Source organism: Dipteris shenzhenensis, chromosome 3, assembly GCF_047967505.1.
Source record: "Dipteris shenzhenensis isolate YYH24624 ecotype China chromosome 3, Dip_SZ_1.0, whole genome shotgun sequence".
In the NCBI taxonomy this organism is placed as follows: Eukaryota; Viridiplantae; Streptophyta; class Polypodiopsida; order Gleicheniales; family Dipteridaceae; genus Dipteris; species Dipteris shenzhenensis.
The window spans coordinates 19992575-20064663 of record NC_141598.1 but is presented as its reverse complement, the minus strand read 5'-3'; the positions used below and the strand labels follow the sequence as shown (position 1 = coordinate 20064663).

General features: G+C 42.7%; 1 protein-coding gene across 6 annotated transcripts; it reads right to left on the bottom strand.

Annotated features, from left to right (window-relative positions):
- Positions 1–20282: 20282 nt before the first annotated feature.
- On the bottom strand, positions 20283–60076 carry LOC147903489 (uncharacterized). 6 transcript variants are annotated; one of them, XM_087399266.1, is made up of 13 exons: positions 60005–60076; positions 55212–55394; positions 52222–52285; positions 51924–52004; positions 35600–35716; positions 31580–31963; positions 23455–23526; positions 22893–23305; positions 22534–22633; positions 22375–22434; positions 22206–22292; positions 21831–21956; positions 20283–21731 (listed from the first exon to the last, which is right to left on the bottom strand). In XM_087399266.1, the coding sequence occupies exons 2-13, from the start codon at positions 55355–55357 to the stop codon at positions 21399–21401; spliced, it is 1983 nt and encodes a 660-aa protein (XP_087255392.1). In that variant the 5' UTR covers positions 55358–55394; positions 60005–60076; the 3' UTR covers positions 20283–21398. The 6 variants fall into 6 exon arrangements, with proteins under 6 accessions (XP_087255392.1, XP_087255388.1, XP_087255411.1 ...); XM_087399262.1 differs by lacking the exon at positions 60005–60076 and adding an exon at positions 59326–59691; XM_087399285.1 differs by lacking the exons at positions 35600–35716; positions 60005–60076 and adding an exon at positions 59326–59691.
- Positions 60077–72089: the final 12013 nt, after the last annotated feature.

The following is a 72089-nucleotide window of genomic DNA, read 5'->3' as shown; positions in this document are numbered from 1 at the left end:
AGAGCCATTCGGGATCATCTAAGGCTCCAAATGGGCCCCGCAACCCAAGAGTGGGCTCTGCCCTAGGAAATGCTCCATCTACCCTCAGTGCGATCAGTCAAAGGATGCCTTCCCGCACTTGCATGTAGCCTAGTTGGTGGTGTGCCAACTCTATCTGAAGCCGTCCAGCCATCAAGCCACACATGGCCCCCATTTGGTGTCCAAACCAGGACCTACCAGATAACCGAGCTACTCAAATGCCTTCTCCTCATATGGGGGCTTACAAGTAGAGTTAGCCCTCAATGTCCACCCACAAGTGAACTTACCTTTTCGGCCCAATGCCAAGTCGATGAAGATGCCTCTCCAGCAAGTCTCTTCCAAGAGCCTTTGTGAAGATGTCCGCAGCATTCTCTGTAGTCGGACAGTACACCAAGTCAACCTCTCCATCCATGATGAGCTCGCATACAAAGTGATTGAATCTCAATGTGTTTTGTGCGAGCGTGGAACACCGGGTTCTTTGCAATCGCCATGCAACTCTGATTGTCACATAACTACATAGGCTTGTTCTGCACTGCACCCATGTCCCCTAAAATTTTCCTCAACCACACTACCTCGCAAGAAGCAAAGCATGCAGATTTGTACTTGGCCTCGGTAGAAGAAAGAGCAACTGTGGGTTGCTTCTTGCTAACCCATGACACAACTCCAGATCCAAGTGAGAAACAATAACTTGTCACTAATCTCATGTTGTCCACGTCTCTTGCCCAATCCGAGTCACAGAATCCGGTCAAGATCTTCCCGTTGGTATAGGTGATGCCATAATCAAGTGTGCCTTTGATGTATTTCAGCACCTGCATCCCTGCCCTCCAATGGTTCTCTCGGGGCTTATTGGAAAACCTGCTTAGTACACCAGTCGCAAAACTGATGTCCGGCCGTGTGTTGCACAGGTAAATCAAGCTACCCACAAGCCTTCTGTACTTCGCTTCATCCACTAGTGGTGATGAATCCTCGTCTGAGAGCTTCACGTCAACCTCCATAGGGGTACCAACTGTCTTGCACTCAGCCATGCCAAATGCTTTCAATATCTCTCTAGCATACTTCAGCTGTGAAATGAAGATTTGTTTCAGCTCCTGCCAAATTTCAATCCCCAAACAGAAATGCATCAGGTCTATCATTTCAAACTCTCTTCCTAGCAAATGCTTTGTCTGCGAGATCCTCTCTTCACGGTTCCCTGTTATGACAAGGTCATCCACATAAAGGACCATGATCATACACCTGCCTCCTTCTATGAAGATATACAAATTTGCATCAGATGGGCTCCACCTGAATCTGTTTTGCAGAAAGTAGGCGTCAATTTGTTGGTACCACGCTCGTGGGGCCTATTTCAGCCCGTAAAGTACCTTCTTCAGTTTGCAGACTTTACCTTCTGAACTGGGGATGTCAAAACCTGGTGGTTGTTCCATGTATACCTCGTCCTTGAGATCTCCATTCAAAAAGGCATATTTCACATCAATCTAAAATACGGGCCAACTTCCCTGGGTAGCTAAAGCCAAAACACTACGAATTGTGGTTAGTCGACTTGTGGGAGCAAAAGTATTTTGATAATGTAAACCATGTACCTGTGCAAATCCTTTTGCCATGAGCCGAGCCTTGTACTTATCCAACGTGCCGTTGGACTTGTACTTGGTCTTATACACCCACTTGGTTCCGATTACCTTGCGTTTTGGTGGTCAATCCATAAGATCCCAAGTGTTGTTCTTCATTATGGAGCCATACTCCGATTGCATAGCCTCCATCCACCTATCATCACACTGTGCCTCTTCAAGACACTTAGGTGCATCAGCACGGATCACTTCTGTCATCAAAGCATAGTTGACCAAGTGTTCCTGCACCCTTCTTTGCTCCTCTAATCTCTTGGACCGGCAGTGTTCGGATGGTTCCTCCCAATGGCTGGAGGTTCTCTACCATCCAAAAGATGCTTTACCCACTTCGAGAATGGCCGTTGCCGTTGTGGTTCTGCAGGCTCTTCTTTATATTCTTTGTCTTGAATCCTCCCAAGCACCATTGGGGGAGTTCAGTCTGCTACTGGTGGTGGTACTGGATGGATATCCTAGTCTTGGTTGTCTAGGAAGGAAGCATCCTCCTCCAATTGATGCAGCTGTTCTGAGGGGACGAGCATTTTCTGAGCGAAATCTTCCGAGCGTCCGAGCGAAGGAAAAAAAAAGCTTCCAACTATGCATAAATATGGCAAAAATCGATCAGAAGAAAACATAGTTTCACTTAGAAATATGCAAAGTATTATAGCAATTCCTATTTTATACAAAAATCTTTAGGTGAATCTGTAGGAATGGTGAGAGCATAATGGGATGGCTTTTGAAGAAACCCACATGTAGAGTAGACTTCACTATGAAAATTCCCTTATGATCCTTCTTACAACTTTTACTTAATAGGGGGTGACATTGAAAACCCTCTCTCAACCTATCTTCATGAAAGAGTTTCTTCAAAGAAAACTCATTGAAGCAAGCCATCCAGGTAGTTTCGCCAGCGAAACCCCTTTGAAGCAAGTCTCCCAAGGTAGTTTCGCTGGCGAAACTACCTTGGACAACACTTTTAAAAGTGACATAACTTTCATATCCAATGTCCAAATATAGTCATTCAACCACTCAAATTGATCGGAACACCCCATTTGAGCACATCTATGGAGTTATATTTTGGAAAATCTTTCATATATAGTATTAAATATTACATGTATTTTATGAGAGTGATATATAAGCCCAAGTTAATACTTATTTATAGTAATTTAAACTTCTTTAGAAACATGTCCATAAATATGCTATAAAAACACTAAAAAGATATTGCCATATGATATAAATGTGTTAATAAGTAATTATATATGCATAGTATTATTACATTGAGAGTGATTATGAGGAATGTTTCTTAAAGGAATCAACACTTTTTTAAGGTAATAACAGGGGTACAAAGGGATGTCTCAAATAAGAAAATTATGTTTTGTAAAAATGAATGAGTGACTAGTCTGTATATTTTTATGATAAAGGGATCTAGTTCTAGTGAAAATAAAAGTGTAAAAACCATGTTTCCTAAAGAAAAACATTTTTAAAAATCTCTTGAAAAACACGCTCGGATAAACTTGCTCATAGGTTTTTGCTCGTAAAATTGACGCATCCCTGTTCTGAGAAGACCACATTGCGACTTACAATTACCTTCTTGGTAACAGGGTTATAGAGACGGTAACCCTTTGCCTCTTCACTGTAGCCCAAGAAAATACACTTCCGGCTCTTCAGTTCCCATTTGGTCTTGGTAGCATCAGGGACATGCACAAAATAGTCACATCCAAAAACTCTGAAATGTGCAACTGAAGGTTTCTTACCAGAAAAGGCTTGCAGTGGAGTCATCCCGTTCACAGCCTTCGTGTAGCTACGATTCAAGATGTAAATTGCAATGTTACATGCTTCAACCCAGAAAGTCTTTGGCAAGTCTTTCCCTTTCATCATACTCTGGCCCATTTCGCAGATGATGCGCATCTTGCATTCTGCTACTCCATTTTGCTGTGATGTATGTGGCGGGGGTTTCTGCCTCTTGATTCCATGACTTTTGTAATAACTTTTGAATTCAGTTGATGTGAACTCTCCGCCTCTGTCTGATCTCAACTTCTTCACCTTCCTCCCCATTTCTTTCTCAACCATTACATGCCATTCTTTGAACCTACTAAAAGCCTCGTCTTTAGTCTTCAAGAAGTATATCCATATCCTTCTACTGTAGTCGTCGATCAGCGTCATGAAGTAGTAGGAACCACCCAAAGCTTCCATCTCCATCTTTCCGTAGAGGACTGTGTGAATGAGCTCTAGAGGAACCTTTGCCCTGCTGGCCTCTTTAGGAAAGGGATGCCGATGCTGCTTGCCCATCATGCAAGCTTCACATACATCGGGCAGATCTGAAATTTCTGGTAGGTCTACAATCATTCCACTTCTATGCATCTCCTTCAAAGAACTAAGGTTTAGATGACCAAACCTCTCATGCCACAGCTTAGTGTTCTTCACATCTGCTCGAGCACTGAAAGGTGAGAGTTTGTAAATGTTGCTGGGCCGTGTACCTTTACCAATGACCTTCCCTTGAAGATCCAAAATATGTGCACCATTCTTATCGAATTGAACTTTGAGTTCCCGATCCATGATCGCGGAAACAGACAACAAGTTCCTTTTGATATCTGGCACATAAAGGACATCAGACAACTATTTTACAACTCCATCTGACTTGAGAGCAATCGTACCTTTTTGTTTTGTTGGACATTTTGCATCATTGCCGACTGCTACCAGGATGTCATTCCCTACTGGCTGTAGAGAGGTATACCAATCCTTCCAACTGGTCATGTGGTGCGATGCACCACTGTCAATGATCCATGGTTCATCCACAGGTACATGAAGTGCCTCCGTGCAAATCTCCTCAATTGCAACGAATAGCTCTACTGGTACTGCCTATGCACTACTGCTGGACTCTTTCTTTACTCTATTCTTCTCATCTACAATCTTCTTTCGGCACTCATTCTGCTTGTGCCCTGCCTTGTTGCAATAGAAGCACTTGATCTTCTTCTTTCTCTTTTTATCATTAGAAGAAGATGGGTTGCCAGAGTCCTTACCCTTACCTTTCTTTGATCTGGTCCAGAAAGTCAAATCTTCTCCAATTCTCGTCTTTTGACGCTTCTCCTCCTCCAGAAGCATCGCACTGAAATCCTCAAAGTTAAGGGGCGGATTTCTGTTCTGCGTATTCAGCACCGTAACAAGACCGTCGTACTTTGGTGGGAGAATCCGAATGCACCTTCGTGCTAGATTCTCGCTGGTGATGGTGATGCCAATCGCAATCATATGATCGCGCAAATTCTTCACCCTGGTGATGAAATTCTCTGTTGCTTCAGACTCAGACAACTTCTCATTCACGAGTTGAGTCTCCAGATTCTGAATCCGTGTCTGATTCATGGTCTCATACTGATTTTTCAAGACCATCCATGCCTCCTCTGCTGTAGTGACATGTTGAATTAATGCCATGACAGAATCACTAACACTGCAGACAATAGAACACAGTGCATCTGCATTTCTTCTTATCCATGTAGGAATCTCATCCTGCATTGGTACTATCTGTTGTTCTGCATTGGCTGGATTTGCTCTCGCAATCGGCCTCACATCCACCCCAGTAGCGGTGTCCCAAAGCTCGTATGTGCTTAGGATGGTCTTCATCTTGAACTTCTAGAGTGGATAGTTAGAGCCGTCCAACTTTCCGCTTTCACTGAACAGTGGGACTCATAGTCTTGCGGGCTGGGCCATCTCTCACAATCTGCTCGCAAATAGAAAACACACTACCAAATCTTCTTGCTAGAGTCCTGGCTCTGATACCATGTAAGAAAATAATAATATGTCTGTGCTCAACAAATAACAGGATCTCGTACGTAAAAGAGAAAACAAGATAGTATGGAGAATAAAAAATTTGATTACTGTAGAACTGATACAATAGATGGTGATGCCTCCCAACTGTGCGCTCCTATGAAAGAAGCTTCGATGGCGTGCTGGAAACAGTAGAAGACGGAGGCTGGATGCTAAGGAATGAGGGTTGCTATAGCCAGTGATAAAATGGGCTTCATGGGCTTGTTGTTATATAGCCACCAGTCATAGTCGGTTAGGCTCAATTGGGTGACCGACCTAGTCTGCCCAAAATGGTCAACTGGGGGTCGGTCCCGAAATAGGCCACCGACCATATGATAGAACCGATGTGCAAAATAGGGCAACTAACCTATGGTCTCCGTTCGGCCCAGAGCCATTCTGGATCATCTGAGGCTCTAAACGGGCCCCGCAACTCAAGAGTGGGCTATCTTAGGAAATGCTCCATCTACCCTCAGTGCGGTCAGTTAAGGGATGCGTTCCCGCACTTGCATGTAGCCTAGTTGGCGGTGTGCCAACTCTATTTGAAGTTGTCCAGCCATCAGGCCACACATGGCCCCCATCTGGTGTCCAAACCAGGACCTACCGGAGAACGAGCTACTCAAATGCCTTCTCCTCATATGGGGGGCTTACAAGCAGAGTTAGCTGGTTCCCACATAGTTACACAAGAGTGGAGCATTGATATCTAACAGATGTGACATACTGTCCATTGCATTTTGAATGATGCCTTCACATGTTAACTTAATTACCTCCACCATCTAAAGAAGATTTTGGGCATAGCCCTTGAATTTGCCAATTGCTAATACTTCTCCAAAGCAAGACAACATCTCAACTCTTCTCCCCTCAAAATAAGTTTTCTTGATATCTCAAAAGTATATCTTTGAAAAAATTTCAACTTGATCCCAAAGCGTTCTATGTGTTTACATAACAAAAATGTCACATTATAAGATATCACCCAATGTTTCAAAGTCTCCATCTCATCTCCATGTGGATATTTTAACTGTACTTGAAGATCGATCACATTGGTGATTATCACTATGCATCTTCTTTCACCACAATGTTGAAAATAACACAAATTCATAGGATCAAGACTATGTATTTGTCCAAAGGCTACTACTTCATTGTTCCCATATAACACCACATCTAAACCCTCTATTAGGGTGAATACCTATTTTAGGAAAGATAGATTAGCAACTATGGAAAAAAGCCCAACATATTTCTAACTCCTTAATTTTTATATCAAATAGAACAAAAATAATCTTCTCAAATCTTAAATCCTAAATTCTAGACCCTAAACCCTAGACCTTACAACTTAGACCCTAGATCCTAGCCTAAGACCATAAACCCTAAATCCTAGATCTTAAATCCTCAATCCAAGCTAAACCTTAGATCCAAGAACCCAAACCCTAGTTCTTAAACACTAGACCCTAAACTCTAAACCATACCCTAGACCCTGAACTATAGATCTTAAACCCAACATCCTAGCTAAACCCTGAGCCCTAAACTGCAAGATTTTTTTAATATAAAATATCTATCTTAATTTGAGCAATATGTTATGTTGCACCCAACCTATTGTTTAAGGAACAAGTTGAGAAAGTCCCACCCTATTGCTCAAGCAATGGGTTGGGAGTACACCAAAACCTATTGCTCATGCAAAAAGCTAGGGATGTTGTTGCTCAAATAATCATATAGGTTATGTGCATCCTAACCTATTGCTTGAGCAATAGGTTGGGGCTTTCTCAACATATTTATTAAGCAAAAAGTTGGGATGCAACAAAACCTATTGCTCAAATCAAGATATTTTATCAATTATTGCTTAGGATTTAGGGTTTACCTATGGTTTATGGTTTAAGTTCTAGCATCTAGGTGTAGAATCAAGGGTCAAGGGTTTAAGGTTTAAGATTTAGGGTTTAAAGCTTAAAGTTTAGTGGATAGGCTTAAGGTTTAAGATTTAGGGTTTAAAGCTTAAAATTTAGTGGATAGGGTCAAACAATAGTTTAGGATCTAGAATCTAGGGTCTAGGGTCCAGGGTTGTTTCTAGCGTCCCTTTGACCATTCGGCCTTTAATAGCAAGTGGTAGACTTCTTATGCTAAATTAGGAACTTGTTCATTTGCCATGATTTGTATAACCAAATCGACAAACTCAACTCCTTGATTGGACATGATTTCAATAGTGCATCCAAACTGACATAGGATATTTGTTGTGCTTTATAAAGATCTTTGTATGCTTTGGACCATGTTGTCCCTTATAGCCTTTGATTCAATCCATTTGGTGACAAAGGTAGTTGTCACCATGATGTACTTATTCCCTCATAGATGCATGGCAACTTTTGAATGGTCCTATGAAATATATTACCCACTTTTCAAGGGGTTTAACCTATGAAATGTTGCAAGTGCAATTTTCAACCCAAATGGTATCACTTTACTTGAGTAGGCCTCCCATTTGGTGATGAAAGTGGTATTTTACCTATTTCTTTAGCTATGATGATTTGGTTATACCCACTATACACATTCATGAATAAGTACATCATATTTAGATATGGTGATCTAGTTGCACCCACTATACCCATCATTGAATGAGTACATTTCATGCTTTTTTACTTTGTCCAGAGTGCTTTCAGTGAAGGGAAGTAGAAGAGGTCTTTGACAGTTTGTGCATCTAAATTCCTATAATCCAACACACATAATCAAACTTACATTCTTCTTAGGCAATATAATGATGGGGAACAACAATTTGCTTTGGTCCACAACATAAATGAACCTTGCGCTTGGTAACTAATCAATTTTAGTCTTGACCAACTTTGCATGGTTGTGGTTTATTTGGTACCTTTACTCTTTGATTGGATTTGCACATGGCATTATAGGGATTTTGTGTTGAATCAAAGTGAGTAGTACACCCTTTAGGTATATGTACTCCCATGTGAAAACATAATTGTATTGTGAGAAGAGTTTGTAGGCTTGCTCAATAAACTCTGCAAGAAATTTCTCTTTGCTTTGTATTAGGTTTGTCACTCCTTCAGAATCTAGTATTAAGTCTTTGTTGGCTTGCCGCATGGTGACCTAACCATTTCCTATGGATATTGCTAATTGGTAAGGGGGGTCCTCTTGAATTTCCCTTTCTCCTTTGGAAATACAAATTTTGGCTCCTCTTCATCCACTGGCATATGTTTTGCCACTATTGTGGCATCAGTTGTGGTTATTTATACAACTTGATATATTCATGTATATTCACTATTTTGATGGCCATCACAATTCAAAACCTTTTCTTCACATTTTGAGGATTCAAAGGTAGATATCAAAAGCATCTGTTTGGTGTTAAGATGCCTCTTACAAGTTGATACATTCAAGCATAATCACTTTTTTATGCTCATCACAAGATCACATGCATACAAGAGGCTGATTGCACTTTAAAGGAATTTCATTGATCACCTCTTACAAAATCGCATTTGAACTTGGATTTTATATAAAGACAATGCACTTGCCAAACCCTCTCTTTTTATGTCATCATGTTTAGTAGTGCACTTGTCTAACAAAGGGCAAGTAACTTGAGTATCATGACATTAAACTAGTGGTGCATGACCAAACCTACTTGCACTATGTTTAAATTTTGGCATAGGTGCGATGCTGTTACAAGTGCTCATGGTCAATATAACCAAGTTAAATATGCTCAATGATTTGGCTCACAATTATTTTGAATTAAGCTTTTCACCTCAATGATATGAAAAAACATTGTCTTAACTCAATCTTTTATATCGTCTCTATTATTGAGCACATATATTTTAAATTGCACACATAATCGCTCATTTGGAACATAACCTAATTTTACCATTTTTAAAAAGGAGGTAGACAAAGGAGGAAAACTTTAGAGATGAGATGTGACATCAGGTCCGTTGAACATGATCCTTCACATAAATATTAGGGGTGTACTTTTATTATTTGCTTTTGGCTTAGCAATGGACTTGAGAGTGGCGATGTTCTGTATTTCTCACCTTACATCTATGGCCCAATAGCATTTCTTCCCTAAAATGCTTGGCAAAGTTATGGCAATGAATATGGATCTCACCCTCCTTTGAAGGTTGGGAACCATTACATTCAAGATAAGTTGGCATAGCAACTAGTGAGTATCATTTTGTATAGCATGATCGGGTGCCATTTCGCTTAAACGTGTGGCTTCTCCACAAAGTGTTGCACTTTGCTTGTCTTCCCACCACTTTGTACTTGGAAGGCTTGTCCAGCTTTCCAAAATCAACTATTATTGTTGCTATGATTGCAAAAGGTACAAGGGCATTATTGAGACACAAATGCTATGCTCCTCCCTTTTGTGTTTTCCCTCATCTCTACTCTCTAAGAGGAGGAGATGTTGTATAGAGAATCAACTACTTTTGTGCCGATGATGTGCCCCATATGATCCATGATCTCTCACTAGACTAGCATGATGGCATCAAGCCAATGGTTTTATACAACTTACATCCTAGCAACATCTTTTACTTTGACTTCAAATGGTACATGTGGATTTGGAATCATTGATTAGGGAATGGCATATGATGTGTTAGAGGTCCATGGAAGGCCTTTAGAAAAATCAAGTGGCTGCAAGATGAGGTTGTGAGGATTTGACACAACAGATTCTCTAATGCAAGCAAGACCATGCTTGAATACACTGGCTTGCATCATAGTTATGTGTTTTATACAACTTACACCCTAGCAACATCTTGCTTACTTTGACTTCAAATGGTACATGTGGGTGGGGTTGGAATCATTGATTATTGAATGGCACAAGATATTTAGAGGTCCATGGAAATGCCTTTAGAAAAAGGAAGCAGTTGAGGCTAATGAGGATTGGACATAATGGATTCTCCAATGCAAGCAAGACCATGCTTGAATACAGTAGTATGCATCATAGTTATGGGTTTTTGCACTACAAGAGATATATATTCTACAATCTGATGTTTTTGCCTTGGTTGGATTATCAATGAAATTTAATAAATCATATAGATGAATATATTTCTTCCAAGCACTGGATCATGAGCAAATTAGTAGCATTGTCAAGCTACATGTATGTTGGCAGTCTTCATTTCGGTGACATGGAATTCATTGTTTCAAGCAATTAACAAGAGACATTGTAAATAGATTCTCAACATTGTAATGCTCTACCAAATATATGTTTTGTCCAATTGTCAAGCTTTTGATTTCTACCGAAACTAATCATGAATATTGGCCTACTAGTGTTATAGCTAGATCGTGTCAAAAGAAGATTAAAGTAGAATAAAATATTCATCAAAGTACGTGAAAGGGCTTATTTTCTAATAGTATACGACCTTATTACAACTTTTCCATTGTCCATGATAATCTAGACAACTTTATCTAGTCCTGTCTCCCTTATGGTTTTTGCCAAATTACTTGCTATGTAGACTTTCTATGATTTTTTGAATCAATAGACTTATGGACTTATTAAAAGCCTCCCCTCTTAGTGATACAATCATCACATTCAACAATAAGTATCTTTTTATATTTGTTCCTCCATTAGAAACAAATTTGCATCTTTTCTATGTAGACCCTTGACTTTCTATGATTTTTTGAATCAATGGACTTATGGACTTATTAAAGGCCTCCCCTCTCAGTGATACAATAATCACATTCAATAATAAGTATCTTTTTATATTTGTCCCTCCATTAGATTTTTTTTTTCATTTTTCTTATGCAAGATCTGAAAGATATTATGATCGATCTAATCTTTTTTGCTCGACATATGCTTTTTCTAGTATAGTTTCTGCAAGGCTTTATAAGTAGAAGGCTTGAAACATGCACAATATTGTGCAATGCAATTCCATGCATTGCATCATGCTCTGACTTTCACTTCTAGTAGTAACTTGGTTCTATGCAGTGTAGATAAGGGTGTTTGCTACTAATTTCTTGATTGGGGCATGCTTGTACCAATATGACTGAAATGGGCTTGAGTAGCCTCATTGCTTGTGTGGGGTTGTATGAGTGGAGATTGAAATTATATTGGAACAATGGGAGATGTGACTAGAACTATTGCTCATAACTTCCCAAATTGTTCTTTTTTGCTTTTTCCATTTGCCTCTACTTTTTCTTTTAATTGTCAACTAGCTGTAGCTACCCATGGAGCATGGTAACATGTAATAGATTTATTTGCAAAACCAGGTTGGTGACCCTTTGTACAAGGGGCGCCTCTAGATTTCTCCTCATGACTAAATTTTCATCTCCATTCAACATAGTCATGCAAATTGATAGTAAACTCACATTCTGGGCCGACAGACTTATGTTTTTCACCCCACTATTTTTTGCACTCCTTTGTGTTGCTCAAGAAGCATCTAGTTGTACCTTGGCTAGAGCTCACAAGAGCATTATGTGGGGACGTTGTTGCATTCACTTGTAATTGTGGAGCTTCAATTTCATTTGTATTAGAATTAACAACTCCAGTCATAAGCTCATGAACCACATTCTGCATAGTTATAAACAAGTGAGGCTTCTATGTTTTTAGTTACATTTGTATGTTGCCTCCTACTTTAAGCTCTTCTATTACTTGTGCAGTAATTCTTCTAGCTATTGATGTGTTCCCTTGTATTTCTAGTACCTACACATCTATTTCTTGTCTTGACACTTATACTTTTTCAAACTAGAAGCCCATAAGAATAGATACATTTCATTCCAATCTCTCCAAATAGTATTGTCACCTTTCATAAATAAACAGTGTGGTGCATGCAAGTTGCACCAGGATTCAGGTCTAATAAAAAGGGGAAAAATAGTTTATTGTAAATCTCATTGCCTCACTCTCCTCTAATTGTCCCCACTCCATTCATTGGCTTATAGTTGTGGTAAACCCTTGCCCCAATCCGCTAGATATTGGAGTAGTCAACCACTTCCACAATCACAATGAGAACTCTCCCTCACCCTCATCCTCTCATGACTCAATTGTGGTCCACCTTACCACAAAATGCTAGGTGGAGGAGATATGGACTACAATCTTGCCAAATGAAGATCGCTTGCAGCTCTCACAAGCCTTTTGTAAGCAAAATACTGGCAGGATACCAAGAATATTACAGGCAGTTAAAAGCCATACTATCATCGATCTAAGCCCTATATACCGAGACAATACTAACACCCATTGTCCCCTTATTATAATTCGTAATATGAAACTTATCGTTGGAATATTTATTTGGCTCATAGGTTATTTTTTTGGCTACCAATGTGATGACATCATTTTCATGCTATTAGGGACCAAAAATGATGTTTGTGAATGACACATTAATACAAACGTGAAAATGTTAATGAAATCTATAAATTTGATGAAAAGAGTACATAATGAATCTCTGAAGTCAAAACTTACAGTGAAACATAGGAATGTTTACATAATTTATTGCATTGCAAAGCTAAATTTCCCAAGGAAAACTATGCAGAGCCAAACAAATTTTCAAACAATTAATTACCATAACCATATGAAGTATGTTGGTTTAAAGTGATAGTTTGAGCTTGTTTCCCCTTGCCTCATTCAAAGCCTTTACCCCTATCTAAAAGGGGTATGACTAGATACTCTATTGGCTCCTCTACCCTACGGCTACATCTAGGTGCCACGAGCAGCTTCCCTTGCTATGCTTAGGGCTTCCCTTGCTAGCAGATGTTGGTAGTGAGACCCCAAGGGCCTCGGTCAGGGGCCTTTTGTTGTTTTGCCCCTTGTGAGGGGGCTGCACAACAGCCCAAGGGCTAGCTACACCCCCACAAGAGTGCCAAGGGGTTGCCCATTGTTGTGTGAAGCTGCCCTAGCCTGGTGCCCTCCTTTCCTTAGCTTCAGTAGAGAGATCATTTGGCTTAGCTTTTAGTGATTGACGAGGCTCCCCTTTTTTCTTTGGAACAACTCGTACTTTGGTTGGAAAGCTCTTCAGTTAAAGGTGGTTGTCCTTCTTTCCCCCCCTTTTTTTTAATTTTATTTTTTTGCCTCTTTCCCTTTTTACAATGGTGGTTCTTTGCCTTGTCTTGGGGAGGAATTTTCTTGGCAGTGACCCTTTTCTGGCCAGAGGGGCTCTCATGGAAGCACCCTCAAATCCCATTGCCATTAAGGTCCTTCTCTCCTTACAAGATAGGCAAAAAGGTACAACAGGCTATTCAATCATTACAAGATCATGGGCCTCATGCCTACTAGGAGATCATGGGCCTCATGCCTACTAGTAGTGATAGGCAAGATCATGGGCCTCATGCCTACTAGGAGATAGGTGATTGGATCAAGGCGAGCTTGGCACTAGAGGGTGATCACATTCAGGATGCTACCACCTATGGAAGGGACGTCTTTCTCCTTTAGCTACACTCTCTAGAGACAACCTTGACTCTTGTTGACGAAAGCTCGATTTGCCCTCGGCTCACATCTGGTGTATCTTTTCCCTTGGTACCATGGATTCACTGTAGAGGATATGGACATGATACACTACGTTCCCCACTTTCCAGTGACACTCCACTTTCTAGGCTCTTGAGAGAGTACAACATCATCCTCTCATCCATTGGTTGAGATTTTGGTATGTTGCTGGACTCCCCACAAGACACAATAGCCTCAATTGTAGCAAATGATGGGGTCCCCAGACTCCAACTCGTGGTGGGAGAACCCAGAGTCCTTTCTGCAGAGATCTACCTCAAGACTCTAGATGGAGGGGAGCTTCAATAGAGGGTAGAGTCTCAAGCCTCTCTAGAGAATGCCCAAGGTTCTGACAGATGGGACACGTCACACAGGACTTCCCTAGAGGCCAGAGATAGGCCCCTTCCCCCCTCCGTAGGTCCACTGGAGAGATAGTAGAGGGAGCCTTCAGCAGAGAGGCAACAACGGACCCATAGATAGTTGCATCAATAGTAGGAGTCCCAAAACCCTTGGGTGGAGCCATTGGAAGGGAAAGAAATCACAAAAGGCAAGCCAAGGCCAAGGAGAAGTCACAGTCAGAGTGTGAGGTTGCCTTTAGAGGCTCAAGGAGAGCAGTAAGGGTGTGCCCCCTTTGAGTGCCCTTGGACGCTGAAGGATGAGACATTATTTGACATTCTTGAGGAGCCTCCAGTGATAGGGGCACATGGTACAAAGCATCAACTCTCAGCAGAACGCAAGACCCCCCATGTCTCCAGTGTCAGCTACCCCCTCTGCCAGAAACCCCACCTCTAGGAGGCTAGTGACCCTAGCCTATGCAATAAAGGGACACTAGAGTGCTAGTCTCATCGGAGGCTGGTACTCCTATGGCTCAGCCCTTGCCCCCCTCCTCTTCACCCCCCCTCCCCCTTCCCCTTCTCACTTTGATGTAGCCTCTGTCACCACCTACCCTCCCCCCTCTTCCCCCCCCTCCCCCTCTTGCTCTATAGCAGCCCCCTCCCCCTCATCTGCTTCCTCAGCCTTCGGTTCTTCTTCCAGACCTGAGTTGTCTCCCAGCCTACTGGCAAGGGGGTAGTAGAGCCCCCTCCTAAGATCTAGGCCATCTCTCCCCAAGACACAGCTCGACCACATCAGGGATAGGTGGCCCCCTTTTCTAGCCCCTGGGCTAGAGACCCTACCCCGAGCAACCCTTGAGGAGTTCTAGGGGTCGTGACCTTGGAATCATCTAGAGCTTTTGGATGCGTATTCCTTGTACCTAGAGATGAGTGTGTTGATTTTACAGTCCCTCAAAAGGGGCTCCATCGGGGTGATTGGCTCCCACACCCATCCTTTTTGGGGTCTCCACTTTGCCTCTATCGATGAGGAGCAGTGGACCCCTTCCTTGTTCGATTGCATGAGGAGTGAATAGATGTACCACACAAGGGAGCAGTGGATGGGCATGCACGGGATCGACCTATGGCTCAGGCATGATAAGTGAGCTGTTTGCGAGCAAGGCTGGAAGAGGGTCTAGTAATGACCATGATCCACTTGCCACTAGAGGTTGAGATCATGCATCCAACCTATTGACGCTACAACAATGCATTGAAAGGTTTTGGAGTGGATGTCTCATTCATGATACAGTGGGCATGGAAGGAAGGCATTGAGTTGGTCATGCCCTTTGTGTGTAGATGTATGGATACAAACTACTTTGCTTCCAAACCCTAAACCCTCCCCCCCTCCCCCGGTGAAATCATAGAAGTTCGAGACCATGGTGTAGGCTCCTACTAAAAGATGAGCCTTGTTCACTCTCTCCTCCTCCCCATGAGTTGGACTATGGTGAGTTGGAACATGCATGGACTACATGATAGTGCACGTAACCAGCCCCAACATCTGCTACTTTGATGTAGGCTCTCACTCACAGACAAGCCTTGTTCACTCTCTCCTCATGAGTTGGACTATGATGGGCCTTGTTTACTCTATCCTTAGACAAGCCTTGTTCACTCTCTCCTCCTCCCCATGAGTTGGACTATGATGAGTTGGAACGTGCATGGACTTCACAATCATGCACGTAGCTAGCCCTAGTATCCTGCTACTACAATAAGTGTTATAGAGGGCCGTGGTAGAAGAGGACATGTTCTCAATAGCAGATATTAGTCGACACCATCACTTGCTCTTGGGAAGAGGCTTTGAGCCCATAGTAGGTTTTGCAATGGCGGTGTTTGCACTTCGATGTCCCAGGATGTGGCTCCCAAGGTTTTTGACCAAGGTGAGCCGATCACAGGTCGAGTAGTGGGCCTCTGCATGGGTGTCCAGGATTGGCATCTTGAACGTGTTTGCACCAGTCTGCAAACAACACTGTCCTACATTTTGGTGGAGGCTGATTGTGGCTCGATCTCCAAGCCACTGAGGTCTAACACGCCGAGTTTTCCTACCCCTCCTTGCGCGTCAAATGGGTTCAATAGGGCAATAGGATGACTAGGTAGTTCTTTCAATCAATGGGGCCTAGATTAGTGGGGATGCAGCTCCACTGCCACTACAAGATGAGAAAGAATGGATGCTCTTGGACCCCTAGGAGATTCTTGACATGACCACCGATTTCTACTAGTAGTTCTAGGACGAGGAGGAGTCTCTCACGGTTGCTATCGCCTAAGAGGCAGTTTTCAGGTTCTAACAGTAGCTTTGCCACCGCTGAGCATCCAATTGGAGGCACCATTCACAAATAAGGAGCTTTGGGAAGCCCTCACGGCCTTCCCACCCCAAAAGTTCCCCAAAGAGGATGATTTGACTTTGAGATTCTTTCAGAGTTTTTGGGAGGTCATTATTGCCTCGTTGCGGTATGCTTGTGTCAGGAGATATTCAACTCAGGATTTCCACCTCATACACTGAGCTAGGGCTAGATTTGCTTAATCTCAAAGGGGGAGACAGGTCAAACATTTGCCACTAGAGACCGATCACCCTTCCAGAACCTGCCTACAAGATCTTGGCTAAGGTCTTGAGCATCCCCATCTCTTTGATAACATCCATGGCATACAAAACGGCTTGGTTCAAGAATGTAGCATCTTGGACAACAAATTTACATTTTGGGAGGTAATAGATTGGGCTCAAGAGGAGCCTCAGCCTCTTGCTATTCTTCTCCTTGATTTTGAGAAGGCCTACGATAGGGTGGAGTGGTCTTTCTTGGAGGGTAGTACCATGCACAAAGTGGGTTTCTCAAATTGTTGGATTCAGGGAGTCTCCACTCTCTATGTAGGGAGCTCTAGCCATAAGCTCATCTCACTAGCCACAAAAGCGAGGCCCTCTCTCTCTCTCTCTCTCTCTCTCGTTCAATACGACAAGGCTAGGCTTCCGATCTAATAGGAGGAGGAGATATTGGATTCAGAGTTCGGAGATGACACGGTCTTGTATGTGGAGGGACCAACAACGAGCCTTCAGGCATTCCGCGGAGTCTTGGCCATCTATTGTGAGGCCTCTAGGGCTCAGATCAACTAGACAAAATCGATTGTTTTCTTCAAAGGGGCAGTGAGGTCTAGGAGGTTCGTGTGACTAGGGGCTACCTTTGACTTTAGGTGGATTCCATTCAACAGAGCAATAGATCACCCCAATTCTAGAAATTGTTAGGAAGAAGCTTCTATATTAGAAAGCTCGGCCAAGCTTTCCCTTGTTGTAGGCAGGGCCCTAGTTGGTCAACCAGGTCCTTCTAGCCACGACCTAGTACATAACCTCTTTGTGGTGCTTTCATAGGGGTTACATGGGTCATCTTAGGCGCCTGGTGCAAAATTTCCTCTACATTGGGTCAGACGGCACGAGGAACATCAAAGCTTGAGTTGCATTGCAGACAATGATTATGCCATTGGCATGAGAAGGTTTGGGCATCATTGACCCGAGAAGAGTCCTTTTGGGCAAGTTGGTGGCCCTAGTTCTCAATCCAGGTGCTGAGCCTTGGAAGCTCCTCCTATAGAGGGGGCTTCTTAGGAACACCCCACACACAAGAGGTCAGTGGTAGTAGTCTCACAGGTGGCTCTTCTTGGAGGCCCCCCCTCACAGGAAGGGATCCCCATTGATGCAGAGACTCATTAGGGTGTGGTAGAGATTGGTAGGGGGACATATTCGGGCTCCACCTCATTTCAAAGAGTAGTTCGAGCATCAAACTCGCTTATTTGGACCTGGAGGTTTGAGATTAGGATGCTAGAGCTCTTTCCCACCTCCATGGAGCAAGATAGAGATCCATAGAGATAGATGAAGCCATCCCCAAGACCTAGAGGGTAGCATTGTAGACGTGGACAGATGGTAGATGGTTGGGCTAGTCTTTTAGGACAAGGGTTCCTCTGAGGGTTATGACTAGACAAGGCAGCGATTGGGCTAGCTTCTTCAGGTGGGACCTAGAGGACTATCTGCAGTCAGAGTCAGAGAGAGACCCAATGATGGATGGGAGCCTAGATTCACTCAACTAGAAGAGCTGATCAGAGTGGGGGTCTCCAGGGTAAGGCTTGGCTTATTGATCCTCCCTACATCTCGGACTAGGATGCCCTCCAGTGGTGACTATGGCTTTGGGAGGGCTGCCCGCTTCAAGAGATTCAGTGGGACCCAAGCGAGTGGTTCTAGCCATCCAAGGTAGGCCACACAAAGAGACCCAATGATGGATGGGAGCCTGGATTCACTCAACTGGCAGAGCTGATCAGAGTGGGGGTCTCCTGGGTAAGGGTTGCCTTATTGATCCTCCCTACATCCCGGACTAGGATGCCCCCCAGTGGTGACTATGGCTTTGGGAGGGCTGCCCGCTTCAGGAGATTCAGTGGGACCCAAGCGAGTGGTTCTAGCCGTCCAAGGTAGGCCACACAGAAAGAGTGGAGGAGGTATTCTTCTTCTCATACATGACATGGATCGGGTGGAGACTGCAGATGGAGGCATTGACATTGAAGCCCTCGAGAGAGAGGCACTCGGCCAAGTAGCAAGTCCCCTAGGAGGTCAAAGCTCGCTTTGGACGTGGTTATGGCTCAACCTCAAACCACTAAAGATCTCGTACTTCTTCTGCATCTTTGCCCATGGGGGCCTACCCATAGACCCTTCATTGGAGAAGATGCAGGTGGATGGGCATTGCCACTGCTGTATGGAGGGCCTCGAGACGATCTCACATCGCATTTGGAGCTGCTTGAGTGCCCAAAGGATTTGGCTGGGTTTCCTTTGGATTGTTGCCCGGTTACAAAGTATTCATTGGGGATATGGTGGCCTAGATGATAGAGGGGGGGCACTCCTTCCACATCGACGAGGTTTCCCTAGCTTACAAGATACATGGACAGAGCATCAAATAGAGCTGCACAAGGCGACCCCTCCTTCTGGGCGGTGTCCTCGGGCTTTGTTAGGAGGACGGTATGTGGGAGAATATGGCCAATATCATAGTATGGAACATCTGGGTTACACATTGCAGTCGAGTGATGGGGGAGCATCGAGCTCCACCAGTAGCCACCTTTTTTGCTACATGGTAGGACATTATATATACTCTGTGCGCCTATGGGAGCATGGATCATCAGATTCGAGAGTGACTGCCAAGAGGCGGGACCGTTCCTACAAGGCATGGCATGCAAACATTTTCTACATTTTCAAGCCATGAGGGATTCGCTGGTTGTATCATCCTTGCCCTGGCTATTTGCCCTGGTCCTTGAGACACCCTAGGCAGTAAGATGGGTTCTCGGGATGTAGGCTGGCTCCTTTCGCCAGGCTTTTGTTTTTCCCCTTGGTCAACACTCTTGAGATAGCCAACTTGTATTGTTGACAATCCCAAGCATTAATAGAAAGTTCCTTTTTCTTGTTAAAATTATGGTCTGAGAGTGTGACTATACTAAAGCAATGTGGATCATCTTATTAATGGACAAGGGAATGCACTCTGTCTCTGTGCATATGGCTTCTCCTACAGAGAAATCGACTCGTCTTCCTTCTTTCTCCTTCTCTATGGCCTTCCTTAGGCCTTCCTTGTTACCATACAATATTGATGTGCATTTAATGTAAACATTTGGATTGATTCTATAAGTGAACTATAAGTTGAATATCCATGAATCGTGCCTTCAGCTTCAAAGAGGCTACAGTATGATAGGACTCATACTAAAGTTGAACTATAAGTTGAATATCCATGAATTGTGCCTTTAGTTGCAAAGAGGCTACGGTATGATAGGACTCATAATTTGTATCCGTGAATCATGCCTTTAGCTTCAAACTCGCTTCAAAGAGGCTACGGTATGATAGGACTCATAATTTGTGAAGTTGAAGGTTGTGAACTACAACTACTAAATGTATGCATGATAGAGCTTTTAGCTCCAATTAGTTTGTAACATCTTCTCTACTTTAATAGGTTTTTTGTTTTTCTCCACCCAAAAAAAACATGTTACATCATTTTGTTACTTATGTTGTGCGAAAGGTTAAAGTTTCAATTCTTTTCATAGATAAGAGAGAAATTGATTAACATCATCACATAGGCAATGCACCCCCTTTAAAAAAATAAATATACTTAATGATGACAATGTACATGCCGTTAGTATTGTAAGGGTGATCTTGAAACACTCTCCTACTTTTGTTTCACCACTTCATTGTTTCTATGAATCTATGCTTCCTCACATCAATAATGCATTCATTAGTACAATGACTATTGTCATGTATGTTACCCTCACTATTATCGTGAATGAAGACTACAATGACTACTATCTCTTTATGAAGATTCCACATACATGCTTGAAGCATACACTCAACCAGTTATTTTAGCTCATCCACACTTTCAAATACAAATACTTCCATGTTAGCCCTCTATAAGATTCTTTCGTATGTTAGTTGGCGGTAACTTTAGGTCATCCACACTTTTAAATACAAATACTTCCATGTTAGCCCTCTATAAGACTCTTTTGTATGTTAGTTGGCGGTAACTGCACTCCTTACATGTATAGGATGTTATGTTGGTCACTCTTGCATCCTCCTTTTTACCGTGGAAGTTTATCTATGCCTCATGCCTCTTCCAATGCAAATGAGAAATTAGAGACCTGAGAAATTCGAATGCAGCAATTGAGATTTGTGATGGGAGAGATGAGGTCTTGATTTGCCACTCGAAGCAAGAAGCAACTATGTTGTACCTGATTGACTCAGTTCTGAAGTTCCTTGAGAAATTCGAATTCAGCAAATGAGATTTGTGATGGCAGAAATGGGTTTTGCCAACACGAAGCAAGGAGCAACTATGTGCTACGTGATTGACTCAGTTCTAAAGTTCCTTGGGAAATGGAAGGCGCAGAGGGGAGGGAGGAATTTTAGGGGGATATTCGAGCAATCAGTAATTCTCTGAATCGCGAAGAAGAGAGCAGATGGGAGGGCGTAGAGAGGAGGGAGGAAGCGAGGAGGCTATGGTGGCAAGGAGAACCAGACAGATGTGGGAAGCTCAATCTACAAGAGTTGAGAAGTAAAGGAGAGGAGGTGAGCGATGGAAGCTGCAAAGAAGGAAGTTGAGGGAGGGAGTTGAAAGGCGGGTGCGAGCCAGGGCGATGGCGTGGGCAACCAGAGTGAGAGGGAAATTGTTCTTGGCAACAGGAGTGAGACGTAAAAAGGGAGGTGCTCAATGGATCGAAGCTGCAAGAAGGAAGGAAGGAAGGGAGGCGAGGGCAGGGCTATGGCGTCGGCAACCAGACTGAGAGAGGAGATACGAAGACATAGCGGAAGGAGAAGTCGTAGGGAAGCCATTGGATGCATTTGTGAGGCTTGCCATTGGATTGCGCGATGCATCTGGCGATGGCGGAGGCGACCTCCCTCTCCTGTACATTCTCGCAAATCCACTCCAGAAGCTGCGAGCCCTCCACGCCCGACTCCCTCGCGAACGATTCCAACATCCTCGGCAGCTCCGCCTTGCCGCTCTCCTTGCGAATGCTCACATTTGCCTGCAAGAACTCTTGCTTCGCGACCTCCAGCTCTTTGTGTATTGCGTTCTCTGTGTACACCCGCACCTGCACCAACGCCATCATCCCACAAAGTTATTCGCACATTCCAATCGACCTCCGCAGAACGAGAATCATTGTGGGTAGCTTTGAGATGTCTGTGAGTACCAATGGGTCGGATCGGCCTCCGCAGCATAGCGCAAAACACAGCAGTGGCTCCGGCCTGTCTATTGCATACGCCTGTCGCTCATCCCCTCTCAACTTTGCCGCTGGTGAGAGGAATGATTGAAGCCACTGCATGAGACCAGTTCGAAATCGTCACTTCTTCCGCAGCTGTTAGCGTTTCAATACAGATTCATCGCCAACTTAATGTTAACGCAACAGCTTAATCGACGAGCTCTATAGCTGCGAATTACTTTTACGAATGCTTTAGGCGAAATGCGACATCTTCTAACGAGCTAGAACTGCTGATACAAGATAATTTCGAATGACTTATGTGTAAGGTTCCACATTTTACTCTATGGTGGTAGTTGAAAGATTGACCTTTGCGGGACGATGGGAGCGACATTTTAAGATGGATTGTTCAATGGTTTGCGCATTGATGGAATGCGCTCCAATCTTGTATGCCGCCTATCACATTCCACGGATCATATTAATAGTCCATTGCAGTGATGATTTTGTGCTTCAACAAATCGTCTGTACATGACCTTACCTTCTGTAGTAACGACACACGCTTTAAGTGGTTCCGAGGGATACCATATGCAAGATAAGCCTGTAACAAAATGTGTCAAACCTTGACGGTGGTCCAAGTTAATTGTTCGAATAGCAAAAATGTCGAATCACATCTACAGATTTACGTCTATGTGTTTACATGCATCATGAGGGCATTGTGTATGTTGATCCAAAAGGCCAGCTTCTGTTCATGATTCATTTGACTTGGATCCACCGCCTCCAGCTGTTGAACAAGCGAGCTGCATTCATCAAACATGTTAATCATTGTTCACGCTAGTCAGATGCGTTAAATTATTGATACGTCAATGATAGTTTATGAACGCAGCCTTAATCGAAAGACCACGAGCAGCCAGGAATATACGCTTGGGGAAAACTAGACCAGGAGACATCAGCCAAATATCATGCTTTCAAGCCCCCTGCTGTAGAGATGGATAGCTTACCGTTTAATCTGGGAGATATTGAAACCCAAAACAGAATCACAGCTCCAAGGGCACTCACCGGAAATTACGAAGCATTCGTGCTGCATATGTCAGTCGATCATTGTCTACACTAATCCATTGCACTTCCACTGTTGAACTGCTTACTCCTGCACAGTCTGTTGCACAATTTCCCTGACTAGGGTCACTTGAACACACATCACCGGAACTATCGGTCTTGCATTGTGAAGTCCACCCATCACTTGAAAACCTCTGTGCGGAAAATCTACTCGCAGATGAGGATGATGATGAAGGGGACATCAGGCCTCCAAGATGTGGAAGGGGTGGTTCTGCAAGTTTGCAATAGATAGCAGCCATACAGCACACTAGATCTTCTGATAATTTGTTAGGCGCTTTGCTTAGTGGATCCCCAGATAATAGAGGACTCTGGCTACCAATGAAGTACTCCGGGTATATTTCTCGGCAAGGTGTACCCTGCTTTTACAAGAGCATAAAAATGTGAATACCAGCTGTTCCATGACTTATGATAGGTCTTTAATGAAACAACCTTGCTTCAGAAGCCTTTCTGCTTCTTTTTATTGTAAGGCTGTAAATTAAGTGGGTTTGAGCACAGAAAAAAGGACCTCTGTTGATTGGATGGAGGATACATCTTGCAGCTCAGCCTTAGCCACTTGAAGAACGCATTGTTGTGTTTCCTGTCAACATCCGAAGCAGCCCTTGTTATCACTAAATCAGTAAACATCCTAGAGGCTCTAGCGTCAAAGCATATTGAAACCACCAACAAAGATTTATATGGAAAGGATCACATTGTTCAACTTCCAATTTAGTTATTAATTGAGGGTAAAGATTAGAGAGCCGTATGGAATAAAGAGCTATGAAATTCTCATTTCGTGACCAGACCAATTTAGGTTTAACCAAGCCTTCCAGAAGGACTTCGCACGTCATTTAACCATTTCTGGTGGAGGGGATACATTGTATTTCTTAACGATCTCATCAATTGGTTCATCTTTGTCTATACCTTGCATCTGATCTGCGACTCCATTGCCAAGAGTCTCAATTTTAAGTCTCTGATTTCTTGTTGCAGTTGGAAGGTATGCCCCTGGATCTGATGGACCTGTATTTCCATGATATGTTTTCATGAACTGTATAGGGACTGATTGCTTTGTTAAGCTGGGAAACAGAGGCCCCTGAAAAGGCTGTAAACCCAGCAAAAGCATATGCAAATATAGGGAGTGTGTAGAGAATTGGGACACTGAGCCAAGGATAAACTCCCGTAAATTCCAGCTACTACACACAACTTAGGGCCTTAGCACATGGATGGGGCTAGCATGGGTTTAGGATGGGAATATTTTTGTCATCATTACTCCCATCCTACACCAACTGGTCTAGGATGGATTTAGAATGGGAGTAGCCACTTTTTTTCCCATCCTGGCAGCCAGAATGGGTTCCCCTTTTTTAGGGATTCAAAAACATGGAAGGATGACATGTGTCCTTGTCCTTTTTTAGGGCCTTAGCACATGGATGGGGCTAGCATGGGTTTAGGATGGGAATATTTTTGTCATCATTACTCCCATCCTACACCAACTGGTCTAGGATGGATTTAGAATGGGAGTAGCCACTTTTTTTCCCATCCTGGACCATGGCCTCTAGACCCTGGCAGCCAGAATGGGTTCCCCTTTTTTAGGGATTCAAAAACATGGAAGGATGACATGTGTCCTTGTCCCCACAAGGTCCCCACCTCTTAAACACATGAAATGATGCCATGTGTCCTCTTCCTCCTAAACCCATACCTAGTTCTTTTTTTGTTAGCACATGGTGGGATGGGAATAGGATAGAAATATGCATGGGACCACCTTTTCCCATTCCCATCCTATTTCTTCCCATGTGCTAAGCCCCTTACTGATCCAGACTATAAGCTAAGAAGTTTTGATCAAATATATTCTTGTGCATCATGAAATGCTGTTTGAGATTATTTATGACCAAGATGCTTGCCTCTCCAGCCGACCTGGTTTGTGAGCAGCGACCCCTTTGGCTCGTTGCAGGTCCCGACCCCCCTTCAGATCGGCGCGCCAGCTCGTTCAGCTGCTGGCGCCTTCCCCATGGTTGCCACAGGGTTTGAAGCTGAGGGGGCTGGTCCCGTGCCCCCCTGAGACCTTCCCCTTGTGTTTGCATTGCAGCTGCTACTTGACTAGCAAAGCTGCAGGTTCGAGGCTTTTGAGCTGGCCCTGGACTCCTCTGCAGGGCTCGGCTTTGAGCTCTCTCATTGGCTGCCCACGGTTTCTTTTCATTTGCCCCTGACACTTGCTCCTTCGTTCAGCTTTTGAGTGCTCAGCTCTTGAGCCTTGCTTGGGGCTGCGCGTCAGTTTTTCCAGCCGCTTCTCATGGAGTTTTTTGGCTTTTTGTGGGCAGCCCCTCAAGCTTTTAATAGTCTCTTGCTTAAGCTCTTGGCTGCCCTTTTCCTGCCCCTGTTTCCGCCTTCCTTTTCCTTTTTTCGCAGCGTTGGGGTTTCTTGCTTGTGCTTTGAAGAAAGAAAGCTTGGTGGTCGTGGCTTTGTCTGGCAAGGTCTCTAATGGCAGCACCTTGGAGTCCCTCAGCAATCAAGGTTTTACTTTGTTCCCAGGGTACACATTTAGCAGTGCCCTCGAGGAAGTAGATTTAGGATTGGTTACAAGCGAGCCTAGCGCTAGAAGGGGGCTGCATTGAGGTGGTCACCATCTATGGAAGGGTGGTTTTCCTTCTCCAGTTGAGGTCACTTGAGACCACCTTGGCACTTGTGGAGCAAAGCCCCGTCCACCTTGGTCCTCACTTGGTTTACCTTTTGCCATGGTACCATGGCTGCACAATGGAGGATGTGGATACGACTAAAGTGCCCCGCTTCCTGGTGACGCTCCAGTTCCGGTGGTTCCCGAAAGAGTATCGGGCATTCCTCCCTCCATTGGTGCCATGTTTGGCACACTGCTAAAGGCTCCACCAGACACAACAGCCTCTGTCATGGTAGATGATGGGGTTTCCTATGGTTGTTGAGAACCCAAAATCCCTATCGGAGGAGATTTACCTCGAGACCCTCGAGGGGGGTGAGCTTTGACAGAGGATCGAGGTCTCAGGGTTACCAGGGTAGTGCTTATAGTGTAGATGGGCCATCTCACTCGGACTCCCCCGAGGACCACCATGCCCCCCCCCCCCCCCCCTCTCACGGTGGGTTTGAGCGGTTCATCAGAGGTAGCCTTAGGAGGATAGGGCTTAGCGGCCACAGACAGTCATAGGAGTCCCAAACCCCCTAGGTGGCGCTCTCTGAGGGAAAATGAACCAAGGTTAAAAAGAAGAAAGCAAGCAAAGCAGGCAGCTAAGAACCACAGGCGGAACGCTAGACTCAAGGAGAAGGCACGTGTAGAGCAAGAGTTAGCCCCAGACTGATCCCAGTGTAAGTGGTAATAGTCCGAGAGTGCCCCCTCAGGTCGCCCCCAGATGCCAGAGGACGATACCTTCTTCGATCTTATGATAGATCTCCTTGTGGTAGTGGCCTAGAGTACTTAGGCACCTGCCCAACAGTAGGACAGAGGAGCTCCTGCCACCTCGACAGGGGTTGAGAGCACTTAGGTATCTCTCAAAGTAGTGAACCGTTGGAGCTCTCATTACTTCAATCCCCCCCCCCCCCTTCCTTCCTCTCCAGCTGTTTCCCTGCTGCTGCGGTTCCCTTGAGAGTTATGATTAACCGTTAGAGTGGGGCTAGAGGGCTCCTCTAGTCAGTGACCAAGAGAGACCCAGAGATGGATGGGGACCTAGAATCGCTTCACTTGAGATGATCAAGGTAGTGGGCCGCTTGGGTGGTTCATCGACACTCCTAGCATCCCAGACTAGCTACGAGGGCCGTCCCCTTCAAGAGATTCAGTGAGACCCGAGAGTGTGGTTTTAGCCATCTAGAGTAGGCCACACGGAGAGAGTGGACGAGGTGGCTGCCTTCTCTTACATGATACAGATAGGATGGCGGCTCCAGATGCATTGGCATGGACTCCTTTGAGAGAGAGACACTGGACTGAGCAATAGATGCCCCAAGAGGTCAGATCTAGATTTTGGACGTGACTATGGTCTAGTCTTCGACCACGGAAGATTTCCCACTTGGTCGCCCATGTGGTTTACCCATAGGCCCTTGGCTGGAGTAGATGTGACTGGATGGGGGATGCCACCGTTGCATGGACGGCGTTTTGGAGATGACCTTGCACTGCTTATGGAGCTGCCCTAGCACTCACAGGATCTACCTGGGATCCCTATAGATTGAGTACTCAGCGAGATTTCACTTGGGGCATGGCGGCTTGGTTGCTAGAGGAGGGTCATGCCTTCCACATCGATGAGGTCTCCCAACCTACAAGATACATGGATAGAGCATCCATCGGATTGAGCTATATGAGGCGACTCTCTCTTCTCCAAAGGACGGCATGTGGGAGATTGTGGCTAGCATCATAGCGTGGAATATCTAGGTTGTGCGTTGCAACCTATTGATGGGTGAGCATCGTGTTTCCTACGACGGCCTCTCTGGTCGCTATCTGGGAAGATATCATCTACGCCCTGCTTGGCTTTTGTCGGCTTTTGGGAGCGTGGGACATTGGATTTTAGAGCAATCATTGATGTCCCCTGACCAATGCAGCCCATAGGAAAGTGTACCTTGTACATATTTGAGAACCCTCTTCGCTGCATTCCAATGTGTGATTGTGGGACAATGCATGAACTGGCTAAGAAGCCCTGTGGCATAGGCATTGTTTGGCCGTATGGAGCATAAGTAGATCAAACTACATACCAACTGCTTGTACAATGTGCCATCAAACTTTTCAATTGTATCATGCTTACTTAGCTCGATTCCCTTTTCCAATGGAGTGGCCACAGGCTTACAGTTCTCCATCTTAAATTTCTGCAACAACCACTTCACACATTTTATCTATGACATAGAAATACCCTCTTGGGTTTTGCCAAAATTCAATGCCATGACAATAGTGTAAGAGGCCCAAATCTGTCATGTCTAAAGTTTGACACAAGACGGACTGCACTGCTGCAATTTGCTGCAAATTACTGAGTACGATATCATCGACACAAAGCACAAGAATGACCAAATCTGATTTTTGTTGCAGAACATAAAAATTTGGCTCTGTATGAGTGTTGACAAAGCCTTGGGACAGCATTAACTAATGTATCTTATGATACCATGCACGAGGCGCTTGCTTCAGCCCATACAAGGCTTTCCTGAGCTTGCATATCTTGTGTTCTTGTCCCTGAACAACAAAAACCTGGGCCTAATGCACATAAACCTCCTCCTTGAGATCCCCATTGAGGAAGGCGGTCTTGACATCCATTTGGTACACATACCAACCATAAAACGCAGCAAGAGAGATGACAGAGCGAATGGTAGTCATTTTGGCCACCGGAGCAAAAGTCTCCTCATAATCTATCCCCTCTTCTTGTGCATACCCCTTGGCAACTAAACGGGCTTTGCACTTCTCAAATGTACCCTCTGCATGATACTTTATTTTGTAGATCCATTTGGTGCCAACCCCATTCTTGCCAATGGGCGCATCAACAAGTCCCATGTAGCATTCTTTTGAATGGATTGAACTTCTTAAACCAATTGAACACTTCAGATTTGCTTTTCATGAGAAAGAGCCAACTGAACCTAGAATAATCATCAATGAATGTGACAAAATATCGATATCCTCTATGGGTGTGACATTCATTGGTCCACAAACATCACTATGCACAATCTGCAAGACCCTTTGTGCTCTTACTGAACGTGGACCATCCTTTTGGAATGGTAGGCGATGCAACTCTTCACACACCTCTTGAGCGGGCTGCTGTAATTTTGGCAATCCTTCAACCATATTATGATCATGCAAATATGCCAAAGCTCAATGACCAAACCTGGCATGCCATAAATCACCTGGAGTAGAAGAAGAGATTGCCATAGCACGATTGTAAGGCTGAACATCAAGCTTGTAAAGACCCATGCTGGCCTCATAAGAACCTGTAGCCACAATCTCATACCCTTTCTTTGGATCCTTGATCCTGCATTGATCATCTTGGAATCCCACAAGCATGTGTTGATCATGAGCCATGGATGGAACTAAAACAAGATTTTTCCTCAAATCAGGAACATACTAGACATCACCGATATACTTTTCTTTCCTAAATCCAGCGGGATGGGAACATCTCCCACTCCTGTGATGTCTTGAGTGGCATCATTAGCACAAGCAACTTGTCTGCCATGAACAGGTTTGGTTTCTTCAAACCACTCTTTCCTGTGACTCATGTGCTTCTATGCACCACTATCTAGATACCAAGTATCTATGGCAGCAAATGAAGAATTTCCAGATGAAGCAAGAGAAGCATCATGTGCAACTAAATTCCCCCTGGCACCAAAGCTGTCCTGAAATACAGTAAACACATAATCATTTCCCTCTTGTGCAAAGTTTGCATGAGATGGTGAAGCATTGGCATTTTCAGCTGGTGCCACATAATTACTACTTGTGCCTTTTCTCTTTTTCTCATTGGCAATCCTTTTCTAGCACTCTACAATGTAATGACTAGGCGTTTTACAATAATTGCATCTACCTTTCTTCACCTTTGTATCTTCTACATTCCGTGCATCTGTGTTTGCATTCCCCTCCTTCCTGGGCTGATAAGTATGTCTGGTCTTTTTCTGAAATTTACCCTTTCCATGAGTGGCAAGCGCTTGCTCACTCTAACCGGAGGGACGGGCTTAATTGGAAGTCCGTGTTTCTTCCTGTAAGAGCAAGCTAACTAACTCCTCAAAATTGAGTGGAGCAACCCTGAGCATAATGGTCAAGGAAGTGATAAACGTATCATATGAGGGTGCCAGACTATCGAGGGTGATAGAGATCAATTTCTTGTCTTCTATATCCTCATCAATAGCTGCAGGCTCATCCCAAATGTCAGTAATCTTTGCAATATGAGCTGAAATAGTTTGATCTTCCTACTGGGCAAGTCATTGAGCTTATTATTCAAAGCAATGGTTCTTGCTTCATTCTTGACATTCCACATAATTTTCACTCTATCCAAGCTGCCTTTGAAGTCTTGCAAGACTTGATAGTGGACTTAATGTGTGTCTTCCCAAACAATGCAATCAAAGACAACGCTTGGGCATCCCTACAATCAAACCTCTTCTGATTCTTCGTGGGAGCGGTAGTAGAAGACTGAGTGGTAGTGCCAGAAGTGGAAGATGCACTCACGCTAGATCCAGTAGGTCTAGCCTCATCACCATTCACAATGTCCCATAAGCCCTTTCCAACCAAGATATTCTTGAGTGTAAATGACCACAAAGTATAGATGGGTCCATCCAACTTACTTGCTTCAGTCATGGTACCAAAATTCTCATTGAGAGACATGATTGCAAGCTCAAGAATAACTGCAAGTGTACCTGCAAAGGAAAAGACAGCAAATGGACAACTAAAAGACCACTAATTGCCATGCAATCACTGCAATGGCATTCACTAACAGTGGCTGCTCTGAAATAGCAATAAATCTGCCCCAAAAATTTTGCTCAAATCTCATTTCCTTCCAAGATACAACATGCAATCGAGCACTATATTTCTGCCCCGAAAAATTGTCCTCAAGCACATCCAAACACTGGCTCAAATGCAATGTGCTCAGCCAAACAATGGCTCACAATGCAATAGCAAACTTTTCCCTTTGACTTAGTAGTGGAAGGGTTGCCTCTTGTTGAGGAAATAGAAAAAATATTTGGTTCCAGAAAAAAAATTGTTCCCCCAGGATAAAACCACTTGGTGTGCAAATACTCATCGCCAATATTTATTCAAGTTTTAGGGATATTATGCTGATGATGCAAAAATGGAACGCTAAGGACTTGTTTTAGGAATATCCTTATGTGTTGGGTGCCCACTTGAGGTTTCACAGCTGAGGATAGCTGATACAGAAGCTGGATAGTATTTTAACACCCCAGAACACAAGTATCGTTTTTTAAGGTAGGTATTTATTTATTTATTTCAAGTTTTCCTTATCTTCAGATAATAAGGTGTTGGTCAAGAAATTTGAATTCTACCAAGGCTCTATCTAGAAGATTGGGACTAACTTGGGACTTACTATCCAGTTGCTATGTTGAGTGATCATTCAGGTTATGTACGATAATGGTAACCTATGGATATCAGTGGATAATCAGACATCCACTCACTAGTCTCTCCAAGAGCTTGAACATAGGAGTTGTTGAGTTGAATCAGCACATCTAATTATAAGTATGGCTTTGGGTGTGAGCCAATACTTGGGAATTGACAGATAATCAACAATCATAAGGTTGAAATGGGATGAAAGGGTTATAGGTTAATGCCGTAAGCAAGTCTACACATTCTGATGTCGATGTGGCGACCACGAGCATGCCTCAAAACCTGCAATAGCTTCAAACTTTGGAGTGGTGGTTTCCAATAGTTTCTCGTTTAATATGTCTATCTTTACAAGGATTCTCATGGATCATGGGTGCAGTTAGTAATACAAGTCTTTCAAACCTTACCAATACTTCCAATCGTTTGAACGTAAATAACTTTGTTAAGGGCTATCCTGGAGGCAATAACATCTGACTTGGTTGTGTCATGTCACATAGAATATCTCTGTTTCTGTGTATAGGTGAAAATTACAGACAGTGTTCATAGTCAATTAAACACATTCAGTAACTTTGAAATGCAATTGGATTAAACAATACAAAATACTCAGACTTTCCACAAACTTGATGCTTACTTGAGGCAACAGAATTGGTTGAGAATATGAAGAGCACAAGCCCAGATCTTTTTTCAAATTGGTACATGTACTTGTACTTTGTCTTGCCCTTGCCTCGATTGACAAATGGCTATCATATAAATTATCATTCTGGGACTCTGCCAAACTTGGATAATATTGTTGATCAGGAATTATCTGCTTGCTGGTTGATTTTAGGAAAGCTTGATGGTGTTGTTCATGATCCTCCAATCTTGAAGAATGATATACATTTTGTTCTTCTATATGATAAGCATGCCATTTCAGAGTATCCTCAAATGTTTTGCGATAAAGTCCGAGCAAGTGCTGCTCCAAATGTGACACTTCCAACTCTAGGATGGCGATCTCTCTGATCAGATCCTGTGTTGGCTGTTAAAAGAGGATTTATTAGTGCTGAATCAATCTCGTTATCCAAAAACATGTCTTATAGCAAATATTAGGTGATGTGAGCACAGTCAGAATTAAAATATGAAAATAGAGGACAAGGAAGCATTATTGCATACATGAACTGTACAAACTTATTGCATATCAGATCAGGAAAAGCAGTGCCATTTATTTTGCAGGGAATGTGCTTAATGATATACAGAAAATGTGAAAAATAGTCAGTAACATTACAAGTGAAGCACTAGGGGAGCCTTTTCTGAGAAAATACATCAAGTGACTGGAAGGTGTCAAAAGTTTGGACAATGATATGGAGTTTTGTATCCTTAGGATTGCACCTCTGTGCAGCAACATGCAGAATGTAAGTACGATTGCTATGTATCTATGCACAAACCTCCCCCCCCCAAATCCCTCTTTGCCCCCTTGATCCTCTCAGACTGCTCCCTAAATTCTGTCCTTCGTAAGCTCCCTATAGTTCTCTAGAGCTATCCTGAGCTATTGCACTATAGCCAGGAGTTCCCTTCTACCCCATAAGCTGCTGCAGGTCTTCTTAGGCTGCTGCCATGCATACTCTTTCTGTTCTTGCCAACCCTCTACAGGGTGGCTGCATACCATCTCTAAAGAATAGGCCTTTCTTGAGCTGTCAATGGCTGTCATTCTAGTCTTTGCACAACCGACATTATTTTGAGCAGCCGCATGGGACCAGATGGCATTCTACAAGGAGCATTTCCTCCACTTGTGCGAGGATGGCCTCATTCAAGGACCAGGATACTTACAGATTCATCTCTCTTATGAAATATGGATGACCATGGGCCAAATCAAGACCTCATCTCATAGATTCCGGATCAAGAGGCAGGTCACGAGATTGCAACCCACATGATCCCACAGAGACCCAAGGGTATGCACCCTCGGTGATACACACTGGGTTGGGAGAACGGGGAATATGTCTTGATGTGATGTCCAAGATATTATGAGGTCCGAGGGAGATACCACTGCATTGTCACCCATGGATACATGAACATGATCAGAGTCATTGACTACTTGGACCAAAGATGCACCACACTCTTCGTACATGAGGTCACCCAACTTAGGTCTAGACTCATGAGACCATGAAATCATAATGAGAGTACACCCCCCTAAGGGGGAAAGATTTATTAACATCTATGGAAGGCCAAAAAATCCTATGAGACCATGAAATCATCATGAACAACAGATTGGACACATGCCCAACAAGCACTTGCTCCATCCAAGACATTATCATTGCAGCATCTCAATGTCAAGCTTCCAAATGCTGCCCACAAGTACATCCTACACAGAGGAGCAAAGCACGCCAATAGCAAATCTTAGACATGTTTCAAAGACTCTGCGACTCTGGATGGAATCCCCATTAGGCCCATGTAGAGCTCAGGTCACTCATGCTCAAGACATGATATAGCACACATGATAGGAACTCCTGACACATGGAGTTCTTTCTTGCAGTTTCTAGGTTCATCAATAATCCTTTCTTAGAGGTGTCTATAATACCTCTAGCTTCCCCTTAAGGGGTGTACGAAAAATTAGGGTCTTGGTCCTGACATCTCCTATCCAATTCTTCTCTTGTGACGTAGTTTGTGATCTCTTGTAATATGGGGCCACGTCCCATGACGGGTCTTGTAGGATTTTTGGCATTCTGTAGACGTTACTAAATCTTTTTTTCTTTCTTTTTATTGCAAAGGCTGTTTTACTACTTGCATAATGAAGTAGGCATAGGGGAGGACTAGTGTAGGGATAAAGTTTCCCTATGCAATCCAGTTTACATCTGTAAGGGACACAGAAACAGTTGAAAAATACTTCAAACTTCAAGCATTTGTAGGATGTTCTATGAGCTTATGCTGTGCATTGGAAAATTTGAAATAGCATGGGCCATGAGCTTCCGAAGTTGATTAAGATATCTTTGGAGGATAGATGCTTTGATGATTGATGGCATACCCAAGATGTAGAAGCATCCAAGTAATTTGAATTGATGAGGATTACAAGTTCGCAACTGTGACATCTGCCAACAGCAACGAACAACAAGCAGGATTATCTGAGTAAATGGTCCAGTCCCTGAGGCGGGATAAAATCTCAAGACCTGGCGCTGGCTGAAAATCACGAAGCATTTGTGACAAATTGCCCCAGAGGAGTCTATAATGCTGTCCCAGCCAAACTATAATTGCAGCAGGGAAAGATAACACCATATCAGCATCATCAAGCACATCACCCACAAGGCGTATGCCTTTTGACCAAATAAAATAAGAGCGGCCGGGCCTTTTGACCAAATAAAATAAGAGCGGCCGGGCTCTTGGAAGGTGCAAACACCCTTGACCAATGAACACACTTTGCGCGTAATGAGTTTCCATCAAGAGCATCCTTGCCATTTCATTTAAGATGAGAGAGTATGCGCTTCCAATCAGAAAGCATGCGAGAGACAAAAGGACATGCCTCAACCCCACCATTAGTATATTAGAGATGAAAATCCCAATGACTAGGCTCCGAGTGACCAAAAGCATCCATGGACAAATGCAAAAGCAAGTGTCCATCATATACACCCAGCATTGATCGCCTGCATAAACTAAAGCATCGTTTCCCCCTTATGTGCGAGAATGTGCATAGTAATATTCAGTATATTCAATCCCCCATGCATCTTCTGCGAGCAAAGGTGATAAACTGAAAGTAACCGGAAAGCTTTATGTCCATGCTATGATCTCCAAAAAAGCTCCATAATAGTAGACATGAATCTCTCTCCCTCCCTCTCTCTCTCTCTCTCTAGGAAAAGAGGGGAGGAAGGACAAAGAAAACTTTGAGAGTGGCTTTTTGTCAACCCAGTAGGGCATCTAGCAGCAAGGAGAGAAGATCAATGGGGGCAAGAAGTGTGGTGAAAATGCAGAAAATGAGAGCGACAGGCAGGAAGTGGGTATGAGGGAAGATTAAAAAACAGAGGCAGAGCAGTTGGAGGGCATTACACAGGCAAGGTGGCTGTAAGTGAAGGCGGTTCATCCCGTAGAGGGTTAGCAGCAGGAACCAGGAAGGAGGAACTGTGAGGAATAACCATAGACCTAGAAGTGGGCAGAGGAAAAGGCAAAGGCGATGGACGGGTGCTTGGCTGTAGTAGAGATAGACAGCTGGTTGGGAAGGCTGAGAATGCTGGTGGAGGGGCTGGACAGCTGCTAAGAGAAGGAGGAACAGCTTGGTTCAAAGCAAGCTGTCCCATAGTGTACAAGAACTTCTCATCCCTGAGTTAAAATAGTTTCGGAGGTTCTACCATTGTCCAAAGTATCTATTTGTACAGCATCTATAGAATGATGTGAAACATGTTGGCAAAGCAAATTTCTGCTAGTGGGCTACAAACAATTCGAAGTAATAGTAGACACTATTTGCAATGAAACAGCAAATGGAATTGGCCGTTTGTAATGGGACAATTTTTTCGTAGCGTTATTGGACAGTGATATTGCGATGAAATAGCAAATGAAATAGTCCCAGCTAAAGATAAAACTAAATTTGGCATTTCTAATGGGACAATCTTTTAATTTATGATGAATTTTGATTGTAGTCACATTGTCTATGGCAAAGCCTTAACTCAAATGCACATATTTCACCAAGGTATACCTTGGGGATTAAATTGTCTAATATAGGAAACACAATCGATGATGCTTGTCCAAGGGCTTGCGTGAGAATCTTCTTCATATCTCTTTCACGTTGAAAAATTTTCTGCAGATTTGCAACCTGTGTGATTATATCAAGATTCAAGTCAAAGAATCATAAAACTTGGGGAACTTCTTCTGGCCTACCAAAAAGATCAAACCTTTACTTAATCAAAAGAGTACATGATAAATACGTGTCTAAAATACCACTTGCATACATTACAGATTTCCAGGAATTTTTCCCAGCGTCATAAGCAAATTTTGATGCTGACTATTGCTTTGCTAAAGGGAAAATGTTCTTCCATCTTTGACAAGTTTGTAGATGTTCTCCTTGGCCATGTAGACTGTTGACATATCATGTTGATAAGGCTTGGCCAAAATAATATCTTCACATTCCATGGAGACAACCTCATAGTGGACTTGATCTTGGAAAGCAACAATAGCAGACTTGACAAGACGCTCTCCTTGAAGATGGCTCTGTTCCTAGCTCTCTAGATTTATCTTTGATTGCTATATGACATCAATTTCATCGCACAAATCAATCCGCAATATTTGTTGTATTCATTACAAAGAATTTGACAACAGAGGTCAATTTGATTGCACATTGATTGGAGGATTGACATTGCGTTCAAACTGTTAGAAACTCACTGTGCCCACCTGTGAGCCCCCGATTTGAGGAGACAAGGGGTAGGAGGGCTGGAGTGAGAGAGACTTAGGTCGGCATCATAGGCAACCAGCACACGGGCTGGTTGCAGCCTGCAACAGCAGGTAAAACAGGGCTTTAGGCCTCACATGGAGGCTCCTGCAGCAGCGCAGACTGGCTGCACAGGGCACCCTTATATAGGGGCCTGTGGCAGGCCAAGTCGGCCCAACCAGGGCCACCGACCAGGGCCAACCCTGGTCGGTTTTCTAGGGCCCATGTGGTCGGCCACCAGACAGGGTACTGGCCCTGCTGGTTGGTCAACTCAAGGGGCCTGGGCAGTGCCTATAAAAGGCCTACTCCTCCATTCATTCCAGCATCCAGTGCAAGACTGAAAGCCCCTCTCCAAGGCTGTGTTCAGCACTCAGATCTGGAGCAGGTTGTGTGAGAGAGAGTGCATCAGTTTTCTCCAGCAGTCTGCTGTGTTTTGTACTGCTCCCTTGGAGCTATTTTTCTGCCCACCATCTGGTGGATGAATATACTCTCTTTCTCTCTCTGTCCATATTTATTTCTGAGAGAGTGTTTGTTGCATCTGTGATCATCTATCTGAGTTAAGTGTGTAAGAGTTGGAGAGATCTTGGGTGGAGGTTTGAGTGATTCATTCCCTCTCGATTTCTAACATGGTATCAGAGCCATAGGCTCTCAACTCTTCTTCATCAAAGCACTCTCTGAAGGAAGGAGTCCCTTGGCAGAAAGGCGATTCTATTTTCAGCTCAGGCTAGCACGGGAGGTCAGTACATCTTTTTTGCTTTAGTCTTTTCAGTTTGCTATTCACCGAGATGGATCAGCGTTCAGAAGCCTCTACACCCACTGCTCGTCCTTCCTCCTTCTCCAGTCAGCTTCCTTCTTCATTTATTCCCAATTTTGGTGAAGCTGGAAAGCTCGATGGGACGAACTATCCAATCTGGAAAGTCAAGATCCGAAGCCATCTGTTGGCACGGAAGCTGTGGAAGATAGTGATTGGGACCGAGGAGAAGCCGGAGGACATTGTGGACAAAAGAGGTGAAGTTTTATTTGAAGCAGATGCAGACGAACTCAGTGCATGGGAGGAGAGGGATGCTCAAGCCTTAGCAATGCTAATTGGCACGACAGCAGATGCTGTGATTCCTCATATCCAGTTGGCGAAGACGTCTTTAGAGGCGTGGGCCATACTGAAGGAGCTGTATGAAACCGATAATACAGCCCGTATCATTACTCTTCAGCATCAGCTTTATAATCTTGATATGAATGAGGGTGATAGTGTGCATGACCATCTGACAAAGGTGAAAGTCGTGCGGGACCAGCTCGCAGCGATTGGTCAAAAGGTGGACTCGAGTCAATTGGCGTTGCTCACACTCCACAAGTTGCAACGGAGTTTCAAAAGTTTTGGGACTACGGTCGCTGCGGGTCAACGGACTAAGCCAATCACCTTTGAGGAGCTTGGCCCAGTCCTGCTTTAGGAGGAGGCTCGAGAGAAACTCTTTACGCAAACCGACGAGAAGGCATTAATGGCCAAAGACAAGCGTGGAAAAGGCAAGCCAAAGGAGTTCAAGAAGTCAGAGGACGCTGACCGAAAGAAGAAAATGAAGTGCTATTACTGTGAAAAGCTTGGCCACTCCGCCAAAGAATGCCGAAAGAAGAAGGCGGATGAGAGAAGCCAGGAACAAAGAAGAGCCTAAGAATGATTCTGCCAATGTGACGACTGGACAGTTGTTTTTAATCAATGAACATTGTTCAGCGTATGCAGTCAGTGAAGGAAAAGAGGGTTGGTATGTTGACAGCGGTGCTTCAAAGCACATGTCTAACAAAAAGACTTGGTTCAAAACCATGGAAAGTACACACCCGGATTCCAAAGTTTCTGTCGGGGATAGCCGGACGTGTCCTATGAAGGGCATCGGTAGCATTCCTTTCATTACAACCGCGGGTGAGGAGAAGGATATCTCTGGAGTACTTTATGTACCCAACCTTTGCAAGAACTTACTGTCTGTAAGTCAGATGGACAAAAACAACATGGCAGTTCTCTTTCAAGATGGCAAGGTCACCGTGACATCCAAAGCAAATGGACAGATGGTGGCTCAAGGAGTTGAAGAGAACGGACTATACCGCCTCAGTGCAATGTTGGTTCATGAAGACAACGGAAAGTCCAAACTTTGGCATGAGCGCTTCGGTCACGTCAGCTATGGAACCTTGGCTGAAATGTCAAAGTCGAAGATGGTGGATGGACTTCCACCAATTACAGGCAAGGATTGTGTCTGTAGGGCTTGTCTAGAAGGCAAGTAGCACAGGGACAAGTCCAACACAAGAGGCCTCGTTTCAGGCCAGTAAACCTCTTGAGTTGGTTCATGCTGACATTTGTGGCCCAATGTCTATAGCATCGTGGGCAGGATCCAGGTACTCACTTCTCTTTGTGGATGATTTCAGTAGAATGACCTGGGTGTATTGCTTGGCCAAAAAAGTCACAGGCTTTCAAGAAGTTCAAGGACTGGAAGGCCAGAGTTGAAAAGGAGACGGGGGAGGATGTCAAGACGTTCCGTACAGACAGGGGGGGAGAATTCACCTCAAATGAGTTCAACACATTTTGTCGCAAGCATGGGATCAAGCGACAACTCACCACAGCACATACTTCTCAGCAAAACGGGGTAGCCAAGAGGAAGCATAGAACCACCATGGAGACAGGGCTTGCTATCCTCCGAGGTAGGAACCTTTCTAAAGCCTATTGGAGTGAAGCTATCAATACAGCCGTACACATTCTCAATAGGACCAAGACGAAGGCCGTCAAGGACAAGACTCCATACGAGGCATTTTATGGTAAGAAGCCCTCTATCACTCATCTTCGCATTTTTGGTTCTAATGCATGGGTGCATGTGCACAAGGAAGACAGGACCAGGCTTGATTCTCGGAGCAGAAAATGTATCTTTGTTGGGTATAGCGAAGAATCCAAGGCCTATCGACTCTTCGACCCAGTAAAGAAGCAGATCCTTATCAGTCGGGATGTTGTCTTCGAGGAAAAGGAACTTGAACCCCAGGAGGAGCCTCAGATTGAGGAGGAGGAGATTGTTCAACCCCCAAACCCACCTCACCCTAGGTTGACCATCAAAGAGGTGGCGAAATTTGAAGCTGATGTACCACAAGGTACTGAGGAAGAGTAGGATGTTCCAGAAGCAGTTCCAGTTTCTCCTCCCACTGAGAAGCAGAAGAGGTTGCCCCAATGGTACCTACGGACATTGGAAGACTCTCGGGTCACCGAAATACCTGAGAGTAGCAGTTCCGGATTGCGTCGGTCCCAACGTCTTCAGAAGACCCCATCCGTGAATTTTGCGTTGGTGGCTCAGCTTGAAGAGCCAAGGACCTTCGAGGAGGCGAAGGACCATCCAGAATGGCAGGCTGCCATGTAGGCAGAGATGGATGCTATCCTGAAGAACAATACCTGGGACTTAGTGGCCAAGCCCCCGTGACGAAAAGTCATCGGCACTAAGTGGGTATACAAACTTAAATAGAAATCAGACGGCAGCGGATAAGTATAAAGCAAGGTTAGTGGTCAAAGGTTTTGCTCAAGCTGAAGGCATGGATTTTGATGAAACTTTTGCTCCCACAGCTCGCATGGTTACTATCCGGACAGTGATTGCCCTTGCTGCCCAATTCTAGTGGCCTATTTTTTAAATGGATGTGAACTCCGCATTTCTTAATGGAACCCTGGAGGAGGAGATATACGTAGAGCAGCCACCGGGCTTTCAAGATCCAGGGTCCCCATTAAAGGTCTGCAGGTTGAAGAAGGCGCTATACAGGCTGAAACAGGCCCCCAGAGCTTGGTACCAAAGGATTGATGTATTCTTTCAGAAGATAGGGCTAAGTCGGAGCCCTTCTGAGGCAAACCTCTACTTATTCATGGGTTGCGATTGATACTCATCCTCTATGTTGATGATCTTATCTTGACAGGTGACTATGTCAAGAAGATTTCTCAGGTCAAGGAGCTACTCATGTCTGAGTTTGAGATGACTGATCACACTACTTCCTTGGGATAGAAGTAAAGCAGGCCAAAGACAGGATCTTCATTTCACAGGAGAAATATTGTAGAGAACTTCTGAAGAGATTTCAGATGGAGGATTGCAGGACAGGAGTAACTCCCATGGAGGTCGAGCCAAGTGTTCACGACACATCTCAGCCAGTCGATACTCCTTTGTACAGACGATTGGTAGGAAGTTTGCTTTACCTTACCAATACTCGACCTGATATTTGTTATGCAGTTGGGTTATCATGCTAGTTACGGGTGCTGAGGTATCTAAAGGGTACTTGCACCTACGGGATCACCTATACCAAAGGCATCGAACTAGGCAGGTTTTGTGATAGTGCTTGGGCAGGTGATGCTGACACTAGGAGATCAACAATAGGGTAAGAAGCAACCCACAGTGGCCCTTTCATCTACAGAGGCAGAGTACAGAGCCGCGTGTACAATAGCTTGTGAGACACTGTGGTTGAGGTGGATTCTGGAGGACATGGACGCAACAGTGCTGATGTGCGACAATCAGAGTTGCATAGCCATTGCTAAGAATCCAGTGTACCATGCGCGGACCAAGCACATCGAAGTTCATTACCACTTTGTTCGAGAGCTCATCATCGACGATGTGATCGAGCTTATGTATTGCCCGACCGCCGACAACTTGTCTGACCTCTTCACGAAGGCACTTCCTCGAGAACAGATGGAGCACCTCATCAAACGAATGGGGATTGGCCTACAGTTGTGACATTGAGGGGGGGTGAAACGAGTGGGGATTGGCCCACAGTTGTGACATTGAGGGGGGGTGTTAGAAACTCACTGTGCCCACTTGTGAGCCCCCGATTTGAGGGGACAATGGGCAGGACGGCTGGAGTGAGAGAGACTCAGGTTGGTATCATAGGCAACCAGCACACGGGCTGGTTGCAGCCTGCAACAGCAGGTAAAACAGGGCTTTAGGCCTCACATGGAGGCTCTTGCAGCAGCGCAGACTGGCTGCACAGGGCACCCTTATATAGGGGCCTATGGCAGGCCAAGTTGGCCCAACCAGGGCCACTGACCAGGGCCAACCCTGGTCGGTTTTCTAGGGTCCATGTGGTCGGCCACGGGTGTGATTTTTTGGTGAGCTTTTTGTCATGAGCTTTTTTTCAATTTTCATGAATATTGCGAGCTTTTCATTCACCTGAGAGAGAGAGAGAGGGGGGGGGGAGTTCATGGAGTCGGGTGGGTTGAAAGTTTGGGTTGTGGTTGCAGTTAAGAGGAGAGAGGGGGGGGAGGGGAGATAAAGGAAAGGGGGAGGGACGGGCGCATGGGTAAGGTGGCATGGAGAAGGGAGGGGAGGGGAGTTGGAACATATATTCGTTATCATAGTGGAGAACGTAGAGGGGGAACTTATAAGGTATGCAAAGAAGAGTGCAAGGAGGAGAGAGAGGATGAGGAATGTGAAAGTTATGTTCATCTACTAAATGTAAAGGGAAAGGGAGAGCATGTGGGAAATTTGTTTATTTTCAAAGTGTATAATTTGACAAATTTGACCTCATATTTGGATTCCTCGTCGAATTCCGGTCATTTTGAGTACCAACATGACCATATTCCGATAAAAATTGAAAAAATGGTATTTTTGTCATTTTGGCCTGTCTTGGGCCTGTTTTGAGTCTGCGCTAGACAGGCCAAAATGACAAAAATACCATTTTTTCAATTTTTATCGGAATATGGTCATGTTGGTACTCAAAATGACCGGAATTCGACGAGGAATCCAAATATGAGGTCAAAAGTTTCAAATTATACACTTTTAAAATGTACATATCTCCCATAGTTCCTCCCTTCTACTTTGAATATGGACATATCTTCCATAATTTTTTGCCTCCTACTTCCACTCATATCCGCCCCCCCCTTGTGCATAGTATACACTCTTCCACCCCTCCCACATGCTATGAAAATGAACATATCCTATATTCTCTCCCCCTCTTTCTAACCTCCCCATCTTTCTTATAACAAAAACATGTATGGATTTCTAAAAAAAGCTCGCAAAAACAAAGGAAATGGTAAAAAAGCTCACATTAAAAAGCTCGCCAAAAGATTTCCCCCGTCGGCCACCAGACAGGGTACCGACCCTGCTGGTCGGTCAACTCAAGGGGCCTGGGCAGTGCCTATAAAAGGCCTACTCCTCCATTCATTCCGGCATCCAGTGCAAGATTGAAAGCCCCTCTCCAAGGTTGTGTTCAGCACTCAGATCTGGAGCAGGTTGTGAGAGAGTCCATTAGTTTTCTCCAGCAGTCTGCTGTGTTTTGTACTGCTCCCTTGGAGCTATTTTTCTGCTCACCATCTGGTGGATGAATATACTCTCTTTCTCTCTCCGTCCATATTTATTTCTGAGAGAGTGTTTGTTACATCTGTGATCATCTATCTGAGTTGAGTGTGTGTAAGAGTTGGAGAGATCTTGGGTGGAGGTTTGGTGATTCATTCTCTCTTGATTTCTAACACAAACATGCCTAGCATCTTCACATGCCTACACTTTCTCCAACATCTGCCATATCTCGATTAGCTTTTGATGAAGTGATTGTAAGCTATTTGAAAGAATTGCTATCAAGTCAATGACAATGCTTATGATTAACGTGACATCAGCTATAGCATGATCCTCATGCAAGCTAACATGTTGATAGATATTTTCCATGGCTCAAGCCACCAATGATTAATCACATTGCAAAGGTCTTTCAGATACCATATCTCTTCCTTTGATAGTGTGTTGGTATCTGTGTTCTAATTATCAAGTTAGGTGATACATCCATGTTTGAAATATGCATGCGAAGTGAACCCCCACCTCAATAGAAGCACTTGTATGCCAATTGCACACCCTAATCATTAAAGGATGCTTGATTTTTTTTCAAGAATTTACCATCATCCAAACCATTTGTTAGCTAATGAGTCTAATCTTACAAGGGGAGGAAGAATCATCCTTAGATCCCACTATTAGGTGCCATTTACCATCTACAACATGAAACTTTAAAAAATGCCAATTACTCTGGGATGCTCTCTCATTTTGGACTGGCTGTCCAAAAGATTTCACAGGTATCATCTTCTCAATCTCTACAATCCTAGGAATTAGAAATCCCAAAGAGAGCAAAATTTTGACAGTGACTATGCTCCTTCTAGCCATATTGAGGAGTCTACTACTCTATGAGGGGAATCTACTTGTAAAAGCACAAAGCCGCTTCCATCTTTAACATTAAGTAATGGTAGGAAGTTTGGGACAGAGATACAGTTGCACATCACTCCCCCAGGTGCTTGGTTCCATCTAGAGAGTATCTAGGATGCAAGTGGGAGTTCTGATTCTACCCTTGCCTCCTTAGATGCGAGAGAATGTTGAGAACCCCATGTATAAGAGATGGATTTAGCGTTTTACAATCCAGCCCATCTTGGTGTTGTATAACACATAGACACAAGGACCCCCTTTCTAAAATCTCTCCAATGTGTATAGATCTCATGTCCCCCATCTGCATGAGAGCTTGCTCAACCTAAGCTTCTTCCTCCCATCCCTCATCCCACCTCTTCTTGTCTCCATTCCTCTTAGCAGTGAGCCTTGCTCTGGAGGGATATCATATTTTAAATGTCACAATTTATAAGCAAGAAGTATTTTTGCTCAAGCTCACTACCACGGACATTGCCCAACTCTACTTGCAATATATTTGGCTTTCCATCTTTCTTTTCTTACCTCATGGTACCATGGCTTTACTATGGAGTAGATAGAGACCACGCATCACATGCCTTGGTTTTCCATCACCTTGCACTTCCTCGGCCTTCCTAGGGAGTACACGAGCAGCTTGGCTGGGTAGCCATTTTGGCACAGTATTGGAGACTCCTATCATGGCATATTTGGTTGTGATGGATGAAAGTGTTGGTAGTATAGGGTCAACAATGCCCCACCCGTAAGCCCCAAAACCAGGAGAGCAAAGGGGCTAACAATATGTTGGGTGTACATGATGAGTAGGTTGGCAGACCTATCTACTGGTCGGCTCATTCACAGATTGAGTCGGCACCGGCTGATGGAGGTCAATTGGTTGGAGGAGGACGTCAGCTAGTCTAAGGGCTTCACTAGACCTATAAAAGGGTCCCTTAGGGCCTATTGTTAGTTCATATAGGAGCAGTCCTCACCTTGTCTTGGGACAATTCTTGGTGCTCACTTTGTGCAATAAAGAGAGCCTTTGTGTGAGAAAGTGCCATGTGGCATATTGGGAGTTATCCCATATACATATGGTACTTGAGTGTGTGTGTCCACTCTATATGAGTGTTGTACCTTCACTTGTCACATCAATCAACTCAGTGGAGCTTTTGGTCATTCAAGTGATTTCATTTTGGTTCTTGCCTTTCCTTCTATTTCATTTTATTTCCAGCTCAAATTATGCTTCCTTCCTTCTAGCTCCCTTGTCTCCTTTCCTCCTTCTTTTAGTTCCTTCATGTGGTATTAGAGCCATGTCCCCTTTCTAGCTTTCCCTTCCTTCGGCAAACCTTAGGAGTGAGGTAGCCTGGAAATGGAAGCTATCTTCTCCCAAAGGGCAGCCCTTGCCTCTCTTCCCTTAGCCTCTCCATGTGCTGCTGGTTCATGGAGCTGCTATTTCTGATTCGTGGAGCTGCTGTTCGTGGAGCTGCTGCCTCAAAAATCCCTCCTCCTGCTGCTCATTCCGCCTCGTGCTGCTGCTCATTCTGCCTCCCCTTTTGCTCCACTTTTGCTGCTGGTTGCCGCCATCAGCCTCTCCTCTTGCCCACTACACGCTGCCTCTTTTCTACCCACTACCCGCTGCCTCTTGTACTGCTCGTGCTGCCCGCTACCTCCTCTTGGCACTTCCTTCTCTTTTGAGCTGCCACCATGACTTCTCTTTCCAATATGATGTCATTGTCGAGAAGTTCACAGGCGAAGGATTTCCCACTTGGCAAACTAAAGTGCAACTGCTCCTCATGAAAGAAAATGTATGGGATGTCATTAAAGATGAGGACTACGCTACAACAACAGATCGTCAACAACTCAAGATATGGAAGCAACACAACTCAAGAGCCATTGCTCTTATTGGACTTTGCCTCGCCGACACTTTGATTCATCATATTAACTTGAAATCGATGGCCAAGGAGATTTGGGAGCGTCTCCAGAATTTGTTTGGTAACAAAATCACAAACTCCAAGGTTTTCTTGAAGCTGCAATTTTATAAGTAAAAAATGAGAACAATGATGCTTTAAGTGCACACTTGGCAAAAATGCAATCTCTTATTCAACAACTTTCCAACCTGAATTGTCCACCTGACGACGAGGAAAAAGTGGGTGTCCTCATGAAGAGTATGGAAGGAGTCTCTCGTTTTGAGAACACTCTTGAAGTACTTAGGCTTGCCTCGACAACCTTTGATGATATGGTGACTCTTCTTCTAGAAAAAGACTGTTGGAACAAAGAATCTTGGCTCTTTACATCAAGCACTGAAGAGGCTCTTGCCTCCACTAGCAAATGTAAAACCCATAAGAACATCACGTGCATATATTGTAAGCACAAGGGTCATATGGAAGCAAACTACTACACAAAGAAAGCAAAAGAACAACACCAGCATTATGCCAACTTGGTTGCAACAGAGGAGATCTTAGAGGAGATTCCAGACCTTGACCACACACTCACTGCCCATGTTACCCTTATTGAGGATGACAACCCATATGTATTTTGATTTCTCTTATGTGAATCAATAAAGGTCCTTTGCTTTGAGTAGTCCCTCTAAAATGATGTTTGTGTATAAGCATCGGTAGAGTCGATTGATGATGCATCGGCTATCACTGAGGCTACCCAAGATGGGGAAATGGCCGAATTGGCTAAAGAGATATTGGAGAAGTTCTCTGATTGTTTTAGGGATGAGTTACCTTATGGGTTACCTCCAAAGCGGAATGTTCAGCATAAAATTGAGCTTATCGCGGGGGCAGAACCTGTAAATAGACCTCCCTATAGATTAAGCTTTACAGAAGAAGCTGAGGTGCGAAGACAACTGGAAGAATACCTCAAGCTGGGGCAGATTCAACCCAATTTTTCACCTTTTGCTTCGCCGGTGATATTAAAGAAAAAGAAAGATAATACATTCCGTCTCTGTATAGATTACAGGGGATTGAATAATATAACTGTTAAGCACCGGTATCCGATGGCTCGGATTGATGACTTGCTAGATGCATTGTATGGGGCTAAGGTGTTTAGTAAGATTGATCTTAAGGGTGGCTACCATCAAATCCGGATAAGAGCCGAGGTTGTTCAAAAGATTGCTTTCAAAAGTCGTTTTGGGCATTATGCGTTTTTAGTGATGCCATTTGGGCTTACTAATGCTCCAGCTACATTCGTCATGCTTATGAACGATTTACTACGCCCATTTATTGGGAAGTTTGTAGTACATTTTATTGACGATATTTTGGTATACAGCAAAAGTATTGCTGAGCATCGTGAACATTTAAAAGAAGTGTTTACAGTTTTAAGAGAAGCCATTCTGTTTGCGAATAAAAAGAAAAGTAAATTATGTTTAAGAAAATTGGTATATCTTGGATTCGTTATTACCCCTGATGGTGTTGAGATGGATCCGAAGAAAGTTACCACTATTTTGGGATGGCCAGCTCCTTTGAATGTGACTGCGTTGCGATCATTCTTAGGATTTGTACAGTTCTATTGAAGACATATCAAAGGGATATTCTGAGATAGTATCGCCTTTGACTGAGTTGACCTCAGATAAGGTACCTTTTATTTGGGGAAAGAATCAGCAGGAAAGTTTCAGTGCTATAAAGAAAGCAGTGGTCACAGGACCAATGCTAAAAATTGTAAATCCCCAGAAACCATTTTTCCTTGAGACCGATGCAAGTGGCATTGCGGTAGGAGCGCTTCTTCTCCAAGAGGGAAGGCCAGTCGCCTTTGAAAGCAAGAAGCTTTCTCCCTCTCAGCGTAATTGGCCAACTCATGAGAAAGAGTTGTACGCTGTTGTGCATGCTCTAAAGGCATGGAGGCACTATTTGTATGGTGCAGAATTTTACGTGGATGTTGACCACGATACTTTAAAGTATTTTTGCAAACAGCCCGATTTGAGTGGCCGCCAAGCTAGGTGGGCAGAACTCATGCAGGAGTTTGATATGAAGATTCGGTACCGAAGAGGGAAGGAAAATAAGGTGGCTGATGCGTTGTCGCGCATAGTCCATAATATGAGTTTCACGGTGTTAGAGTGCTCTAATGACCGAGATAAAGGAAGCTCAGAAAAGGGACGAGTTTGTCTAGAGCCTTTGGCCTAAGGCTAGTGTGATTGTTCCTGGAAAAACGAAAACAGATGACTTGGCATCTAGAAAAGGCAAAGTATATGCAAGATATACCGTGGAAGATGGTATGCTAAAGAGAAATAGCAAGGTAGTTGTACCTAACCAGAATGACCTCCGGCAGAGGGTTATTCGCCAGTGCCATGATAGCCCATGTGCAGGACATCCAGGTGTCGAGAAGACATATGATCTCGTGAAGCGAGATTTCTTTTGGCCAAGAATGAAAAATCATATTCATGAATATGTGACACAGTGTTTTGCGTGTCAGGTAAGCAAAGCAGAGCAGGTGAAGCCACCTGGCTTTTTGCAGCCCTTGGAGATACCATTAGGCAGATGGGAGAGCATTTCCATGGACTTTATTGTGGATCTGCCTACGACACAAAGTGGTTATGATGCCATACTTGTGGTGGTTGATCGTCTTACCAAGATGGCTCACTTCATTCCAACTAGAGAGTCTGTTAGTGCCCCACAAGTGGCGGATTTGTTTATTTCCCATATTTTTCGTCTGCATGGATTACCAGGTCCATAGTGTCAGACAGAGATACTCGTTTTACCAGTCTTTTGGACTGCTTGATGCACTAAAGACTGAGTTGGGAATGAGTAGTGGGGATCATCTTCAGACGGATGGTCAGACGGAGAAAGTCAACCAGACTTTAGAAGATATGCTAAGAGCGTATGTGTCATTGAGGCAACATACATGAAACAAGTGGTTGCTATTGTTGGAGTTTGCCTACAATGATAGAAAACATTCATCGACTAGAATGAGTCCATTCAAGTTAAATTATGGTTTTAGACCAGCTAATCCAACTATGGTTGGAGTACCCCAGAAAGTGCCTAGTGCCGTGGACTATGTCGTTCAGATGTGGAAGATGCTAGCACTTGCGAAAGATAACATCCGACAAGCTATGGATAGAGCAAAATCTTATGCGGATGCAAATAGATCTTTTAGAGAATTTGAGGAAGGAGAAAAAGTTTTTCTCAAGGTTCCTTCACACTCGAAGTCTTTGACTATGGGAGAGTGTGCAAAGTTATCACCTCGGTATTGTGGGCCATGGTTAATTCTGAAAAGAATAGGCAAGGTTGCTTATAAGTTGGAATTGCCACAAGGGTGTAGGGTGCATCCCATGTTTCATGTTTCTCGTTTAAAGAAGTTTTTACACCCTGGTGACTCACTGATTGAGGGTATTGTCTTATTTCAGGAGATAGAGGATAATGCAAGACGCAAACCAACAAGAATCTTGGACCGAGGAATAATGCAAGTACGCAATCGGAAGACACCCACGGTGTTGGTTGCATGGCATGGTTTACCTTTATCTGAGGCTACTTGGGAGTCCGTATATCAGATGCCGAGAGCATTCCCAGATTTCATCATCGAGGACGCTGATGCTTGAAGAGGGAAGGAATGTTATGCTCTAGCCGAGATAGCATGACCTCGGAAAGATCGGTGGGCATTTTCCCTTAGAGGACTGACTTCTGTAATATTTTATGTGCGTAAATTAAATGGTCAAGGGAAGTAACTGCCAAGGTCCTAGGTGAGGGTGTATTGGCATCGACTAGGTGGTTCTGATTGCTCAGGCCTAGGTGCACCTAAATGTGTAAGAATGCCAAGGGGCAAATGCTTTAATTGTGCCCCAAGAGAGGGGTAAATGGTGTACCAAGCTAAAGGTCTAAAATGATGACATGTGGCAGGAGGGAACCTAGGGATTTGTGGGCTTGTGGATAGGCATGAAGAGAATAAATTACGTATCTTGTGTGCATGCAATCCATGAGATAGGCTGGGAGGATAATCTGGATGCCATCGCTTGTGATTGTGAGCTTGAATCGACGGGAAAAAGTTTCTTGAGTTTTTTCTGCCCGTGCTCGTGATACGAATAGAAGAGGTACTTGTAGAGATCCATGCGCTTACAGCTGAAGTCTCAGGCCTCTCCATTGAGGAGGATGTTATTTGGGTCTTTTAGGCCCCCTTCTATCTGTGTGTTCCTATTGAGTCAATAAAGGTTCTCTGCCTTGAGTAGTCCCTTTAAAATGATTGTATATGGAGTCAATAAGGGTACTCTACCCTAGGTTGTCCCCCAAAAACGATTGTATTGTCTTTTCCTTTAGTTCAGAGTAAGGGGGGTGACGAGTGATGGTCTACCCTTACCGATTGCAAGCTGACTGAGAAGTCGCTATCACACGGGAGGTGTTGAATATTTGGACTTACTCTTTGTAGTATTGCGGTGGAGGAGAGATTGGTCTACTCCTTGCGTGTTGGGTCTCACACTCTTTGCTATGAGGGGGGATGTTGGAGAAATCATAGTCAAAGAGTGTGTTCTAGTGTGTACGAGGAACTAGTTCATGAGTCTGTGTGAGAGAGTGCCATGTGGCATCTTGGGAGCTATCCCATATACATATGGTACTTGAGTGTGTGTGTCCACTCTATATGAGTGTTGTACTTTCACTTGTGACATCAATCAAATCAAGTGGAGCTTTTGGTCATGTAAGTGATTTCCTTTGCTTCTTGCCTTTCTTTCCATTTCCATTTCCTTTCATTTCTATTTCAAGTTATGTTTCCTTCCTTCTAGCTCCCTTGTCTCCTTTCCACCATCTTCCGGTTCCTTCAGATGTAAGGTCCCTTCAGCCTTCTTGCTGTCTGATAGCAAATATCTAATGTCATCCACCTGTGTTTCTCCTCCCTTTTCAAATCTCTGTCCTACCACCTCGTGTATGTCTTGTTTTGTCATGCCATAGCTCTCTCAATTCTCCATGGGGGCCTTGCCTCTTCTTTAGTAAATATGATAGAACTAGTAAATATGATAGAACTGGTGTTTAACGTTGGGGGCATCATCTTGGAAAAAAGAACCTTTTGTTATATGCCACAAAAATCCATATAACATCAGCTATCCTTGAGGCACTATTTGCCCTGCAAAGTGCTTGCTTCTTCAGGATTTGACTCTTTGCCCAGGGTACCCCGGGAGTGAGTAATTGCTAACAACTAGCACATGGACCTAATACAACCAACATATTCCTCATTCCAAGAAAATATGAGAGATACTTGCAGGCCTGGATTTGCGGAAACACTCATGATGCTCAGCATATGGGCCAAATACAACCAACAGATTCCTGATTCCAAGAAAATGTGAAAGATAATTGCAGGCCTGAACTTGTGGAAACGCTATGATGCTTAGTAGTCACGATGGTCAGTAGTCTTCTAGGAACCCTTTGTACCTTGCTCCTAGATTGCTCGCAAGGTATATATGACGTCCAGCCAAGAGTGACAGCAAGTTGGATCTGTTGCCCTCCCATCACTAGGCTACAATGTGCTTCCTAGATGTTCCAAGCCATGATGAGCTTCAATATCCCAGACACTATCCTCTACATGGCTCAATGGGCACTAAAGGAAGGGTACCATGTGAGCCTCTCAATTTGCACCATAAATCTCAAGATTGGTCTATCTATTAGTCCTATGTTTTTTAACACATCCTCTCTATCTGAGGCTGTATGGTCTCATGGTCCAAGAAATTAAAGTATTGTAGTTCCATCTATAGATCTTGCAACTGAAGCTAGAATCTCTGACGCTCTAGACTTGTGGGGGATGCGTCTCTCTTTCCAAGCCCAGGTTCTATGGTGAAGCTCAATCATGAGAAAGTGGCCCCCAAGTACACACATGACAAAACTCTCTCAACTAGCTCCTCTTGATATGCCATGATCTCTTATGTGCATGATCAGTCTTGAAGTATTCCAGATCATGATTTTGGTGCTAGCTGAGGCCCCCATGTACACATACGACAAAGCTGTCTCAACCAGATCACGACTGTGGTGACAGTATGTCTTGAGAAAGTGGCTCCCAAGTACACATATGATAAAACTGCCTCAACCAGCTCCTCTCGATATGCAAAGGTCTCAATGTGCATGGTTAGTTACAAAATATTCAAGATCATGACCGTGGGTTTGCCAAGGTTGACCTTCAAATCTCTCTAATCACAGAAAAACTTCATCAAGACGTGTAATTGATCCACCTCATTTTGTCCCTGCAGTCTGTTGTCTCCTACAAGCTCCTTTGCATAACTAGCAGGAGATCCCTCCCCAAAACAGTTTGTTAGAGGGTCCTTGTGCCAAATTTCAGTTGAACCATGAGTTTGACTTTCATAAAAATGCACATCCAAGTTTTGTCAATTTTGCAAGTTTTACGACAATCTATTAAAGGAGAATGAAAGACTATAGCTAACGTGACAATTTTACTGTCAATTACTGTCCCTAGTTTGGCATACTTTGACCGCCTCTCTTCAAACCATTTATGAATGAAAGGACTCACTGTCAAGATCAGACACTCACATCTTTCTCCAAGGAAATGAGGTAGTCATTCTTGCAGTGTTTTTTCTTCCTGTCTAAGCCTTTATGGATGCATCTAAATTCCTGCCATGATACAGAAGTACAGTTTCTTTATCAGACTTGCGTAATATGAATGCCTAGTTTTGTGGATACTTGGTATTTCTTTTGTGAAATTTTCCCTTACCACCTTTCACTGACAAATTAACACCTCCATGTTCTCAGCACAACCTAACACTTACTGTTCCTAGCACACAGAAGAGAAAAAGGTATTCACAAATAAAGGAAAACAATCAATACCAACCTCCTTCAAATTTTGAAATGGTGTTGAGATGCCTCTACTTGACGGAGAATCCTCTTCAGCTGCACTGCATACCAACCAAGAAAATCTATTCAAGACTGAAAGCTCTTCTTCCAGGCACAGGAAATGTATTACTCAAAATTTTCCTTTCCGCACACTAGTCACTGCAAAAACTTTTCTCAATAATGCAAAAAGAGGGCTCAGAAATGTTCATAATCGCTGTCATATTGTGAACAGGTTTTGTAAGAATCCAGTTGATCCTTATACCCTCAATCCTTTTTTCCCACTATAATGAGAAAATATACAAGAGAAGACAATGATTCAAAGCCAAAATAGACCTCCCTCGCTGATACATTTCTTGACTCATAGGGCCAAGAAATGGTGGCTGAAACTGAAATGCATGTTCCTGTTTGGTGCCAAGTGTAACAGACTACGAATTGTGACTAGAAAGTACAGTACCTGACTTCCTGCAATCCCTATCATCCAATTTGTGCTCCTAGAGAAAGAAAGAATATGATTGTGTATCAGCTATCTCCACCAAGAACATGAACATTCCAGCTAATAATCCTCATCAATGAGAAGATGAGACTTGGAACTACTTCCCTGATCCAGTGGTGGAAGCACCCACCCCATGAATTCGTGATCTCTTGACATGAGTGAGAGGGGGGGGATTCGCTGGAGAAAGACCACCTACTATTGTCTAGCAAAAGGAGACCTACCATCCAAAATTGCACAACAAGGGGATGCAATGGAGGAAGGAACAACCTTTGTAAAGTCCTCACAATCACCTACAGTGCAAGTTGAAAGGGAGTGACCACCCTTGAGATAGAGCCACAGCTTGAGAGAGAGAGAGGCAAAGGCATCCATATTAGGTGAAGCAAAAAGTTGTGCCTCGGTAGGAGTAATGATATGCCTGCCCTCTAGAGCAAAAGTCAAAGGAGGTCCTCCTCTTGAAGGAAGCACCGAGAGAGAAAGAGGTTGTTGTTGAGGCTAGGAAGATTGTGACTAGCCAGGATCTTGGTATATTGGATCTATAACTGCAAACCTACCATCTTGTACTACCACCCAACTCTGCTAAGGGGGTGCATAAGCAATAGAGGGACCCTAAGATCGAAAGAATAAGTGTTCTCTTTTTCTTTTTTAGGCCTCTTTCTCTCCTTTAGGTAATCTCTGACAAAGTGCGCAAATAATTTACGAGTGCGGTATGTTAGGATCAGAGACAAGGACCCTAATGCGTAGCACTCCATCCATCCTGGCTACCTTTGCTGCTAAAGAAGGCAAATTAGGAAGTGAGGTGCCTCACAAACACACCAAAAAGGGCTCCAATATTGGGAAGTAGACGAAGGCACACCCGAGGAATCTAGGGAATCTGACAAAAATTGAGGTGATTCTTTGGTCTTTCTCAACTGGATCAAAACCAAGTAAGAAAAAGGGCTAGGGGACAAGCTGCCAAAACAAAAATGCTGCCTCAAAGGAATCAAAGACCACCTCAAAGAAACCCCTTTCAAGGAGTTGAAAATCTTGAAAATGCACTAAAAAATCTAGGGGAAGAGCTACGAGCATCCAATCTCTAGCTTCGCTTTTGGAGGGATGAGAGCCATAGATGCATGCAAAGAGAGGGGAAGCACTCTCAACTTCAACATCCTTCTTGAGTCGATGCACCTTGTCTTCAGAGAATAAACATGTTCTCACAGCTAGTGAGGTGGAAGAGGCATTGGCTGAATGTGAAGCCATTCATCAATCGAGATTGGAAGGTTTACTACCTCACTTTCATCAAGCTTCAGTACAATCTTTAGCTGACCGCTCTTATTTTGACCAAGGGATCCATTGGGGGTGGTGGAGAGTGAAAGGGGGGGGGGGGTTGTGGAGAGTTAGTTCCTATGGGTCTTCCACCGTTGCATAACCTGAGGATAGTTTTTTATAAGTTAATACTATCTCAATTTTGAGGTCTATTGTGTCAGCAGTTTATACCCATCATCATAACAATATTCTCAACATGACTGTTATATCCGAAAGGAGTTCTAGAAGGCAAGCCTATGCGCTAAATTTAACTGTAGCTTGAGGCTATATATTGGCATGGGGGGTTTTATGTTGGAATATACTAATCAATTCCTAGGTAGTGGATCTTGCTAGTGGCATGGCAGTCGTTGGCAACCTAGTTTAATCCATCCCTCGCAGATGGGGCTTCCGTTGTATGGGACGCGGAGATCTATTAAGCTAGGGCTATGCCATGGATCTTTCCTTTGATCTGCACTGGTGGGGGTTGAGCTGTCTATGGCTAGTGGGCGTTCCAGATGTTGCGCTCTATTGTTAAGTTTCATGGGATGCTTTGTTTTTTCAGTTTCAGGGTGGAGATTCTTGAATCAATGACGCCTTTCTTTGTCTTCATCACTTCAGACTCCTAGAATTTTTTTTGGGAACATTCGAAATCCCTGAGGAACATGAAAATCACTCATTTCTTTTGGCTTTTCATTCATGGATGGATTGCAGTGAAGTAGTGGAGCAGCACTTCTGGGCTGACCCTTCTTGCCCTTGGTGTTGATGACTCTATTCAGCATGTCTTACAAGAATGCAGACAGGCATAGGACAGGATCATGTGGGCCCACTTTGTGGGAATGTCATCTTAGCAAAATATGCTTCAGGCTATGTACTCCCTTCCCTCCTTGCCTTCAGGCTTTTGACAGCAACCTGGTACAGTGATTGAAAAGAACAGAGTAATCAAGTTAAGCACAATCACAGTTGGTGGCCTGGTTCTATTTGACAGAACCTCAGGTATTTTATGAGCGGCTCCTCTTGGGTTTTGTTGGTTCAGCAGCATCTTGTGGAGCTTTGTCGTGTTTCTTTTCGAGACTACCGAATCAAAATTTAAAGGGTCGAATAGTTTGAGATGCCTTCCTTTATAGAAATGGCTGCCACAAAATGTGTCATGGGCACATATGTGACTAGAAATATTTAGAAATAAATACACAAAACAAAGATTCCAAAGTGCTCACCTGCTGGATCGCCAATGTCTAGCAGGTGTTGCCTGCCCATCAAAATCAAACATGCACGTATTGCTTGCTTTTGGAACTGGAAACTCTAAGGGGTGATCATCCGGAAAGACATCATCCCATGACTTGCTCAAAGCCCTTCCTTTCATCGAATCACACTTCAGAATCCTTTCAGAAGCAAATCATCTGGAAGTGAAATTCAAGCAACAATGGAAAATTGAGATGAGTAAGCTGGCAAACAGAAAACAGAAGAAATTATTCCCAATTCAAATTTTGATTTGTTGAAAGATGGGCCTATCAAATTATCAGCTTTGGGCATGTGACCTTTGTGGAACATATAACAGGATTCACAATGACGGCATATAGAGACGAGTTTTGCATTAAGTATCATGATAATTTTTGGCCCCTTGTACAGCAGCCTTTGTTGCAATATAAAAATTTATGTGTCTTTGTGGCGCTAAGAGAGAGACGTGCATACAAAACAAAGTTCAATAGGCAGTAAACACTTGCATCTTTGAAGTAAAATTTTCTGTGCTGTGATGAGTGGGATGGCATTTATGGAATATCCAAAAGCAATTGGTTCTTTTGAAATTTGAGTCAGAGAAGCTCGCAACTGGATTACGTGAAGCTTGTAGCTCGATAGCCAGGTCATTCATCATAGTTATGTTGGGATAGCATGGAGTCATTTCTGAAACGCTAAAATGTGCCTGTCAAGATGGCATTTATGAAATATCCAAAAGCAATTGGTTCTTTTGAAATTTGAGTCAGCTTTGGGCATGTGACCTTTGTGGAACATATAACAGGATTCACAATGACGGCATATAGAGACAAGTTTTGCATAAGTATCATGATAATTTTTGGCCCCTTGTACAGCAGCCTTTGTTGCAATATAAAAATTTATGTGTCTTTGTGGCGCTAAGAGAGAGACGTGCATACAAAACAAAGTTCAATAGGCAGTAAACACTTGCATCTTTGAAGTAAAATTTTCTGTGCTGTGATGAGTGGGATGGCATTTATGGAATATCCAAAGCAATTGGTTCTTTTGAAATTTGAGTCAGAGAAGCTCGCAACTGGATTACGTGAAGCTTGTAGCTCGATAGCCAGGTCATTCATCATAGTTATGTTGGGATAGCATGGAGTCATTTCTGAAACGCTAAAATGTGCCTGTCAAGATGGCATTTATGAAATATCCAAAAGCAATTGGTTCTTTTGAAATTTGAGTCAGAGAAGCTCGCAACTGGATTACATGAAGCTTGTAGCTCGATAGCCAGGTCATTCATCATAGTTATGTTGGGATAGCATGGAGTCATTTCTGAAACGCTAAAATCTCATTTTTTTCCCTTATTGAACACAAATCCTCTTGAAGCCGGATGCACTATTTGAAGAATATAAACAGAACTAATCCATGTCCGAACAGGGTCATCCTTGCAGTCTGTCTTACCTGTTTTGTTGATTGAAGTATGCACGTATACTGTAAGAATATCTTAAGCGTGCCCTTGCAGCATAACACTTGCTTGGCCCTTTGGTAGAATCTCTCTGAATCACATAGCTTGCAAGTTTCTTTATAACCTTTCACCAGGAAATGAACAAACTGGTCCTTGCAAAGGAATTGGGAGGCCTTCATTTCCTGGAGGCTGGATCCAGTAATTTGTTAGCTCAGATGATTTGCCTCATTAGTGCTTCATAAGATTCATCCTTAACTGGCCATCAGTCTTTCAGTCACAGATCAGAAATTTGAATTCTGAAGAATGTCAAGACAATACAAGCTTCTGCTTCCACCACGTGGTGCATAGTCTGTGTTAGATATTTTTGACCAGTGAAACAGCAACAGTCCCAATTGCCTAGATGTGTCACAGTTTGACTTAACAGCAAGGCAGAAGGTTCATGTGCATAGCAAATTCTTGACATATACAGAAAATGGAGAATAGCAGCAACTCTTTTTGGCCTGACCTATGTGGGGAAGGGTATAGTGAAGGACTCCTCTCGGGATTTCAAAGAAGATTAGTAGGCGTTTTTTACACGTGCCAGAGTGCGAGTGGTTGTTCTCTCTCTTCTCCACCATTTTCTCTCTTTTTCTCTTCTTTCTATTCCTTCCAATTATTTCTATCTCAAAGCGTACCTCATTGTATAAGTAACTGACTCGTGCCACGTGTTCTCAGACTGCTTCCAGGGCAGGCCATTTGAATGCAAATTCAACTCGTTTCGCAGGAGTTTACCAAGTGATATCAAGATTTTGCACAAGTCGCCTTCGTTTCAAGAATGCTTGAATCCTTTAGGATCGCTTGTAGTTCTTGGAACAAGGTGTAGTACAGTGAGAGGGATGCTGGGACAGATGCTTAAGGCCTCTCATGATACTTATACTCAGTGATATCTTTAATTCATCAATGGACCATCATGAGGCGATGTCATACTAGGCCTCTCGCTGATGCCCCGTGTTCCCTTAATATCAGTCCATGAACCATATAGTTTTTTGTTGGGGAGGAGAAACAAGAGTTTTTCTTAAAATTATTGTTATAAAATAGATTATTCGGAATTTTGTCTGATATAAAGAGGACGCGATTTGAGCATTCAAAGGGCACAAAATGCGAATCAAAATGGACTTTCACATTTTTAATTTCTTTTTGTTTCTATCTTAGTCGAAAGCAGTCCAACCAGCCTCCTAAACGTATTTTGTGTTCTAGGAGGGAAAGTATCAAACAATTATCATTCAGTACACATCTCATAGCTCGAAAGCCTGTCCTCTAATGTCCACACGTAGACATCGTCAAAACGCTCACGTCTGTATATTTTGCGATTCTAGAGCGGGTCCTCCGTCTCTTTCGTCAAATCGATAGTGAATAGTAGTGATTGTATAGCAAGATCAGAAAAGAAAATGACCCAAGTGGGTTAACATATCAATTGTCACTTAACGATTCAAAGAAACGGGTTCCTGGCGCCTCATTTTTCAAAGTACGCATGCGTAGAGATAACCCGTTCACGTATAAAAGCACATGGGAGCAAGCGATCGCAAAATGGTCCACCGATTCCTTTGCTTCATCACTTGGGTCCATGAAGGTTACACGAGTTCTTTCGACGGGAACGTAATGCAGCCGAAAGTGAGCGCTTAAACCACCGCAAAAACTCACCTACTTAAATGAATCTGGGCTCTCGGCGCTCTCTTGACCTCATTGCAGCATCGTTCAAGTTTTAGCCTAATTGAATTTTCTCAAGGTTTGTTTATCTCTTGAGACAAGCTGTAATGAATTTAATCAACAAATTTTGGTGCAATGATGGACAATGAATAGTTGGCACTATGGGTTTATTGTATGCTCTTTTTTTCGCGGGCGCTCACACTCACACGGCCAACAACCCTGAACGCCCAAGCATTCATATTTTCAATGTTATCTTTAACAAAGAATAAAAATTTTCAAAGTTGATCTTAAGAGGGATTTGTTTCCACACAAGCAGGGCAAGTACAAAATTTGTGTTTCCACACAAGCAGGTGCGGTGGACGTGTGGGCAAGTACAAAATTTTGGTGGATTCATTCTCTCCGTTGAAAGCTCTGAACGCCACCCAGTGTGTGAACCGAATCCGCCTAGATGGAGGTGTCTAGATGCGCGCATGTGGGCTGCATGGAAACAGGTTCTGTAATCCGGAAGCTTAGGACACGGTAAGAGGCGCATTTACTAACGAATGACGCATCCCTGTCTCATCAAAAGAGGCCAACATTTAATGGTGCATGACTTCTAGAATGAAGCTGTCATGCCTACTAATTATACATCCTGCGGCGAATCTCGCCCGCAACTCTTGCATTTATAGTTTCACAGCGGACGAATCACGAGCAAGGCTTCTAGATAGTAGAATCTAGATACGTTACTTGTCCGAAAACCGATACCCGCTCTGCAAAGTCGCTCTTGCGCTGTAATGGCTTAACAGGAAGCACGAACTCGTTTCCAGCATAGACCGTCATAATCCCAGGAGAAAGAAGAACGATGAGCTTGCTAGCTACGTATGAGCTCTAGGTGTGGACGCTTTGCGTACCATTTCGTAGAAAACATCTTCTTAAGTCGGTTATAGATTTTATCATTATTTGCATATCAATTCAGTGTCGGTGTAACAAGAGGACGAACAACTCACAAGAATGCGGGTGGAGAAGACGGAGCCCTGAGCCTTTCAAGGCACCCCGGTGCTGTAGCTAAGTAGCTGGAGTTTCGCGAGGAGTTTCGACAGCTGAAACTAGTTGAAACTAGCGCCCATGGAGAAGTTGAGCTGAACAATTAGCTAGTCTACGACAATTCGCATCCGGAGTCCTGCATCAACTTGGTTCGAGGAATGTTGAACCGGCCACTTGGAGGGACAAGGAAAAGGTGGGGAATTAAACGGCAAAGATCTCGCCTCCTGTAACGGAAGGACAGCGGGAAAGGGAGCTCAACAGGGACCATAGATTGTGGGAGGGACTGGGGAGAAAAGGTTGTATGGAGTCGGTGATCGGTGAGGACTGGGACCAAGTGGGACACTCGTCTGAGCTTTACGAGCTCGCAGAACGCAGTAGATCTTCAGAAGACAGAAGGCAGGCAGGCATGTCATATTCGGATACAGTCATTTGCATGATTGTCGATTTGACTACGACCAAGAATTCGCAGTCGATTGATGCCCCAAGAAGCTTCACAAACTTCTTTGGAAGGCAAGAAGCTCAGCTAAAATGCCAATTATTAAGATATCAAATTGAGTAGAAATGCGTATGCTGATGCTAGTCTTAGAGAATTTCTCTCAATGCTCAGCTCGAGAGACGTAATTAAAAGCTAGATTTGCTTACGTTTCGATATCACTTTGGATGCTGGTGAGAGTGGGTGTACTGTAAAATGAAAGAACAACGGAAGCAGATGCACCTTCACCACGCACATGTTTTGTGGTCCTGCGGACTCCGGAGCTTTCTGGTCAGTGATACTTTATAGTGTGGAAGATGTTGAAACAAAGTCATCCCGGATTTCCTCGATTACTGTATAAGTAAAGCCTTTTAAGCAAATACCGATCAAGATAAAATGATGCTCCCGATGCATTGCATCGGATTCCCGGCCACCGCTCGGGAGATTCCACAAGTCGCAATAGCCCAGTCAGCAGTGGAAGGCACCACTCATTTTCGGCACACTGTCGAGAGAAAACAAAAGGCCGGAAAAGAAGCACACATGCACTGCTGATGAAGTAAGCGGGGAGTCTGTTGACACGACAACGTGACAGGAATTTACCCAAAAAAAAAGTCCCTAGGCCAGAAAGGAAAAATGATGCGCCGAAAAGCCCACATCACAGAGAGATTCTCGACGTTCGGCTGCTCCATCCGAGAACTCTATTTTCTGCTTCCCAAGATATAATCGTCGTCCAACGCGGTTTAGTAGGGAGAAATCTATATATTTTAAACTATGAGAATCATATTAGCGTCTGGATTACTGGGCTGACGGTTCATGTACTGAGCATTTGCTGCGAGATTGTACATGAAGCGTGAGATCTACGTGATTTCGGAAGGCGCTGGGGCAGAATAGAATACAAATGTTTGTGAAGCGTGAGCTCTACATGATACGGGAAGCTAATGGGGCACATAATACACGTAACAGCGGGTTGAAGCACGCCAGGGACGGGGACTGCAACGAGTTTCACGAGATTGTCAGCGGCTATGGAGCCACTGCGAAGCTAAATAATTGTCAGGATGTGAAGCAGAGAAAAGGAAGGTAGGATTGCAGCAGCAGAAACGAAAAAAGAAAGGCAGCTCAGACGTACAGCTTTCGCAAACGTATTTCCTTCACCGTCGTCGTACCTTACCGGAATAGTTCACCGTTTCGCAAACGTATTTCCTTCACCGTCGTCGTACGTTACCGGAATAGTACACACACCATTTTTCTCAACGAATTTTTCTCCACTAAAAGATCACAACATTTGGGTTTCAGGTTCTTTCTTGCCAAATTGCACATTGTTTGTCGTACCTTACCGGAATAGTTCACCGTTTCGCAAACGTATTTCCTTCACCGTCGTCGTACGTTACCGGAATAGTTCACTCTTCACAGAACGTTTTTCTCAACAATTTTTTCACACCAACATTTTTCTCAACAAAATTTTATCCACTAATCACAAAAAGTTGGGTTTCAAACTTTTGAAGGTTTTTTCTCACATTGTTTGGCTAAAATATAAGTAACTTGGCTAAAATATAATGTAATTTTGGAGATTTTATGAAATTTGAGAAAATACATTTTACTCACCCAAATGAAAATGTTGCACATTCATTTTGTATATAGTTTGCGCATTTTCTGTGACCACTCCGATGGATACTACTAACCACTTGTCTCTCTCTCTTGCACCTTTCTATCAGTTTGGCCACCCCTCAACTTCCAATCCTCCAAAGTTCAACATTACATTCGACTCCACTCCTACCTTCTCTTTTTTAATGCTTATGCCCTTGCTCATGCTTATGTTTGACATTCTTCTTTTTGATTAGCTAGACTATTACTTACTTTTTAATACTTTTGCTCATGCTTATGTTTAACATTCTTTGTTTTGATTAGCTCTATTACTTGCCACCCCTCTAAAGTTGAACAATACATTGGACTGCACTCCTACCTTATATTTTTTATTTCTTATGCTCTTTTGCTCATGCTTATGTTTGACATTCCGCAAGATTTCTGATTAGCTCTATTACTTGCCACCCACTCCCTTCACTCTCTACGCACTATTCATGTCATGGTCCACATATCTTATCTCTACATTCCAATGGAAAAAATTTGTAGCCATTAGCCTACACCAACCCTAGAGTAATCCCCTAGCACCCCCTATATCTCTTTTTGCTTCCCTCATGCCTACACCAATCCTTGAGCAATCCCCTAGCACCCCCTATATCTCTTTTTGCTTCCTCATGCCCCAACCATTCTTTTGTTTCCACCTTTCTGTAGCTTACATTGTAGGCTAGCCAAATGCATGAGATCATTTTTTCTTTCATACCCTCCCATACTCTACTAGGAGTAGCCCCACCTTCCACCCTCACTCTTCTTTTGACAAAATGATACAGCAATATTTAAAGAGCTAGAGTGAAGCTAACTCCACATGACTTTACCTTCTTTCACAACCTCTCTCTTAACTTATACATGCTCAATGCGAAGTAATTTTGCAAAAATGTACCCACTCTTCATTAATGGATTTCTAGACAAGATTCTTGAACAAGGTGTTAGTATGCTATTGTTATCACACATACAAGTTGTCATGAAGTTGATGTGTAGTTTCTTTGCAATATTGTTAGAAAGTAAAGCAAGCAATAAGATATTTCTATTTGTCATATCTAAGTATAAGGACAATATTCTTCCACCAACATCATTAAGAATGCATGCATAAAGGAAAAAACATTTTCTTCAATGTACTATAAATAATTATTTATTTAACTTCTATCCATCACCTAGAAAATTTCAACAAAATCATGTGAAGGATATGTAATCATTATTGGTTTATAGATTTCCTTAAAATTGAGTGTACGCTCTTTTCTAATGTTCTTATACTCAAAGAAAGTCAAATTCATAAGGACTAACTACTGAGTATGATATCACATGCAATCATGTATAGCAACATTCTCCATCCAATGTCTTCCTACAAGTTTGTGCCACACCATACTTTAGCTTTGTTTTGCTAAAAGATGAGTGTAGCCAAATTTTATAGTTTTGCAATCCCATGCACAATTCATCTCGATTCATAGAAGTTTGGGAGAAAGTATAGGCTCTTATTTATTGAGTATGAGTGATAGCAAGAGACATGATTTAACACCGCCAATTTGGAGAATACATGCATATAATATTCACAGTAGCGGATATGAACATTGATATCAGAATTCATGTACGTTGGAATGGTTCTAATTTGCATTTTTATGTATTACATGGGATTAAAAACAACACAACTTTGATAAGTAAGAAGTGTAACAAATTCTCTCGACATGTAGAAAAGTGCTTAGATGTTTGATGTTGGTATCAATATTGGGGCTTGAATCATCTACATAAATGGAATAATTAAAAAGCTTGAAATGCTTAGCCTAAGAATATTTAAAGAAATTTGATAGACTATAGCCACTTTGCGTAGGTACCTTCCAAGTCCTTTATAATATAATGGTGAGCATGGACAAACATGTATAAAATGTTATGCATTGCCATGTATTGGTCTATCTTGTAGTTTGGAAGTGACTACAATTAATGCAATTATCATCTTTGTGTGGCAAAGTCTACTTCAACTTTTATGATCCCTTTTGATATGTAAATAAATTGGAGGGTTACAATAGCTAAACTTCAAAAAGAAAATAGTGCATGCATGTAATAAGGACATGATTTCGATTTGTAAAGGATGGTTTAGCATATTTCAACCCTTATTTTGGGTTTGTAAGGGATAGTATATTAGTCACTTAGAAATCACTCCATGCGACAACAACTAAAATTAAAAATTTGGAAGAAACAATCATGAATAATCTAAAAGTGAGGTTCCATGTGAAGTTCATGGAGCCTAGCTTTAGAATTGCATTGTACATGTTAGGCTCTAGGGCCAAGGCATGCCATCCCCTTGTGAATGTAATACAAGCAAGGCCATTAGTATCTATTAGTAGCTTTGTCATTGTATCATGGTTGTTAAGACACTCGTGTCTTATGATAAGACATGTGTCTTACCTTAAGACACTTTTAGACACTCGTGTTTTTTTTTTTTTGGGGTGGGTGGGTGGGGGGTAACAACAAGCATTGAGTTTGACTTAGCCATGTTATCTTTGATGGTGACTTTGGATCTAGCAGTGGCAGTGACCTCATAGATTCGGATTAGGATGAATCTTCAGAGATTTGAGTCTTGAGAGTTGAAAGTTTCGTTTCAATTATACATGTATTGAGATGCAGATTTCATTCATGTCACATGTGACAAGATTCAATTGTCAATTTAAACCTTTAAGTACTCAAAACTTGCGAGCTATTGAGTCGCGAGTCTTAACTTTAAGTTTTAAGTCTTGAGTGACGAGTCTTGACTCTTAACTGCATTGTACAAGTGCCTTGTTACTTCTTGCATTGTTTAAGTGTAGCTTATTGTATTTCTAGAATCTAGCAGCTAGCTATGCTAGCAAGTTGTACATTTGTATACTTATACATATATTAATTAAATATTTATTATTATAATCACAATGGCGTGTCTTACGTGTCTTATCTTTAAGACACTTTAGACACTCGTGTCTGAAGCGTGTCTAACGTGTCTTACAACCATGCATTGTATCATCCACTTTTGAGTACAATGATATAAGTACCTTAGGAATTCACATCCTCTTGGAAGCTAGCCCTCAAATTATGCTTCCTTACATTCCACATATGAATTTGCTAGCCTTTATATGTAAATAAAACAAAACAAGTGTACTACAATTTGCAATAAATTTATTAGGGAAACTTAGTTTCATTCGTTTGAAGTACTATAACAACAATATGGACTAATAAATTTCAATTTCATGACTTTGCTTTGACCTAGGGAGTGATTCCTCCCTAGGATCTAATGGGGAACTTGACCTTTGTATGTGCAATGAGCAAAATAAAGAATTAAAAGCAGACATAAATTCAACATCAAATAATAAATCTACAAAATCAACAATTAAATGATTTTGAAGCATTTGATTGATCAAGGTTGTAAATAATATCATACAAATCATTCACTCTTTATAGGATATTGAGTTTGTGTGGTTCTGAGTGCACATTGGATACCAAACAAGCTCTCTTTAAATTGAATTCTTGATGTTCAGATGGAATTGTTGATTCTATGGCTCCCCTTGAATTCTAACTATTAATTTAGCTACCACATTGTCAAAAATATATTTGGTACATAATAAGCAGTTTGGCCCCAACTTGGCATCTTGCTCCTCGGCCTTTAGGTGGTTTGTCATTGGAATTAGGATAATGATCTTGAATTTTCTCCTCTCCAAAAGAGTATCATTCATATCCTAGAAGAACCTAAATCATGATGCATATTCTATTCTTAATGCTTTTGAGATAATGAGATTGCTACCAAGATTATCTTCATTGAACTATGAACTAGGAATCGAACCAGGAGCGCTTCATCTAGATCTCACCACCAACCCATGGAGCTATGTGCTCCTCCTTGAGCACTGGATGTCATAGGGAAGGGTTAGGGAAGATAGACGACCTGACCCTAGGCCAATAGACTGCCACATCCATACCATAGAAGCCTTATCCACAAGGAATGCATCAACCAAGCTTATTAGCTGCAACCATTCCTCTATCTAGGTACTAATCAGTCTCCTCCATGTTGAGCCCCCTATGCCAACATATAACCATAGTCCATAGCTATACTTAGCATATAGGCCCCCATTCCCTTCTAGAGTACCTCCATCTAGATATAGTACTCTAGTTAAGATTACTCATCCTAACCTCCCAACTCCACCTACTGGATTCTATCCTAGCCAATAGGTGAATCACCAGCTAATCCAAGCTAGCTAGGTTCTTCCCCCCCTTAATTATAGTATTTATGTCCTTAGAACTCCTTGGAAATAAAGCTAGGTAATCTTTTCTTTCAGCCAGCAACCCTCTCCCAAGGTGAATCTTCATCTAGCATGTCTTTCCATTTGATATAATCTTGATATAATACCCAATAATAGGGGCCCAATTTTAAGTTGATTATGTCTCTTATCTAGAACCTTTTGGAACATAGGTCAAATCCTCCAACTCTATCGGTTCTTTAGGAGATACTATACAATCTCTATCTCCCAGTTTCTCTTTGAGTCTACTCACATGGAAAACTAGACAAACCTCGACATTGGAAGGGATTTCTAACTTATAAGCTGTATCATTGATTTTTTAAATGAGTGCAAAAGGACAACAATAGTTGTGGCAAATCTTTGGATACTTCCCAATCCTCAAAGTCTTAGGATCTTTTGTCCAATTCTCAGTTACACCCACATGCCTTCCTTAAGAATCTTAGTGGTATGTCTCTGATGTGCATAAAATTTTTCTCTATCTTGAGCACTTTTTATGGAATCTTAATCCCCTTAAGAAGTGTTGTCAATGGGAGAGCTATCCAAGTATAATCTCAAATGTGATTTTTGAAAAATACCATAAATCCTATTCTGAGCTTGTCTAACCATTTGAGGGATAGGTCATTCCAACACCTTTCTAATATTGGCACCATCTATACAAATCCCATTGGTAGAATTATATGGCCAAGCTCCAAGATTCATGCTTCAAAAGGTCACATTTATATTCTTTGGCATATAAACTAGGATTTCACCCAAGAACATTGCCACAAACTTGCCGAAACAATGCTTGAATATATTATTTGTCATTTGTTAAAGGATGTGGAAAGCATTTGTGAGCCCAAAAAATAAGACTAGGAATTCATATTGCCCATACCTTGTTCTAAACCTATTTTTATAATCAAACACTTCATTAATTTGTATTTGATGATACCCTATCATCAATCACTTTTAGTAAAATTCGTAGCACCCACTAATGATCTATGAGGTCATTCGTTCTAGGAATAGGATATGATTTTTTAATGGGAAACTTATTCATTTTGTTATAATTTAGACACATACATGTCTTTCCATCCTTCTTATGAACCAATAATATTGGTGTGCCCCATGAGGATTTACACCATCTACAAATACTCTTTAATAAACCTTGCTATCTCATCTTCTTTCTTCTAACTCAACAAATAAGGGTTAATGAAGAACGTCTAAGATTCAGAACTAGAATGATCACACCCCTAGTAGGTGTTGATCAATAAGGAAATTCATTCAAAAATACATCAATGTGGTCATTCTTTGTTCTTGTGAGTAGTACTTCCTTAAAAGAGTAAAAGATTATTAATAATTCCTAAAAAGACTCTAGAATCACTTTCTGATGGACCATAGTATACCTTTCTTAAAAGAGTCTATGATCACTTTTTTATGAAACATAGTATAGCTTCCCCTGAAAGAGTATATGATTATAAATAATTAACATTGTATTAATTAAATTTCTAAATTTCCCCCCTTTTTGATTCGAGCGAAAAAATCCTTCACAAATGGAAAGTTAATTTTGAGATACTATGATTTTGCATTTGTTTTTTTGTTTTGATGTGAGAGGGCGACCGGCCGTCCATCCTTACTCCCTTCACTTCCTTTTTTTGTGTTAAGTTTTTAACAACGCTCTCAAAACAAAAAAAATCTCTAAAGAAGGAATAAATTTTGAAAGTCTTTTAAAGAACATTTAAGTAAAATTATAAAGATGTTAGATTGCGATGTGTAGCTTTAGCAAACATATTTCCTTCACCGTCATCGTACGTTACCGGAATAGTTCACTCTTCACAGACAACAATTTTCTCAACGAATTTTTCTCCACTAATCACACCATTCGGGTTTCAAGGTTTTTTTGGCCAAATTGCACATTGTTTGGCTAAAATATAAGTAATTTGGCTGAAATATAAAGTAATTTTGGAGATTTTATGAAATTTGAGAAAATACATTATAGTGAAAATGTTCTAGGTTCATTTTGTATATAGTTTGCACATTGTTTGTGACCACTCTGATGGCTATTGACCACCTCTCTCTCTCTCTCTTGCACCTTTCTATCAGTTTGGCCACCCCTCAACTTCCAATCCTTTAAAGTTCAACATTGCATTCGACTCCACTCCTACCTTATCTTTTTTAATGCTTATGCCCTTGCTCATGCTTATGTGTGACATTCTTCTTTTTGATTAGCTAGACTATTACTTACTTTTTAATATTCTTGCTCATGCTTATGTTTGACATTCTTCGTTTTGATTAGCTCTATTACTTGCCACCCCTTTAAAGTTGAATAATACTCTAATATTGGACTGCACTCCTACCTTATATTTTTTATTTCTTATGCTCTTTTGCTTATGCTTATGTTTGACATCCCTCTTTCTGATTAGCTCTATTACTTGCCACCCACTCCCTTCACTCTCTAGTACGCACTATTCATGTCATGGTCCACACATATATTGTCTCTACATTCCAATGGAAGAAAATTGTAGCCATTAGCCTACATCAACCCTAGAGCAATCCCCTAGCACCCCCTATATCTCTTTTTGCTTCCCTCATGCCCCAACCACCCATTTGCTTCCACCTTTCTATAGCTTACTTCTTAGGCTAGCCAAATGCATGAGATTTATTTTCCTTTCATACCCTCCCATACCCTACTTAGTAGCCCCACCTTCCACCCTCACTCTTCTTTTTGAGAAAATGATGCAATAATATTTAAAGAGCTAGAGTGAAGCTAACGCCACATGACTTTACCTTCTTTCACAACCTCTCTCTTACATGGGCATCAGTGGATGAAATCCATTGGTCAAAAGCCTCTCTAGGGAAAGCCATGGGTGTAGGAGGATGCTCGAGAAGACAAAAGAGGAGGCTATGGAATGCAAGGTTACTCAAGAGTGGGAAACTGAAAATGTGAAAATGACCTTAGAACTATACTTTATAAATGGACATTGCCCTTAAAAATGCTCTTACTTACAATATGTTTATATTTATTGTTTTTTCTTTGGAAAGTCTCTCTCTCTCTCTCTCTCTCTCTCTCTCCTTAGCTATCTCCCTCTCCTCTCTCTCTCACTCTCTCCCTCTCTCTCTCTCTCATAGACCCACAAGGTCTTCCGAGGATGTTAATATATCTTTCTTTCTTTCGCTTCCTTTGTGTCCCTCATTGCTCTCTTTCTCTCTCTCTCGCTCCCCTCCTCTCCCTTGCTCTCTCTCTGTCTCTCTATCTCTTTCCCTCCCTTTGTGTCCCTATTTGCTCTCTCTCTTTCTCTCTCTCTGAAACTCGATGATCATTTTGTTGCCATGTTGCCCTTAGCTATCTATGTCATGGACATTGATTTTACATATACACTTTTTGTATTTTGTTAGCGGCTCCACCCTTTGGATCAGTTGTATATGGGTTTCTTTTCAATCTCATAGTCTCTCAAAGACCTTAATTAACTTTCTTATTTTTCTCTTTCTCAACTTAGAGGTGCAAATGAATAAATGCAATCTTAACTCTCTCTCTCTTCCCATTCTCTACCTCTCTCTCTCTATCCCACTCTCCATCTCTCTTTCTGTCCCCGTCTCCATTGTCATGGACATTGATTTCATGTATACACTTTTTGTATTTTGTTAGCGGATCCACCCTTTGGATCAGTTGTATCTGGGTTTTTTGTTTCAATCTCTTAGTCTCTCAAAGACCTTAATTAACTTTTGTATTTTTCTCTTTCTCAACTTAGAGGTGCAAATGAATAAATGCAATCTTAACTCTCTCTGTCTCCCTTTGTATCCCCCCCCTCCCTCTGTCTCTAAGAGTCCCTTTGTGTCCCTGACTGCTCTCTCTCTCTCTCTCTCTCTCTCTCTCTCTCTCTATTCATACATCTAACTCTGTCTCATGGCCAGGTGCATCATTTGTGTTGCTTATTGTACTCTCAACTTCTCTCTCTCTCTCTCTCTCTCTCTCAGTCTCTCTTGCATGATCTAATTGCTATCTATCTCGAGATCACACACTCTTTGTCTTGCACAATACAGATATACAAATATCCACACAAATTTAAAATTACAAATATTTATCGCTTTATCATTCATAGACCATAGAGAGCCATCAATCTAGAGGTGCATACTTAATTTAAAAAATCTTAACAATAAATGAAACAACACTTTGTATTATATATGATTTCTGTTCATACATGTAACAATGCCTCATTGCCAAGTGCATTGTTGAAGCACTAAGGATCGAAGAAACTTGATATCATATGAAATACTTGCCATCATGTCTCTACTATCTCTAGAGTATGGGGGGGGCAACAATTCTTACAAAGGATATTTGTCTCATCCCTATATCTAACTTTGTGATTATCAAGTCTAAAATAATAGTCTTGGAGAGGGCTTGCTATTGCCAACTGCAATTCTTTTCTGATAAATCGCATGGTCCACTCCTCTTTCAATTCCAACATTAGGTCAGGATGTCCTTGCCGATAAATTAATACCTCAACAATAGGACTGTGAGTCCCATCACGCAGATCATCATCCATTGCTTCCCATTGAAGGTTCTTCCATCTAAACCTTCTATATGTGAAAGTCATGCAGAGATTTTGCCTTCCAATGAAATACCTCTGCAAAATTTGGGATCTATTTATACATAGTATCTTGATCATTTTTTATACAAACAAGAATTGTAAGATTTGCTCACCGAAATGTCACATTTGAAGTGTTCAATCGACATTGTACTAAATCTTCGGCATGGCATGTTCTTGTTGTCCATCCATTGTCAAATAGCTTAGATAGCCAGTCCATTTCTAAGCTCTTGCAAGTGTAAGTAATCTTTGTTTTCCTTAATTGCCTACAACTTGCAAAGAAATCAATAAAGCATGGAAATGGAACCAACCAGCTCACCTAGCATTTCTTCCACTAGTAGTTGGCTTCATAGCATTTCTCACATCATTAAACATTCTATTTATATATGATTCACTTATCTCCATGCTTGGAAGCGGCCATTCTGGACTATCAAAAGAGGGCAAGGAAAGAGATTCTAATCTACCATACTGTCCTTCTTCATCTGGCACAATGAAAATTGAGTCATAGAAGATCCCATCCTTTTTTAATTTTGATGGTGTGCGACCTTCATACTGAAGCTCTACTGAAGACTCCCGATCTCAACATCGAGGACATGCAACACCCTAGTTATGCATGCTGCAGGCTCCCACTCTTTTTAAGTAGATGGATATAAGTATGTAAAACAAATACAAGGCATAAGGCAGGAGTGTCAACGTCTCCAAATAAATGCAAATACTCTAAAAAGCAAATGAAGTACTAGAACACTTTGAAAAACTTACAATTGGGCCTATGATATGGAAGTCCTTCATTCGTATGCACATATATGTTTGCATGGGTAAAGACATGCTGAATATATACTTGTGTCAGTGTGTTACTGTGCCAAGAGAAATTTCAAAACCTAAGATCCTCCCCTTCCAATGTTTGGAGATGTCCATTGCATCCTTCTGACCAACTTTGTAGCACCCACGGTTAGTGGGTTGCATTGTGATCCAAGAATATTTCCTGTAGAGCTGAGGAATCCATTCCCCATGCTCATCCTTAACATTCTTTAATAACACAGACTGTAAACTCCTTTGTATCTATCATTTTCTACTTCCATAGTTTCTGCCCCTGTACCATATGATTAAAATTAGCTCTTTCTACTTCCAAGGACCCTCCAAATTTATGTCTTCTATTCTCTCTTTCTCTATCCCTCTCTCTCTCTTTCTTTGCAAGTCTCTCTCTCTCTCTCTCTCTCTCTCTCTCCCCCTCCCCCTCCTTCCCTCTCTCCTTTAACTAAACCTCTCACAAAAACAAGAAAAATATTATTACAAAAGACATAGAATAATTCTCTCTCTCAGTCAGTCTTCCAAGGTACCCCTCACACAAATAAACATCAATTTTTTTTGAAATACTTAGTTACGATATGCTCTCTTCCTGCTTTGTTTCTCCACAAACAAAGAAAACATTATCTCAATATCATATCATTCTCTCTCTCCCTCCCAAAACTCTTTGATTAGGATCTCTTTTTCTTCCTTCTTTCTCAAATACTTCTAAAACCTAGCAGTTTGAAATAGAATCTCTATCTCTCTCCCTCAATCATCCCCTCAACAAAAGAAAACATAGCAGTTCGAAATATAATCTCTGTCTCTCTTTTCCCTTCCTCTATCTACCCCTCCTTAAGTACTAGCAAATAAGAAAACGCCTATTTTCCATCTCTCTCCCTCACTCATCCCCTCAAACAGATAAAAAAACGCAGTAGTTTCAAATATAATCTCTCTCTCTCTCTCTTGCTTGTTCTCTCTCTCTCTCTCTCTCTCTCTCTCTCTCTCTTTCCCTTCCTATATCTATC

What these genes read in the sequence shown, in the direction of transcription:
- LOC147903489 (XM_087399266.1), bottom strand. Translation starts at nt 55,357, where the DNA reads ATGAAAGGAAGGGCTTTGAGCAAGTCATGGGATGATGTCTTTCCGGAT. An exon ending in TAGACAATTTAATCCCCAAG is followed by an intron (nt 31,964 to 35,599) that starts GTATACCTTGGT and finishes CTCTTTTAACAG; the next exon opens with CCAACACAGGATCTGATCAG. An exon ending in AACCAATTCTGTTGCCTCAA is followed by an intron (nt 23,527 to 31,579) that starts GTAAGCATCAAG and finishes GGATGTTGACAG; the next exon opens with GAAACACAACAATGCGTTCT.